This window comes from Ochlerotatus camptorhynchus, unplaced genomic scaffold (genome assembly GCF_037179485.1).
Source record: "Ochlerotatus camptorhynchus isolate MF236.1 unplaced genomic scaffold, CSIRO-AGI_Acam_v1.1 ptg000428l, whole genome shotgun sequence".
In the NCBI taxonomy this organism is placed as follows: domain Eukaryota; kingdom Metazoa; phylum Arthropoda; class Insecta; order Diptera; family Culicidae; genus Ochlerotatus; species Ochlerotatus camptorhynchus.
The window spans coordinates 248,435-320,523 of NW_027040914.1; the positions used below are offsets into that span (position 1 = coordinate 248,435).

General features: G+C 43.5%; 3 protein-coding genes across 3 annotated transcripts; 2 read left to right on the forward strand and 1 right to left on the reverse strand.

The window, feature by feature from the left end:
- Positions 1–18,661: 18,661 nt before the first annotated feature.
- On the reverse strand, positions 18,662–19,707 carry LOC135711231 (blastula protease 10-like). The gene is made up of 4 exons (XM_065234015.1): positions 19,581–19,707; positions 19,327–19,515; positions 18,816–19,267; positions 18,662–18,754 (listed from the first exon to the last, which is right to left on the reverse strand). Exons 1-4 carry the CDS (start codon positions 19,705–19,707, stop codon positions 18,662–18,664), a joined length of 861 nt encoding a protein of 286 aa, XP_065090087.1.
- Positions 19,708–26,486: 6,779 nt separating this feature from the next.
- On the forward strand, positions 26,487–27,459 carry LOC135711254 (trypsin alpha-3-like). Its single transcript, XM_065234047.1, has 4 exons — positions 26,487–26,538; positions 26,603–26,789; positions 26,849–27,095; positions 27,155–27,459. The coding sequence occupies exons 1-4, from the start codon at positions 26,487–26,489 to the stop codon at positions 27,446–27,448; spliced, it is 780 nt and encodes a 259-aa protein (XP_065090119.1). The 3' UTR covers positions 27,449–27,459.
- An 8,176-nt stretch (positions 27,460–35,635) lies between these two features.
- Positions 35,636–43,907, forward strand: LOC135711217 (seminal metalloprotease 1-like). The gene is made up of 3 exons (XM_065233998.1): positions 35,636–35,822; positions 43,106–43,740; positions 43,810–43,907. The coding sequence occupies exons 1-3, from the start codon at positions 35,720–35,722 to the stop codon at positions 43,903–43,905; spliced, it is 834 nt and encodes a 277-aa protein (XP_065090070.1). The 5' UTR covers positions 35,636–35,719; the 3' UTR covers positions 43,906–43,907.
- Positions 43,908–72,089: the final 28,182 nt, after the last annotated feature.

A 72,089-nucleotide genomic window follows, 5' to 3' on the forward strand; every position in this document is an offset into this window, starting at 1 on the left:
CAAAGAATCAGTAAAATGCGCGTACTGTGGCGAGAATCCTCACCCCTTGCAGGAGTGCCCGATGTACAAGCAGCACTCCGATAAAGTGCAGCGTTCAATCTCTGGACGCTCCAAGCAGACATATGCTCAAATGTTGAAGGCTGCATCAGCCGTCCAAGATGCAAACCAATTTTCGGTTTTGTCAGCTGAAGAATCGGACTCTGACTCATCCGATGAAGGTGATTCTACGGTGGTACACGCACCTTCAAAAATGGACGGATCCTCAAAAAGAAAATGCCCCTCCCCGAAAGTGCGCCGTAAGAAAACTAAAGTCACCTCCAGAAGATTGGCAAATTCCCAGGGTAATGGGGATGAAAAAACGAAACCGAAGGCTCCTGCTGAACCAATCCCTGGATGCAGCAGGAATTTTCCACCATTGCCCAAAAAAGATAAGAAAAATAATAAAGCTGCTCCTCAAACTTCTCAAAAGAAATCCAAGTCCGAACGAGGTTTGCTAGCTTTTTCGGACATTGTGGAATTCATATTAAACATGTTCAACATACAAGACCCTCTAAGAAGCTTAGTTTCTGCCTTGCTTCCAACGTAAGAATCATATCTTAAGCAATTGACTGTTTCATGGCCCCTCCTTGCATCAATCATATCTTTCGATGGATAATTCGTCGAACGAGGTTGAAGATATGATCACGGTGCTACAGTGGAACTGCCGTAGTCTAGTGCCTAAACTAAACTCGTTCAAATTTTTACTTCACAATTCTGATTGTGATATATTTGCTCTCTGTGAAACATGGCTTTCTTCCGATAAAGAACTCAACTTCCACGATTTTAACATTATACGCCTGGATAGAGACGATTCTTATGGAGGAGTACTTTTAGGGATCAAAAAGTGCTACCCTTTCTACAAAATTTCCCTTCCTGCTCTATCCGGCGTCGAAATCGTTGCTTGCCAAATAAATGTGAAGAACAAAGATCTTTGCATAGCTTCAGTATACGTTCCACCAAGAACCTCCATTAGCCGTAGTCAACTCTGGAATCTAGTTTCGATTCTTCCATCCCCAGTATTAATTCTGGGTGATATGAACTCCCATGGTACTGGGTGGGGCGATCTATACGACGACAATAGAGCGGCTATTTTTTACGATTTATGTGACGATTTCAATTTGACTATTTTGAACACTGGTGAAGCGACACGTATAGCAAAACCCCCGGCTCGAGAAAGCCGACTCGACCTATCTTTGTGTTCAAGATCGCTATCATTGGACTGTCAGTGGAAGGTTATCAATGATCCCCATGGTAGCGATCATTTGCCAATCATCATTTCAATAAAGTGTGGCCCTCACTCTGCAGAACCATCTCGGGTTCCGTTTGATTTTACAAGGAACATCGACTGGCAGAAATATGCAACGGCGGTGACAATCGGTGTCGAATCAATAGATGCGCTTCCACCATTGGAAGAATATCGATTCCTAGCCGATTTGATTTACAAAAGCTCACTGGAAGCACAAAAAAGAAAAGTTCCAAGTGCACCCTTTAAAAGGAGACCAGCCACACCTGGCTGGGACGAAGAATGCACAAAATTGTATGTAGAAAAATCTGATGCTTTCAAAGCTTTTCGTAGACACAAAACCTCCACTTACTTCGAGGAATATTCAAAGCTTGAGACAAAGCTGAAACAATTAATCAAAGCAAAAAAACGCGGTTATTGGCGCAATTTCGTCGAGGGACTCTCACGAGAAACCTCAATGAACACCTTGTGGAGGGTGGCTCGCAACATGCGTAACCGCTCATCTTTCAATGAGAGTGAAGAATACTCCAACCGATGGATATTCGATTTCGCTAAAAAGGTCTGTCCGGACTCAGTTCCAGCACAAAATATTCTTCGAGAAGCGTCTTCTAGCGGCGGCTCTCTGGATAGACCATTCTCAATGCTGGATTTCTCTATGGCTCTTCTTTCATCGAACAACTCCTCACCGGGAAGCGATATGATTAAATTCAATCTTCTGAAAAATCTCCCAGATATCGCTAAAAGACGCTTGCTAGATTTATTCAATTCCTTGCTAGAAAACAACATTGTACCGCCTGAATGGAGACAGGTCAAAGTAATAGCCATTAAAAAACCTGGCAAATCAGCGTCTGACCATAACTCATACCGTCCGATTGCTATGCTTTCGTGCATTAGGAAATTGTTGGAGAAAATGATCCTTCGGAGACTCGATCACTGGGTCGAATCAAATAACTTGCTATCAAATACACAGTTTGGGTTCCGCAAGAGCAAAGGAACAAACGATTGTCTAGCGCTGCTTTCCACAGATATTCAACTGGCCTTTGCGCACAATGAGCAATTGGCTTCAGTATTCTTTGAAATTAAGGGGGCTTTTGATTCAGTTTCCATTGAAATTCTGTCAGACAATCTGCACAGATGTGGACTTTCTGAAATTTTAAATAATTTCTTGTACAATTTGTTGTCAGAAACGTAAATTAACTTTTCTCTTGGACAACTGACAACTTCCAGAATTAGTTACATGGGCCTGCCCCAAGGCTCATGTCTCAGCCCTCTTCTTTATAACTTTTACGTCAAAGATATCGACAACTGTTTGGCAGAACAATGCACGCTAAGACAACTTGCAGATGACGGTGTGGTTTCCGTAAGAGGTCCACATGCCGTGGACTTGCAAGGACCATTGCAAAATTCCTTAGATAACTTGTCTTCTTGGGCTATGAATCTAGGGATCGAATTCTCGCCGCAGAAAACTGAACTGGTAGTGTTTACTCGAAAGCGGTACCCAGCCCAAATGCATCTTAATCTTTTGGGCAGAAACATTACCCAATCATTGTCTTTCAAGTTCCTTGGGGTCTGGTTTGATTCAAAGTGCACTTGGAATGCCCATATTACGTATTTGAAGCAAAAATGTCAGCAGAGGATCAACTTTCTCCGTTCAATTTGCGGCACATGGTGGGGTGCTCATCCGGGAGACCTCATAACGCTTTATAAAACAACTATTCTCTCTGTTCTAGAGTACGGCTCTTTCTGCTTTCTCTCGGCAAGAAAAAGTCACCTAATAAAATTGGAACGAATTCAATATCGTTGTCTGCGTATTGCTCTAGGCTGTATGCATTCAACGCATAACATGAGTCTCGAGGTTCTGGCAGGAGTAACACCCCTCCAGAACCGTTTCTGGGAGCTCTCTCTCAGAATACTAATCAAATGCGGAGTGACGAACACACTTATAATTGCTAATTTTGAAGAAATTCTTGGGCTGAACACACAATCTCGATTTATGAGAATCTACCACCACTACATATCATCAGATATGTGTCTTCCTTGTTATACTCCAGACCGTGTTCACTTCACCAATCGCAGTTCCTCAATTGAATATGATCTGACCATGAAACAAGCAACTCATGGGATTCCCGATCAACTTCGACCTATTATTATCCCACGTATTTTTACTGAAAAGTACCAACAAGTCAATTGCATGAAAAGATATTTTACAGACGGGTCCCGTCTCAATGGATCCACTGGCTTCGGTGTCTTCAATGAAAACTCTAGCGCCTTCCGCAAACTTCAGGAACCTTGTTCCGTTTTTGTTGCTGAGCTGGCAGCAATCAACTTCGCATTGGGGATGATTTCCAATATGCCCACAGACCATTACTTCATCTTCTCGGATAGTCTCAGTTCCATTGAGGCTATTCGGTCGATGAAACCAAGTAGGCACTCATCTTATTTCCTTTCAAAGGTAAGGGAGCAGATGTGTGTGCTGGTCGAAAGATCATATATGATTACCTTTGTATGGGTCCCCTCACATTGCTCAATCCCAGGCAATGAGAAGGCGGACTCTCTCGCAAAGGTGGGCGCGCAGGAAGGCGAATTTTATGACAGGCAAATTTCACACGATGAATTTTACCATTTAGTGCGTCAGAGTACCTTTTCGAGTTGGCAAACCGATTGGGACACTGGAAATCTTGGACGGTGGTTACATTCAATTATTCCTAATGTTTCTTCGAGAGCGTGGTTTAAAGGCTTGGGCTTAAGTCGTGACTTCATTCGCGTGATGAGTAGACTTATGTCCAACCACTACTCGCTAGATGCTCATCTCAATAGAATAAACCTCGTGGACAGCAACATCTGTCGGTGTGGAAACGGTTACGATGACATCGAACACGCAGTTTGGCAATGTACGGATAATGACGCCGCCAGAGAGCGACTTTTGAATACCCTCGAGGCCCAAGGAAGACAACCCTATGTTCCTATCAGAGACGTGTTGGCAACCCGTGATCTCTGCTATATGCAGTCCGTTTATGTTTTTCTTCAAATGTCTAGTATAAGAATTTAATTCCTTTTGTCTTTTGTCTCTCTTTATTAGTTTTTGTTTGTCTTGTCCCCCCGTCTCGATGAGTCTCATCGTCGCCCACTGGTCACCCACCATAGCCGGTCGAACTCCGGACGAAGCTAGAACAGCACTACCGTTCATACTGGCGACAACGCTCTGATGAGACAACGAAACCCTACCCCAAGCTCCTCCCCTGATCCTATCCTTCGAAAATGTACCCTTCTAACCTCGAGTAAGCCGCGAGTAATCGGCCCAACTCCTACTAGACATAGAATTAAGTGAATTTTGTTACACACAGTGAACAATGAATTATCGGCTCCGTAAAGCTAACGCGATTGAGCCTTCCAAATAAACGAACTAGATAAAAAAAACTTGTTTCCAACGACTCCAAACGCCAACCAACATAAACACCAGCGCATTATTCGCAACAACAGTTGGATCTCCCAAAGTTACGTGTCCCAGATCTGTTTTAGAGATTGGGTCAAAGCGAATTACATCCTCAATAGCCATTTCATCAATGACAATTCCACAATCACGCTCGTTTTTGTCAAAACTATGAACTTTATGCTGCAAAAGTTCAAAAATTTCAGGAGAAATGCCTATAAATTAAAAATTAAATTATATAGAATTAATTTGATTTTAGTTTCCTATAGAGAATTTTATTTTACCCGGAAGAAAGTGCAATGCCTCAAGTCGCTGGCGTAGGCCACGATTACCGCAAAGATTAGCACACCATATTTTGGGCGAGATTCTGCATATGAAAAAGTTATCCTGCCACTGGGTGCCGCGCAAGCTCACTGCTGACCAAAAACACGAACGCGAGAGCACTTCAAAAGAGTGTTTGGACTTGCTGATGCGGAATCGGGCGGACTTTTGGCGTCGATTGGTAACTTTTGATGAAACCTGGATCCACTATTACACTCCAGAGAACAGAATGAGTGCCCGGCAATGGACTGAAGTCGGCACGAGTGTTCCAAAGCGGCCGAGGGAGGCTCCATGGGTCGAAAGGTTATGGCGTCGGTTTTCTGGGAATTTCATGGCATACTCTTCGTGGACTACCTCGAAAAAGGAAACTTGCTGTGGCTAGTCGCTGACTAACGGGTAACCCATCTTACGTAGTTCTTCATACCCCTGTAGTTTAAGGCAGCGTCCAACGGTTATGTCGCTCCATCGTTTAGGTTTTACAACATTCCCGGAAAGCACAGGCTGTTGATCCTCCGTAAATATACGTTTTATGCCTCGGTTCCGATCTGATTCTTTTTGCAGGCGATGAATTTGAACGCATTTAGCTTGCAATTTAACTTGGGTGTTCTTCAACCGTGTGGCCATTTTAGTCAACTTCCTGAATAATCGATATGATAAAAACGCTACCACATATGACAAACATTATAGATTACCTCTGCTTTTGTTCCTCTCGCTGCCGTAGAAGACGTACTTGCTCTTCAAGTTCAAAAATTCGTTGTGCAGTGTCCATCTTATCTTCACACATTATTGGTTCATTTGATACTTCATTATTTTGCGTCAATGAACTAATTACAATGGAAAAGATAGGAAATGTATCATGCTCAAAAAAATAAGAAAGCATTTTGAACCTACTCGAACAAGCCGCTGTCTTCTTTAAAATCAGATGCAGCAGTTTCCCATTCGAAATTGTCGTCGTATGTGCGGATAGTTGGAATAGACCGAGGGGGGCGACACATCGAAAATGTCGTTTAGCTTCAACTCTATTTACATATGATTTTCTTGTTCAGTGTAGATTTGCAGGATTCCGTTTCCTACCATTTCCTACTGTTCGCTGGTAGGGTAAACGCTCCTATAGTTGCGGTACGTTAGAAGCGTTAGGTTCCTATAGTTGTGTATGGAGACTTCGTACACAACTATAGGAGCCTAACGCTACTAACGTACCGCAACTATAGGAGCGTTTCCCCTATCTACTTTTTCGATGCTGCTGTAGATACGGAATGATTTTTCATGAAAAGTAGGTGTGCGTGTCAATTCATTTGCTGCTAAGAAGACACGAGCCTACATATGCTTGAAATCAGTGAGCTTGCAGCTCTGAGGTGCCGTGGTCTAGAACAGTATGTTTCTCGGAAAGTGAGAGGATTATATATACTGTAATAAAATTGGCATATTTCATAACGAACCAATACTCGGAAATAATCAATTTTATGAGCAGCATACAAACTTCAGTATAGTAGGGGAAATGGATGTAATGTCGGCCTAAATGCCCCCAATTTGGGCCCATAAATAAATTCAGCAATCGTCTAAATTTTAAATAGCGACCAAAAATATCCATTTGTACAATGACGCGTTCATCTAGCTAAAATTGATAAATAGCAGATTTTTAGGGATGGAACCAATCTTAGAGCCATTTCCCCTATATGTTTAAAAAATGATGTACCATATAGAGATACAGGTGTTGTCAATCAGGCTGGTTGGTTTATATAACACATATGTTATCGATAGGAAACCTTCAAAAACTAGGAGGCTGGTGATCCAGTTAAGTAATAGACCTAAGCGGATGGGAAGAATTGTGGATGCGCTTTTCCATGAATAGAGCATTTTACGAGACATTTCTGGTTAAATTCATGAATTAACGTATAATACTCTTGTAAATATTTGAAGTAAACCTGCCGACCGAGAGTACGTGCCGCTACAGGAATAACCGAAGAAATTCATGTTACAGTAAACAAGCCCAGTCAAACCGTGAACGAGGTAGTTTTCACAATACCACAACCTACTAGTTTTGTCACTTGTGAAGTGAGAAAAATCACGTCGTGATGACGTGACTCTCTGTGCAAATCAAATGAAGAGTCACGTCACCACGACGTGACTTTTCTCACGTCATTAGTGACAATAGTCACTTGGACTCTCGGAATAACCCCCGCTGACTGACTTTGAATAGAAAGATGCCGGAGATTTACGACCATTGCGTTTCTCATTGTAGAACCCTAAACTGGCAGTGGTTTTCATTGGCTGGTACGGTAAGGATTCCCGTTTTGCTTCGCAGTGGGCACTAGCTTCCACAAAGCAATTTCGTAGCGCTGAAAAAGTATAGATTCTTAAAATCTGCAATACTAGAGCTTCCTAAATGACCATCATTTGGCGGCACCATCTCCATCTCCGAACGGACCGCTTAAAACTCACAAATCTATAATTCTGGTGTTACGACGTTGAACAATTATCACTTGACCACAGTCTCACCGAAATGTAAATAAACACCTCCGGCTTGCTGCTTCGTCTGCTATGGTTGTTTGTTCGGTGATAGCTCGATCACGAGAAGATTCGAGCATGCGCAAGTAGATGGTAGAAGATGCCACAGATGCATTAATTAATTAATTTAGCTTTATTTAGAAGGCTTTCAGCCTTAGGCTGGTTCGCCTCCAAAAACAGATGCAAACAGATGGTGTACGGTAAATAAATATATAAAAAATAGGACAGATACCTCTCTTTTTTAACTTGTTTGAACAAAAAATTAATTTATTTCTGTCAAAAATGACTTCTAAATTTATTCACCTTTCCATACGTACCGTTGGATTTGATAAAGAGTCACAAATTGATGAGATATTGTTCAAAATCTAATACTGCTTCTTGATTCTAAATTTGTCCTACGAGTTTCAATTCCGTCCTAACGCATTGAAACGCCATTAGATTTTCTTCGTCCTACGGATAAACGTAGAAAAAGGGGATTCGACAAAAGCGCTTCTTTTGTTTTGAGAACAAAGCGCGTAAATATTCATACAATGCGCTCTAATTGGATTTATTTTGTAGCTAATGAACTAACACATCGGAACAAACCTATTAGTGATTTGTAAGCGGTTAAATCATTGATATTATTGATCTTTTCTGCTCGATAGAACGGAAATGGGCTATTACGACGAAGTAGCGCTTTACTCTATCAAACTAACGAAAATTCAAAACAAAATTGCATGCCGTGTTGACATTTGAACACATTCTAAAAGAAAAATATGCAGACATGTATATGATAAGCCCATTTGATACTACAATTGCTTAAAAAACACTGACAGGAATTACCTTTCACCCTGTACAGGACGATATTTTATTTCCTAACTAACTAAACTAACAACGTAAAAAAAATCAAATAACATAACGCACAAAATTTACAAATTTAAATTATTCACAGGCATAGTGGTGAGCAGGGCGTCACAATATCAGCTTCAATCGACCAAATCGATGCGACGAAGAGACTGCTGGCTTTCTTTTTCTGTTAAAGTCGAACAGCTTCGCAGCATTCTAGAACCTCAGTCGGCGTGCACAAACAAATGTTCAATCGCTTGTCTCTCTTTCTCCCGTCGCTCCATTGGTCTTCCTTTCAAGCTTCGTCGAAATGGATGAACGAAAGAGCGCTCGACTTTGATAGTTTTCTCTTTCATGAAACACATCAACAGAGGTTTCATGACGTATATGACGGAAAATGAAATAACACATTTAAAGCATTTCTCACGTCAAAACACTTGAAGATTACACGTCATATTTCTAATTTATCTTCCATCCATATATTTATCTAAAAAAAATGATCGAAAACGGGACATAACGCATTTTAAACAAATTGAAAGAGCGGCGATAGAGTGTTCGTGAAAGGGGATTGAAAGCCATAATGAAGTTCGTTTAACTAGAAAATCGACGTTATTTACATTGAAAGCGATGAGCAAAGCAACGACGAGAAGTTCCACAGCCAGCCTTTCCTTCCAAGCGTCCTTCTTTTTTATTTTCGTTTCTTGCTGATAGTCTAGCTAGGCGTTATAGAAATGAAGCGTCGAACACGTATGTATGAGAGAAACAAAACACGAGTTCATTTTAGAGCTTCGAAATTGTAGAGCCCTGGTGGTGAGTATGTCGCCAGCCGTGGAATGACAACAAAAACAAAACATAACAAACACGACACACGCTCGTGTGATACACGACTAAATTACACTCGGCGGCAAAACTATACAAAACGGCATAAATTGTAACAGGCAGGGTACAGTACTTATCGTACCCATTCTCCTGTTTCACACTGAACTAAACTTGTTGGCTCATTAGCTATTCCAGCTGTTGGTAGTGTACTGTGGTATTGTATGGTGTACTAAAAATAGGGGTATATTTATAGCAATTATAATTTGAATTTAAACGGAGACATGCAAAATTCAATGAACTTACAACCAAGGGGTTGGTCACTCTACACAGTGTGCCAAAATCAAACTTGGGCACACCCGGGCGTCGTCATTGACGCTGTTTGGCACCCATGGTTACAATTTTTATGATCTTTAAAGCTACTGGCAACACTGAACTTTTTCTGCGCCTGCGCAGTTTGCATTGCCACAATATAATCAAATTATTTTCAAAACAACCGTGAATCTCCACCAGTCTCGCCATGGATTCTCAAAATCGTTACACCCGTGACGGCAGTCGCATCCACATTTCCTTCCAGACGAAGAACAGCTGACAGCGGTATCTTGACCTGACCGGTCATGGCTACTCGAACTAGCGATGCAGCTCCCACGGCTGCTTCCAATGCTGCTGCTGGTCCGTCTTTTTATGAATTTTAGAGGAGACGGGCCAGCAGAAGGAACAGCAGCAGCAACAAAAGCAGAAGCAGCCGCAGCCGTGGGAGCTGCATCGCTAATTCGTGTAGCCGTGGCCGACACTGGAAATCTCGGGCCGGTCACGACAAGCGGTGCTTGGGTTTTAATCGGAAAGCCAACAACCAAACAAAAACTATACCTGCTCGAATACATCCATGCCGGTGTCTACTACACCAACCGTTCCATCGTCCAACACATATAATGTTGGAGGACCGTCTTGGCAAAATCTCAAATAGTTCAACAAATTATTTGTACTATCCTGCCTTTTTGCACTTGCACAATAAGAAATTATAATTATGAATCATAACATTAACTACATAGAAAAAGGAAAATCCTTTATATTCTCAGAAAAAGAAAGCTAACGTGTTTTCGATGTTCTCGTTGCTCCACGCACCGGTCATCTTCTTGGAGGAGGAGAAGCACGCTGTGGTTGCACTTCATGATATTTGATCATTGAAGAAGTGGAGAATGCGATTTTTACTGGCCAGGGAAGTGATTGTTCTTGGAGGCGCTGTAGACCTTGAAGCTGATCGAATTGTTCGGCAGGGTGTACGTTCGACTGGTTAGACTGCGATGGCGTCTCCGATCTAGACCATGGCGGTATCCTCTTTGGTCTTCAGGAACAATATTCTGACAACATTACCATACAGGAAGAACAGATTGAACAGCTTATCGGTGTTAGCTGTGTTGCTATCGAGTCCGTAGACCATCATCACTGCGCCCTGTTGCTGTGCTGGTTGAATGAAGTTGACTGGTCCGTTTCGGGTCAGCGGTGCGTCTTTCATCAATCCGAGGTGTGTTCCGGCCGTTGTTGACGAAGAGAATTGATCAATGTTACTTAGGACCTAATGCAATGTTCAGCTTGTAATGATTTACGTTCGTTGTGCGGGGTCGGTCTTCCGCCGAAGATGGATGTTTTTGAAAACATTGAAAATCAAAACAAAAACAAGAGCTGTTAAAATACCGGGTTGCCAAACAAGGCATTATTCACAAGCAAACAAAAGTCAGTTCATTAACATCTTGGCAGTGAAAGACATTCATTGTCAGAGTGTACCTCGTGCGCGCTTACTCCGGCTATATTTTCGATTATTTTCCGCGTTCTTGTTCAGAATAAAATCCGAGTACGAGCCAACTAACTGCAGCTACGGTCCGTTTATCAAGCGAAACTAGATGATACTGAAATTTCGTGCTGGTTTTATCGTAAATGCGATCTGAATAATTGCAATTTGGTGTCCATCGTACAATTGTTAGACACAGAAGATAGTTGTAGTGCTCAGAAGTACATAGACAATAAACAGTATTGAAAACCTCTGGGATATCTGTGTGTCGATCCCCACAGTGGATTTGCAAGACTGTATGCGTTGTGTACCGCTGTGAATAAACTATATAGTGTATGAGCTAAACGAGGAGATAAAAACAAACACCCGAGAATAACAACAATCCTGTTTCATCATTGACGACCGCAGAGTTCAACTTCGCTTTCGATTGTAACAATCAGTCAACCTCCTAGCTGCTGCGAGCAGCAGGAGTCTCTGATCTGGATGGCTGATCCATCGATCACCAAACCACCGGACATCCCGGGAAACACACAAGGCAATCCCGGTCCTAGCCATGTAAACAAAGATAGACGTACCTTGCCTCTCTGGATCGATAGACATAACAAGCACGGCGATGCGGAGTATTTGTTGCTGCAGGGCATAAACAATGCTCCACTCCCAAGAAAACCTCTCATGATAGGGATATCTATTGAGCTCGCAGCTGGAGGACCTATTGCTTCAGCCATATCAGAATCTCGCGGGACGAAATACACCCTTCAAGTTCGTAACAGAAGCCAGGCCGAAAAGCTGCTCAACATGAATAAGTTAACTGATGATACACCAGTTCAGGTAACTTATCACCCTACGCGCAACATATGCCGATGCGTCGTTACTTGCTGGGATATGGTTGAGACTGACATCGAAGAGATTAAGGAATATCTTGAGAAACAGGGTGTTGTGGATGTACGGCGTATCTCTCGTCGAACTCAAGAAGGTCTAATCAACACTGGAACAATGATATTAACGTGCAAAGGAACGGTTCCACCAAAACACGTCAAGTTCGGTGCCTTGCGCGTTGCAACCCGTGTGCTACCCTTCACCCATGCTTTGTTTTAGATGTTACTCCTTCGGTCATACCAAAACTAAGTGCAAAGGTAATACCGTATGTCGAAATTGCTCCAATGTAGACGAATCAACCGAAATCTGCGACAAACCAGCTTACTGCAAAAACTGCAAACAGAACCATTCGCCCGCCGACCGTTCCTGTCCAGCTTATAAGACTGAGGTGGAAATAATAAAAATCAAAACCGACGAAGGCCTGACATACCCAGAAGCCAAAGAAGCGTACAAGAGTAGAGTGACAAAATCTAAGGGTACGTATGCAAATGCACTGCAACAAAGATTGACCGAAGCCCAAGCGAAAAATGACGAAATTATCGCACTGACCAATCTTGTCAAACAAAAGGATGAAGCTAATAAATTACTGCTAAATGAAAACCAGGAGCTACGAAAACAAGTTACAGAACTTCAACAAACATTGAACCAAGTGCTGGAAGGTCAAAAGAGGTTACAGGAACAATTCAGGCAGCATGTCCAACAAAGTCAGCAGCATAATCAAGAGAAAAATCTACGTGACCAATCACAGTCAAAGAAACAAATCCCGGAACAGCCGTCAGGAACAAACTCCACAGAGAACCATCGTATTTTGACTAGGTCACAAAAGCGAAGCGAACTGCAAAGTAACAATAAGGATGCCGAAAAAGATTCACAGAATGCACATAAGAAAAGAACCGTCCCCAAGCTTTCCGGAAAACCTCCAAAACTTCACAAAAGTGAAGAACTGAATTTATCATTCAGCAACGACGAAAGCGACACTACTCTACATACTAACGCAACTGACGATTTGTCTATGAGAAACTTTTCAGACGATGAAATGGCTGAGATAGACAGTTAGACAGCCTAAACCACGTGTGAACCAAGCTATACAAGACCCCTGGCAACACCAATGGAATGACCCTACCTATCACTACGTAACTATTTATGGATCTGACACAAAATCATCAAACAACAAATGAAGAAATCGATTTGGAATTTCGTAACAGTGCCACTCTTCCCGAAATGCATACCAACGATACGTTTCTTCAATTTGGAGGGGAAGAGATGAAAGTAGCCCCTCCACTGCCTGAACAGGCAGAGGTCGTACCGGGGATAGTAGACAAGGCCGTCAATAAACTAACGTCTCATCCCATCTCCGGTCTTCCTGTTGAAGCCATCGATAATACATCAGCTCAGAGGACTTTTGGAACGACTGCAGAACCACATCAACCACATCTACCAATAAACAGTATTGTGAGCCAACCAATAGGAAAGCAGCCGAACAACCTTCACACCACAAAAACAAACGAAGCAGCAGATTCGCCAAGCGCGAGGCCTTCCACGTCGACCCTGACCAGGGATGTTCCGGGCTTACCCGATGAGCCCCTGGCGGCAGTCGACGTGGATCGTACTACCCCCAAGGCAAGTACCATTTCAAATTCAATACCCCCCAGTCAACCCTTCACCACTACCGCGTCACCCTTTCCTGGTTTCAGCTATTCGAACAACCTCCACCTTAGAAGTGGTGCCTACGCTGCAAACTCGGGAAGAAACAATGAGGATAATCCCACAAAACGTTGCATCGCGGTACAATGGAATGTCAACGGCCTTAAGGAACGTTATGCAGAGTTGCAGCTAATTGTCGCTGAATACCTTCCTACTGTGATCGCCGTACAGGAGACACGACTCACCAAAGTACAGATTATGAACAAATTCCATCGTGCCGAGTATAAGTGGTCAATCCGACCAGGACCTTCTTCCAGCTCACAGAACGGAGTAGGACTCGCTGTCCATCACACAGTCCCGCATAAATTTCTTCGAGTGAACGCAGATTTACAAGCGGTAGCTGCCCAAGTGGATCACCCAATCAAAGCCACGTACGCATCAGTCTACATTCCATGCCACATGCCCCCTAAACAGTTGGAAATAGAACTGGAGCGTCTTGTGTCTGAACTACCACCACCCATTGTCCTTATGGGTGATTTCAATTCGCATAGCTCGCTTTGGGGCAGCTGTAAAAACGATGCAAAAGGAGCGATTGTTGAAAACATTACAGCTCAACACAACCTTACCATCCTCAATACCGGGGAACACACGCGACTAGACCCTAGAAATGGTGCTACCTCCGCAATCGATCTTACGATCGCATCACCAGAAATCGTTTCAAAACTACAGTGGCGGGTAGACGCAGATAACCGGACGAGTGACCATTTCCCTGTGATCGTCAGCTCATCAATTACAATGCCGAAAACGCGTTGTCGAAGGCGATGGATCTACGAACAAGCTGATTGGCCAGAATATGAGAATATTCTGCTAGAGCGTATCCACCGAAACCAAACCTACTCAGCTGAAGAACTAAGCGAGAATATCGTTTATGCAGCAGAACATTCAATACCTAGGACATCGGGAAGGATAGGCAACAGAGCAGTACCTTGGTGGAACAACGAAGTCAAAACAGCGGTAAAGACGAGGCGAAAAAAACTACGTGCACTTAAACGCATCAACGATGATGACCCCCGCAAACAACAAGCATTGAAGGAGTTCCAGATGGCGCGCAACGCATCGAGAAAAGTGGTCAAGGAAGCTAAGAAGACATCTTGGGATACATTCGTAGCTGGTTTCAATCCTCAAACACCCAGCAGTGAAATGTGGCGAAAGGTGAACGCTTTACGTGGTAGAAGAATCTTCATAAATCCAGTGCTAATCGTTAACGAAAATACAATCGATGATCCCGTTCAGATCTCAGAGCACCTGGCTAGTTTCTTTGAATCGGTATCTCAATTTCCAGAATCTGGTTCATCAGTCGATGGAATTGTGAATGAAGACCTCATCAATGACCAGAACGATCCATTCAACAAAGATTTCAGCGTAGAGGAATTCTTCTGGGCGCTAGACAAAGGAGGAAACACGTCAGTAGGACCGGACAATATTAGCTACCAAATGCTCCGTCACTTACCATTCCGTATCAAAATTCAAGTGTTAGAAGCGATCAATAGAATATGGTGTTCCGGTGCTATCCCAGAATCATGGAAAGAAGGGATAGTAGTTCCACTACCAAAACCGGGAAAGGATCCTAAAAAACTAGGCAATCAACGTCCAATCACGCTGTTGAGTTGCTTCAGCAAAACTATGGAGCGTATGATCAACCGACGGCTGGTGGAGTACATCGAGCAACACCGTCACTTTAATCAAAATCAATTTGCTTTTCGAAAAGGAAGAGGCGTGGATACCCATCTGGCTTCGCTAGAGAAAACTATCCGTCAACCTTTTGATGAAGGAAAGCACTGTGAGGTCTTGATGATAGACCTGCAAAAGGCATATGATAAAGCTAACAGAAATAAAATAACGACGACTTTGGTAAACTGGGGCATCAAAGGTCGAATGCTACAGTTCATTATGAATTTCCTAACCAACAGGTGCTTTCGGGTGGCTGTAGGTGATTGCTTGTCGTCACGAAAAACCCAGGCGACCGGAGTCCCACAGGGATCAATCCTTTCTGTTACATTGTTTCTTGTGCTGATGGAATCGGTTTTCGAGAAAATACCTAGAGGGCTACAAATTTTTGTGTACGCTGACGATGTTTTGATTTTGGCTATCGACGAGGATGCAAGGCAGGCTAGGCGGAAACTTCAAGAAGCTGCATCATCGCTTGGGATCTGGGCGGAACAAACACAAATGTCCATTTCGGCAGAAAAATCAAGCTTCATGCATTTGTGTAAGAAGCGTAAACACCCCGTATTACCCCCAGTCTTAATCAATAATACAGAGGTACCTGAAGTGCAGTATACCAGAATCCTCGGCGTTATCGTTGACAGAAGACTAAACTTCAAATGCCATGCAGCATCTACGCGACGATCCACGCAAAACATTTTGAATCTCCTAAAGGTTGTGGGCAACAGAAAGAATGGTGGTACGAGGAAAACTTTGCTACAGATTTCCAATGCGGTACTGCTACCGAAACTCCTTTTCGGGATGACATTTGTCAACGGCGGTAGTAGCACAAACATCCAAAATATGCAACCTCTCTATAACACGGCTATTCGAGAATCCTCTGGGGCTTTCCGAACTAGTCCAATAGACTCCATTATGGCTGAATCAGGACAACTTCCTTTTGAACACGTATTGGTCCTTAACGTTATCAGCAAAACCGTCCGCATGACAGAAAAAATCAGCAAGCTTTTTCCTCCATCATCCGTAAATGAAAACTCAACAGACAGCTGTTTTCCATCAATAAACAGAGCAACAGCGGCCTACACAAAACTCACTGGTAAACCGCTCCCGAAAATCGCCACACTTCACCGCATCGGAGATAGAGCGTGGAACGCCCTATGTCCCAACATCGATTGGTGTATAAAATCGCAATACAAAGTTGGTGACGCACCTGCCAAAGCACAACAGCTATTCCTAGCGACGTGCGCAACAAAGTACATGACATATCAACACATTTTTACTGATGGGTCAGTTACTCATGAACACGTTGGATTCGGGATCGCCTGTGATAATATAAATATTAGCAGAAACCTTCCAAAGGAATGTTCGATCTTTTCGGCAGAAGCCATGGCAATCCTGTATGCCGTCACAAACCTTTGTTCGGAAAACTCAGATGCTGTCATTTTCACGGACTCCGCCAGCGTTCTACAAGCACTACAAAATGGACAATCCCGTCATCCGTGCGTGCAGGCTATTGAGGAAGGTATAGCTAACAAATCAGTGACCTTTTGTTGGATACCAGGACACGTAGGAATAGCAGGAAATGAGAAAGCGGATGCACTAGCCAAAGCAGAAGACTCGGAGGAAGAAAATGGTGGTGGAACGATTAGTGAGGTGCCAAGTGAAGATGTTATTCGTAGCTGTAAAATCAAAATCCGCGAAGACTGGGACCACAAGTGGAGAAACAATAATACATCATTCCTAAGGTCCATAAAATCATCAACTTTGAAGTGGCCGGACAGACACGGGGCGACCGAAAGGAGAGCACTCAGTCGCCTTTGCATAGGTCATACGAAGCTAACACACCAACACTTGTTCAACCAAGAGAGTAATCGTTGTCAAGCATGCGGGGAAGCAGTAACTGTGCCACACATACTTCTAGATTGCAGAGCATACGAGGTTCAACGACAGGAGTGCGGCCTTCGATCAACAATTGGAGATATCCTGAGCCCCGATGAAAGAGAAGAGAAAAAGTTAGTCAAATTCTTAAGACACACTAATTTATTAAATTTGCTGTTACATAGCGATCTAAATTGAAATAAACACTACTTCTTCATGGGATGAATGACCGTAACAGCGGTTAAAGTCCCAAAAAAAAAAAAAAAAAAAAAAAAAATAACATCTTGGCACTACCGATACAGCTGCGGCACACTGAGGTACACTGAGAAAAATGTTGGCGTAAAATAAGTGTGTAGGCAACAACAGATGTTACAAACGGTAACAACACTTAAGGGGGTATTCCCGATCTTTTTTTTCAAAAAATCAAATTTTTTTTTTTCACGTTTTTTTGTACTTTAGACTATATACTTTCATCCCCCCAAGCCGTTTTCCGATCAGCGAATTCGGTGTCCAGGCATAGCTGACTAATGGTAAGAACCCCCAAATGGTTTTAACTAAAGCCAAAACTTTAAACGCGTTTTTCTCGAAACCACATTTTTTTTATCGGGCGAAGATTTTTCTCAGAAACTATAAGAGATATTGACTTGAATCTTTGCGCATTTTGTTCCTTATTAAATTCTTTGGAGCTTCTCCCACTTTCAGCCAAAAATATTAACATTTAACATTGTTTGAAGCACCTTAAAGCTGCAAAAAAGCGGGCTAAAAATCGCCTGTTTTTTCATCTGGCCGCCATTTTGTTAATTTGCAAGATTTTTTGCTGCCAACGGGAGAAGCTCCAGAGAATCTTATGCAGATTATTAATTTCATCACGAAATCTGTTTCAGAAGAAGCCGTTCCGAGAAAAGTCTTCGCCCGTCCAGGCGTTTGCGGCGAACAGGGGTCTGTTTGCCGCCATTTTGTGACGTCAATAATGTCTTTTTTTATGTCGAAAATTTTTTATTTGTAAACTTTAATGTTCAATAAACAAGAATCCCAAAGAGTTAGGCGCATTACTATTCATTTTCCTTGAAAAAAATTAATTGAAAAACAGGCCGAAAAAAGGCAAAAGATTGGGAATACCCCCTTAAATAACAGAAAAGTGCATTCAGATTTTGAGGTGGTTCGTCCAGCAGTAACTGACAACCGAAGCAGGCAATTGAAGCTCCGCTTGTCAAATAACCTATCGCAAGATGCTACATTTTCTCTGAGTTGGCAATCCGGGCCAGATTTGTGATTCATGGATTGAATAATTTTTAATCAAACGACGTTTGAACGGCCAATTCCGGCGGCCATTTGACCGAATTGATCGAAATATTTCAGTGAGTAGAAACGATAGTTTGATAATGTCAAACGCCTGTTGTAGAGAATTTCATAAAATCTATTTTAATCCAATTTGAGAAGAGACGATGAAAAGTAATCAGAAGGAAAGGAAATTAAACTTTGTCGTTCTTTTTAAAAGCTGTTAAGATTTTATTAGTAGGCATCCGACCAAACCTATTGAGTTGCAAATGTGAATAACGGCACGCGTTCAGTCCTTCTTCAAACACTGATACATAAGGTTGAGTTTGGAAATGTCCCGTTCGCTCATGCCTGCCCTCTGTCCAATAACTGCGTTTGGATCCTGCAAACATTAAGCAATAAGTCACATTGCAATTCTACGTATGTAGCAACCCATCACTCACCTTCGGTACAATCGTGGGCAACCCGTTTTTGCTGAACGATAACCCACTGTAGTGCATCACGCTGCCATAGTCGTAGCGCACGTTGAAACTCGTCACCGAACTCTCGTCGTATGCCGCAAAGTTGTTCTCTTTTCCATCCTGAATATTCTCGTACAAAATTTCCACGAAATCATCCCGATCGGTAGCACTTTGCATATGGTAAAAGCCAAGGGCGTGGATAAATTCATGAACAATCGTCCCAATTCGGAAGCAACCCGTATCCACCGCACTCGGATCCAGATGCAACTGCTGCTCACCGATGCCCAAGAAGCCAACATAGGACCAGCAGCCGGATTTTTCGTTTCCAATCACACGAATGTAGTCCCTCTCATCGGTTAGTGGCTTGAATGTCAGACAAGTTTGCGTTTCGATCAGCCGCAATCCCCGATGAATGTGGGCAACCTGTTCAGGAGCTGTTAAAGGTAGCTTAAAATCAGCTGCTCTTTTGGTTAATATTTTATCAAAGACTCACTGAAATGATCCTCAGTAATCACGAAGGGGATAACCTTGTTGGGCCACCGATAGGCCAGGTTAACCCGTCCATTTCGACTGAGCGAGAAGATGGCGTTCTCCTGTTCTTCGGTTAGCACGATGTCACCTTCGAACTGGCCACTGAACTCTTCCTTCAGATCATCCGGTTGCAGACTGCGAAGCCGTTTGACTAGTAAAGTTCGAATCAATAAATATCTACGATCAATTCAGAGTGACGAAATCGATTAAACTCACTATTTTCCGGAGTGTTTTGCCGAAGCCTTCTATTGACTGCCGCTGCTTGGGTGGAGCCTACCGCTACCAGGACGGAAACCAAAACTAAGGCCAATCTCGACATGGTCGATTCGCGTAATTCAGTCATTGCGAGACTAAGCCTTTTATAGATTTTCGGTAGCATTATCGACCACCATTGTCTTAGATAAGACAACGCTTAAGCGAGATTATACTTGGCAAAGCAGGTCGATTTAGCAAATTGATAGGTTTGTTTGAATTGATTGTCAAAGTTCAAGTACTTGCAAATAAGACGCCCGATTAGAAAGGAATTATCAGACACCTTTGACATTTTCGAGCTGGCAATTAAAGTGCCGAACTTCAAAGGTTGTCATGAGTACGTTTTTTTTTTTTTTACTTTGGTTTGTTTTTTCCGTCGATCTTGTTTTCCGTGCTGAGCACCAATGCTACCGACGTGCCAGGAAGGCAGCTCCCACACCTGGACCCTACCTATCGAACCATCAACTCATGAACCGGGGACCAACGGCTTTACTTCCCATCCGAAGGAAGGCGTGATCAGAGATGTTATGCCTCAGAACATCCCGGCGGCGCCGACTGGGATTGAACCCAGGCCTGCTGGGGTGAGAGGTAATCACGCTTACCACTACATCACCGGCACCGTTTATCATGAGTATGTGTTGAGAGTTTTTCAGCGATACATGGAATAAAATCAAACACTACCTCCTGGAATGGTAGTTTGGGGGGCGACACTGCCAAAATTTGAAGTCATTTGGTTCACGGGAACCCCTCGCTCAAATGGCTTGATGTTTGTATGGGGAATATCAACAAAATGTATGGGGGAATGAACCACTTCACATTCGTGGCTCTAGGAGGCGCTGTAGTTGGTCGATTTTCTTCGTGTGCAAAATGTAGAACCTTTGGAGTATTGGGAGCATCTTTGCTCAAGATCGGATGTAAATCCGAGTTAACCCCGAAAAGTTATTACCGTTTGAAATGAACACCACCTGTCTTACTTTCGGGAAGGGCCTAACGCGCGTTGTGCGGTTTTTATTTTTATGAACAGGCAAGGGAACAGGCGTGCAGCAATAAATAGCAATGTTTGCATGGGAATAACTTTTCTGTTTCACCATGAAATTGTCTGAAATTTTCACAGTAAGTATTTTTTTTTTTTTTTAATTGTGGTCTTCTAAATGTAGGAACATATTGGCCAAGTAGTTTCGGATTTATTCCGGATTTCCGAGAGGCCATCGAGAGGAGAAAAGGTAAGTCGTCTAGAACAAGGTGATGCTGAAAATCCACAGCAATAGGCATCTATGGGTAGTGCTGATTTATATTTAACAAAACCAACCCACAACCTGGTTCTAAATACTGAGTGTCCACCGGAAGGCCATCCGGTGACCCGGATCAACCCTAATCTTGATTATTATGTATTGTTGATCAAAGTAGGCTTTGATTATTCATTGCAACTATATTTTTTTTTGTTTATTAATTTATTTGATAAGGCTCAACTGAATTAACTTTACAGAGCCGAGGATTCTTGGTCACTATACAATACATCTTAAAACTATAGTCAAAAGGTACAACACAATAAACACTTTATCTTCCGCTATCCAAAAAGCCTCCTCCATCAGAACTGGAGCCGCTTCCAGTGGTTTCATTGTATGGCAAATTGTTGAACGCCAACGAGGGTCGGAGCGCGTCCATTGTAGCAATGGACGCAAAACGTGGTCAGCACTCACACACTCATCACGAAACGGTTGCTTTCCAAAGTCGACGACGCATCGACCAAACGAACTGCTGATGAAGAACAATGAGGAGGACCACACAATAATGGTTGCTGCCGAGAAAACAGACGATCGCGTAGCACACATCGAGAGTGGCCTGCTTTTGTCGACAGCCGAGTGAACGTATTGCAACTATATGAAATGAAGTAAAATTGTGTTTTTTATATATTAGCAGGTCATTGACTCCGAGTGGTCATAAGATGACCCGCCGAAAGATTCGGAACATGCGTTTTTACAATGCTACGTAAATTTGATCAAAGTAGGCCTTGATTTGTATGGTATGATTTGTATACTATGTGGAATGTAGTAAGATATTAGTGGCCTCCCGGAAGATCTGGAAATCCGTAACATTTTTTGCTTCGAAAATGTTATCAAAGTAGGCCTTGGTAATTCTCTGAATTTATATGCGATGCGGGAAAATTGTTTTTTTGTGATATATTAGCTGGTCATTAGATCCGCGTGGTCACCAGGTCCACCGGAAGATCCCGAACATCCGTAAAATTGATTGTTGTGTAAATTTGATCAAAGTACGCCTTGGTTTGTTCTGATACTTTATGGAATGTAGTAAATTGGTGATTTTTATCATAATTTGCAGCAATGTCAGAAATGCTCACGAACCCCCAGAAAACTTACAACTAACTCAAGGTATCTTCCAAATAAGATTCAAAGTTGTATTTTTTTATCGTGTTGAATCAAGGGGTAAAACCAAGGGGTAAGTCACTCAGCACAGTGTGCCGAAAATAGGTTCGGCACAATTTGGGCACATCCATCGGCACACCTTCGGTACAATCTCGTAGGCATTGGTTGTTCATTACTTAAATTGGAACACTGCCGGACAGCTGTCATTGTAGTTGGTCACATACGTGCTGTTTGACTGTGTTTTTCAGATACATACTCTAATTGAATATACTAGAGGATATCAGACCACACCGTTTGAAAAATTCATGTAAATGTCAGCGAGATATAGCGCCCACCCAAGTAACCAAAAGTTCTGATAAAAGGCTATTTATGGCTTAAGAAGCTTGGTTGGAGGTGGTCTATAGAATTCTAAGCAGCCTAATTTTTAAATCGTTATAAGAACTTGAAAGTTCCGATACCATAATTGAAGAGCATTCTAAGCAGCATCTGGCGGAACTTGGACGGAACTTTTGGAAAATAAATTAAAAAAGGTTTTTGACCTGTACACCAATTCTATATTTAGTTCGCACTTTTATGAAAGTTATTTCTAAAGGCAGGTATTAATGTGTATTGATTTATCAGCATTAGTAGTAGAATTGTAGCTGTTTGAAGAATTAAAGCCAGTCCTTCTGCGCGAGAGCCCCAGCACGAACCGCTGCGTCATCTGAGATATAATAAAGTCCGCTGTTGTCCCGCCTACTGTTGGAGTTTTCAGTGCCAGCTGACTGACTTGAATACGAAACACAACACCTTGATGAATTTTAAATTGGTGTTTTCCCTCATGGTATGCCATCACACTTATGTGCAGAGGTTAGCAATCGTAGATCGCATGTCGAATACACGGGTTCGAATCCAGGAAATTACTTTTTAATTTTTTTATGTTGCATAAATATAAGAATTATGATTTATTCGGGTCACTGATCATTTCATATTTACGTACATTAAATTTTGTTACTAATAAAGACTTGTGCGGATGGCTTCATGTGGCTTGAAAGTTCTGTCGGAACTTTAATTGAACTTTATGGAACTTGAAAGTTATGTCAGAACTTTATTCGAACTTTAAGGAACTTGAAAGTTCTGTCGGAACTTTATTAGAACTTTATGGAACTTGAAAGTTCTGTCGGAACTTTATTTGAACTTTATGGAACTTGAAAGTTCTGCCAGAATTTTATTCGAACTTTATGGAACTTGGAAGTTCTGTCGGAACTTTATTAGAACATGAAAGTTCTGTCGGAACTTTATTAGAACTTTATGGAACTTGAAGGTTCGGTCGGAACTTTATTTGAACTTTATGGAACTTGGAAGTGGTTTTAATCGTTGAATGCGGAACTTTTGGTTACTTGGGCATAAAATTAACGCTAGATTTGACGTAAATTTACACGCTATTTCGTGTAAATTTAAGCGCAATATCGCTTAAATTAGTAATATTGTATGCAACCTTGCAAACGATTTCGTTGTTTATGCCAGCTGTGTGTGTGTGTGTGTATTCCCTCTAACCCCCACTGGCCGGCAGTGTTATTATGGAAGAACTCTCTCTACAATGTCGCATGTATGGTCATTGTATACAGCTTTAGTCCGGGAGTTAGACGGTGATAGCTCTATTGCAGATCCAGCAACCCATTTCAGAATGTCTGGAGAGTCACGCCCATTCCGAGGTTACTTTCACTTACAATAAGCCCCGCATGTAAGTATTACCTCTACCAATTGGATATTAGTATTACACACACACTTCCAGCTTCAAAATGTTCTTTTGAATCCTGGCACGTCTTTAATTTATGTTTTTTTATTGTAAAAAGTATTTGGACTGGTCTCACCATGTTAATTTGATCCCCCAATTCATGGGTTACGTAGTTCCGAACACAAATTTTCTTGCACTGCCATGCCTGGGAAGATGTTCGCGTCTAGTGCTTTTCCTAGGAACCGTTCGCGGCCATCAGTTATACCCCGTCAATTCTTGAGCGAGGCATTTTTCAGATTAGTCGCAATCTCCGACACCGTCAAGAGACCAGCAGCCGAACACTTTTGCAGACGGCAACGTCTGCCATCGAATCACCATCAAAACTCGCGACGGACACATTATCAGCACTTGCCCAGGCTAATTCACCAATCGGACCGGATTAAAACTCGTCCGCGGTGACGAATCTCTCAATAGAACTACGCGCCGAATGTGTGGCATCCGAGCTCGGAGAACCGGGCTTACGGAAGGCAATCAAACCGACACAAAACAATGGAACTGAAGCTGCGACGTAGATTTTGGAGGTTAAATTAAAGGTCAACCGAATCACTCAAGGCGGACCTTTTTTCTTGCTTCTTTCTTTTGTCACTGCATGTTTATATTTTTCACTTGCTATATTCTTCTCTTTTTTAATCTAATTTGGCTTCAAAACTGGACACCTCAGCACAGGAAAAAAAAAACACGATGTATCACTAAATGATAACTTTATGAACACTTTAAACTAAATTTCAGCACACAAATTAACAAATTCAAGTCAAACAAAGTTTAATTCGTTGACGAAAAATACGCAGCAAATGAAAAACACGTCAGCTTTCAAGCGCGACCTACTGCGATCTCCTTCGTTGTTTATGCCAGCTGTAGCTCAAAATTAAACGAGGGGAGATTTTACACGATAGTTAACATTAAATTGTCCAACACATGTCCAACTAGTTGGTATCCACACCGGAGACGTACCTTTTGTCCTTCAGAACCTGCTCGACACCCTCCGACAGTTTGGCATGTTTTACTTTCTTATCATCATCGATAATCTCCATGATGTGATCCTTGAGGTTCTTGTTGAATACGTCTATCGCCACCGATGCCTTCTTGATGGTGATAACCTCGGAGTCCTCGTTGGAGCACATGATGTACCCGATTGGGACGCTGATCTCCACCGTCTTGAAGCTCTTATCCTTGACGAAGGCACGATTCACATAATTCACCCGGGAAGTTGTTCTTGGAGAAGACTCCCAACGTTTTGCCATCCTCGGATTCCTTAATCGCCTCCAGCAGCTTTTCAAAATTGGCCTTGTCTTTGTCGTTCTTATCCCGAACCAACAGCTTCACCGACGGAATGGCCTCCTCACTGTCCTTCTCGACCTGCTTCAAGAAGTCGATCTTCTTGCTGGTTAGGAAAAAGATGGGCTTTTCGCACTGCACCGTAATTGTATCGGTCAGCTCGTATCCCAGCAGCCAGGTCTGCAGCGAGGTGGATTTGCTGTAGATGGTTTCCTCGTCTACGTCGACCACCGTCAGAATGCAATCCACCTTCTGCAGCGAATCATCATGGGAAAACTCTGGTTCCTTCCAGTTGGCGTAGAGACGTTTTATTCGTCGGTAGAAGGAATCCTTATCGAGCACGATATTCGACATTTTTGGGGCAGTTGCGATTGTAAACCAAAACATTCAAACTGTCAAAAATAGCGGGTTGTTTGTAAAATATACTAATACTCGTATTTTACAAAAGATCGCAGCTTGCTCTATGACCGGCACTGTCGGCATAATCGGCACACCTGCGGCACACTGAGAAAAATGTTGACCCAGAATTGGTGTGCGGAGCGACCTACCTCTTGGCCAAAACACTACTTGGGCACACTCATTGGCACTGTTTGGCACCCATGGTTTGAAATATGCATGACTTTTAAAGTTACTGGCAACACTGTGTTATGTCCATTTGATTTAGAGTCTCATTTGGTCTAATAAAAAAACTTCAGCATTTAAAATCATTTAAATTTTCCCTAAAGTTATTAAAAAAAAAAACAGGTTTAACTCTTGGGACCCATCTTAATGAGGACCACCCATGATTCACGGGAACTAATCCGTATATTGATTTTACTTTGTAGCGCAGCGCAAATGTATGTATTTTATTTGATTTTTAATCTGATAAGGTTAATTGTACAACTGCGATGCAGGTGGATTTATCCGAACAAACATGAATTTAAACTTCAACGGTACCTACTTATCTGTTTGCAGAAACCATCATCGTCGGATGCGCCCAGACCGTCAGTCTACTGATTGGGAAAACCCCACCATGAAAATAAACAAATCTCTTAACAGGTACACAATTCAACACAAAGGCATTCCAGACATTCCTTTTTTCTATCAATGCAGAAGATGCTCCAATCTGACAGCATTGCTACGTCCATCGTTATCATCCAGATAGACACATGGCTGCTCGGAAATCAGATGCTCGGTCTCACTTATCGTCCATTACATCCCCTTCAAGTCTTGTTTTCAAACTAGGTCAATGTTAAATCTTAGATAATAATTAAAGTGTACGAATTTCGTGCAGTTTGCTGAAGTCATAAACTATGCTCACCTTCCTGATATGAACGGATATCCACTATCCGGTGATGCAGGAATTTCGTATAAATACCGGAAGAAGATTCAGTACTAAGACATTGTATTTCCGAAAACGTTCCGCTGTTCCGTAGTTCGCTTTAGGTGAAAATCATGAATCCAGTTGTAGTGTTGACAGCCATCATTAGCCTTGCACTCGCAGAAGGTATCGTCAATCTAAAACGACTCTATTACACTAGTACCATAACTGACTGCTAAAACTATTGCAGGTTTCAAGCTTGGATTCAATCTCGACGAGGATCGCCTCAAAATCGTCGGTGGACATCCGATTGGCATCGAACAGGTCCCATACCAGGTTTCGGTGCAGATCAAAACTAGATCATCCCAGAGGCACATTTGCGGAGGAGCAATTATAAGCGCCGACAAAGTGCTCACCGCAGCCCACTGCATTTCGGAGTGAGAGTTTCCAATCGGTTCCAATCGTTTGTCTCTTTCAACGCATTTTTTTCTTTCAGTAAGGGTAAATACGCTGTCCGAGCTGGCTCCTCAAACCATAATGATGGAGGTCAATTGGTTAACGTGGCTGACTATCACATCCATCCCGAGTTCAGTAATTACCACCTGACGAACGATATCGGGATGCTGCGACTCGAGATAAGTCTGTACTTCAGCCGGACGGTTTCGTTGATCAGCCTAGCATATTCTGAACAGTTTTACTCGCCCCAGTATGAAGCATTCATTTCCGGTTGGGGATCGATTTTGGTGAACAAAAGCAATTTTCTTTTGAAGCGCTAGAAGTCAATGCATATTTCCCTTTACAGTACGAATCATCGCTTTCCGATCGGTTGCAGGGAGTCTCCGTACCGCTGGTGAGTCACGAGTTGTGCTCGGAGCTGTATACTGACTTCAACAACATAACGGAAACGATGTTCTGCGCCGGGTTGGTAAAGAAGGGAGGCAAGGACTCATGCCAGGGCGATTCCGGAGGACCAGTCGCGCTGAACGGTTATCTGATTGGGATTGTTTCCTGGGGATACGGTTGTGCCGCGCCAAAGTATCCCGGGGTGTACTCGAATGTGTTTGCCTTCCGGAATTGGATCTATCCGCTGTTGTGAAAAGTTGATAACCATTCAAAAAGCTCTTTAATCAATAAACCAAGCTGAAATGCGACCGACTAGGGTGCTTCATTTTGAAAAAAAAAGAATTCGCATTCTGATCCCTCCAGTTTGATTCATAACCCGAACATATTGAGTCTGTGAAAAAATTGTAAAGATTGATGAAGACGCAAATGATTTGAAGTTTGTAATTAGCATTAGCATTAAGCAAGTTGCACAAATTCGTGGGTGGTACAAGTCCTAAACCATTTTATGTAAGTATTGCCACCTCCGCCCGTTACCGTATTGACCGAGATATGGTATTGATCTCGGCCTCTTAGATGAAAGTAGCAGTATCTCCAATAATCGAGAACAATAAAATAGTGTCTTGTGTTAGAATGGCAACCCTGGCAACCCTACTGTGAGGTGGTAACCTTTCTTTTTGGACTCTACTGTGACCGCCATTTTTCTTGCTATACTGTTTTTCATTCCTCATGTTATTATCAAAACAATCGGTCGAGAATTAAAACTTTTTTTTTTATTTAACACTCCGAATACGGTGGGTAAAAAACTTTACGCCGACTACGATGCCTCCGAAAAACGTGTAACGGCAAGTTTGCAATGGCACAACTTAGCCATTTCTTAATGAATTTCAAAAATTGTGGTACCTTTAGAATTCCTAGGGTTTCTAGATGATTGTGATTGCAAGAAACTTGAAAATAGAGTCGTCTACTTTTTTAAAAAGCGAAAAGAGTTGTTACACGTTTTTTTGAAAGGTGTGTTTGTAGGGTTTTGCAAGTGGCGCAAGATCTGTAATTTAGATTAATGGGCACAAATGTTCACAACTAGCCAGAATACAGTCATGGTTCCTATATATGGATCCTGGAGACAACGGAACGGTCCTCGAAATATCCGGAACATCCGTAAAAATGGTTAATCCATGATCCTGATCCTAGAGCTCTGCGGTTTTTTTGAAAACATTAGGAACTGTGATATAAACAAATATTTGGGATCGTGACATAAAATGTACCTGGATGGCCATGGGACCGTCCTCCGGAAGATCCGGAACATCCGTAAAAGTGGACAATCCATGAAACTGATCCTAGAGCTCCGTTTTTTTAACATTAGGATCTGTGATATAAGAATGAATTTGGGCCATGGGTCCAGATGGCCATGGGACCGTCCTCCGGAAGATCCGGAACATCCGTAAAAGTAGTAAATCCACGATCATGATCCTAGAGCTCCGCGTTTTTCTTATAAACATTAGGAACTGTGATGATAGAAAAAATTTGGGCTTGTGACATAAACATGAACCTGGATGTCCATAGGACCGTCCTCCGGAAGATCCGGAACATCCGTAAAAGTGATCAATCTATGAAACTGATCCTAGAGCTACGCGTTTTTTTAACATTAGGATCTGTGATATAAGAATGAATTTGGGCCATGGACCCAGATGGCCATGGGACCGTCCTCCGGAAGATCCGGAACATCCGTGATAGTGGTAAATCCACGATCCTGATCCTAGAGCTCCGTTGTTTTCTTGGATGCAAATCCCTCATCATTTCCCGAATCCACGACTCTCAGCTGGAGTTTGTGCAGGGAAAGCGCACACCGAAGGAGATCTGGACTGCACTGAGCAGAGTTTTCGAGCGACGCAGTATCGCCAGCCGCATGCATCTTAAGCGCAGGATGTTGGCATTGCGGTATAAGGGCGGTACCTTGCAGGAACACTTTCTGTGCTTCGATCAGCTAGTGCGTGAGTACCGTGGAACGGGAGCAGAGATGGAAGAACTAGATGTGATTTGCCATCTCTTGCTCACATTGGGTCCATCGTTCGACACTGTGGTTACTGCCTTGGAAACAATGCCAAAGGCAAATCTGAACATGGAGTTCGTTAAGTGTCGCCTCTTGGATGAGGAAACGAAGCGAAAAGGGATGCATAGGGAGCAAACGGTGAAGAACGACGCAGCTGTTTTTGTGGGCACCAAGCAGCCGAAGAATAAGAAGAAGTTTAAGTGCTTTGGGTGCAAGCAAGAGGGGCATAAATTGTCTGATTGCCCCACGAAAAAGGGACAGAAAAGTGGTGAGAAATCTCGCGAAAAATATACGCCGAAGGCGCATGCAGCGGAATCTGGACCGAGCGGTGTTTGTTTTGCTGCTGCGGGCGGTGATATTGAAGTGAAGAAGTTTGCTGAATAATTTCGTGTGCAGTGGTTTATCGATTCAGGATGTTCGGACCACATTGTCAACGACATAACGCTGTTTGAAAGCCTGAAGCCGTTGACGTGTCCGGTCGAGATCGCCGTCGCGAAACACGGTGAATCGATAGTAGCCAAACATTCCGGTACGATTAAAGTGGTGTCCAACGTCAACGGGACGGAAGTGGAATGCACTGTGAAGAACGTTTTGTTCGTGCCCGAATCCCGATGTAATCTTTTCTCGGTGATGAGGGTGGACGATGCGGGAATGCGAGTGACGTACGAAAACGGACGAGTAGTGATATATCGCGGAGCGGAGGCCGTCGCGATGGGTTCTCGTTGTGGAAAGTTGTATCGTCTCGATCTCTTCACGAAAAAGCGTAGCGTGAGTGATTCCATGTTGACGTGTGGGCGGATTCCGAAGAATCTTGAAGTGTGGCATCGTCGGTTCGGCCATTTAAATGCGCGAAGTCTCGAAAAACTGATCGCTGGAAATATGGTCACGGGAAGTGCAAAGACAGACAAGAGTGTTGTTATGTGCGAGTCGTGTGTCGTGGGCAAACAGACCCGGAAGCCGTTTCCAGAGCGTAGTGAGAAACGGTCGTCGCGAGTGCTGGAACTGATCCATTCAGACGTGTGTGGACCGGTTTCACCTGATGGTGTTGGAGGTGTACACTATTTTGTGACATTCATCGATGATTGGAGTCATTTTACGATGACGTTCCTGATGGAGCGCAAAAGTCAGGTGTTCGACTTGTTCCAACAGTATGAGGCGTTGGTTACCGCAAAGTTCGGTGTAAAAATAAGCCGATTGCGGTGAGTACCGTAGCAAGATGTTTGATGATTTTTGTAAGCGTAAGGGAATCCAAGTTGAATGGACGGTCCCATATACTGTTACCGGTCAATCACCGCCAACAATGGCTTTGAAGTCGATTGGCGATGTACAGTTTTTGCGAATATGATGTTTAACTGTAGGTAGCTAGTTTAGTTATAAATTCAAAACTTTAAGGTAGGCTCATCGGTTAGTTAAGTTTCTGTGTTTAGTATTATATTCCTTTTGCCAGTTTATCTTGTTTTTGTTTGTTAATTTATGTTTAACATAAATATTTAAACCCAGTTAATTAGTTGACCAGCAAATGTATATAATTATTTGTAAGACTTTGCATGTAGTCATAAGCATTAAGTACAAAAATAAAGCCATTGGACAAGCATAAACCGCGCTTGCGTCATTTGTCCTTTGTGCTCCCTGTAAATAAAAACAAAAGACGGCAAAGTCCGCACTAAATTTTAAACCAAAAAAAACACTACTAATCAACCCACCGTGCGCAAACGCAAAGCACAGTTGACATCTCCAACGGGCGAAATCGGAACGTTTGTCGATTTCCGCCTGTCAACGAGAAAGTGAGAGAGAAAGAGGGAGAGAGTGAAACGAGAGAAATAAGGGGATATGGCCTAGGAAAAGCAGAGGTCGGCAGAAAGTACGGGACGACAAAACGAACGAGACGCTTTTTGGACAAGTTTGTTCAGTGGAAAAATAGAAACCGAAAAGAAAAAAAAACCCAAACGTTCGGGTGGTGTGCGGAGTCGATTGAGGTGGAAGTGTCCGGAAAAAAGGCCAACGGGTCGTGACGGCTGAGCCAAGTTCGTGGAGCCGGAAGAGTAGTGCCAAGCCCAGATTGGGCTGAAGTTTCGCCACGCGGGAAGTGCCAGTGTAGCCCTCTGTCGGCCGAAGCAACCTGTGGGAGGAGCCAGTGAAGCCCGGAACTGTGCCTGGCCGAAAAGACCACGTGGGACTATCTGGACCGTGGCGGAACCGTATCTACCAGACGGAAAGCATATCGACCGGAGAAGTCGAGATCAACGTTCCCCTTGGTCGGACCGTTGACGTTCCATTGAGTGGACCACGTGGGAACTCCAACCTCGAAGAACCTCACCATCGACGGACGGGCTACAGGACCCTGGGTTAAGGTCAAGCAAGCCTTCTTTTCCTGGAATAGATCCGTTCTGGCATCCGTTCGGATTCAACCCCAGGTGCAGGTAGTCAGCCGAGTCCCCTTCGCCATTTCGGTGACTACACACGGTCGTGGAGCGGAGGAACGGACGCCAAGGAGGTTACCAGCCTGGTGAGGACCGGCGGGTTCCCCCCCCCCCTTTCGTGAGCACCCCTCCAACAAGCAAGCCGGATCAGGTATGTCAGCAGAAACACACTCTCTCTCGCACTTCAAGCATGTGAAGGGCCCCACCAGCAGCTGAACGGCCGCACCGATACCCTCTCCCTAAAATTCCTTCCTTCCCTCACCTCTCATATGTCCTAAATAAAATGTTAAAATAAATTTGTGACGTTTATTCTTTAATACTAGAGCCTTAGGTTTGCATGCGAGTCCTCTTCTAGTCGTGATTGGTTTGGTTGGTTGTCCGCTTTGTTCCCCAAGAGTCTGCCTGAAGTACGTGGGAAGCCGACCCAGAATTAAGAGTAACCCTGAGCTAGCCGTTACTTACAATACGCCCGAGCAGAATGGCGTCAGCGAGCGGATGAACCGCACACTCGTGGAGCGAACGCGGTCTATGCTGGAGGATTCAGGAGTAGACAAGCGGGTCTGGGAACCTGCCATCCAGACAGCGACGTACTTGGTCAACAGAAGCCCGTCAAATGCGATTGGTGCTGGTATGACTCCGTACGAGTTGTGGGAGGGACGAAAGCCGAATGTCTCAAAGTTACGAGCATTCGGATGTGCAGTCTTTGTTCACGTGCCGAAGGAGTTACGCAAGAAGTTGGATCCGAAGGCTTGGAAAGGTGTTTTCATCGGATACGCACATAACGGTTACCGGATTTGGAACCCGAAGGCGAAGCGAATCATTCATGCGCGGGATGTGGATTTCGTTGAAGCAGAGGGTGGTCAAACAGACGTTGAGAAGAAGCAATCACCTGGTGGATTCGCGTTACCTCCAGTAGGTGATGAAGAGTCGGACGAAGGCGATCGGGAAAGTGTTCAGGAAAGCGAATCGGAGGATTCTGACAATGAAGCAAGCGGAGGTTCCACCGAAGCCGTTTCAGAAGCGTCTGATGATGAATTCGGAAGTTTTCGTGACGAGGACGGATCGGAGAAGAATGCTGGCCCGGCGCCGGATATCAAAGTGGAATCTGGGAGACCACAACGGGAAAAGCGCCCTCCTTCCTGGCATCAGGACTACGATGTAGATTACGCGGCATATGCTTTGAGCGCCGTAGAACAGACGATTGGTGCAGATGGAAACAGGCTGTCGATGAAGATATGAATTCCTTGCTGAAGAATGGAACCTGGAAACTGACGCAGCTACCAGCAAACCGAACGCCGATAACGAGCAAGTGGATTTTCAAAATAAAGCGTGGCTCGAATGGAGAACCCGACCGGTTTAAGGCTCGGTTGGTGGCCAGAGGTTTCAGCCAGAGATACGGTTTCGATTACTGCGAAACGTATTCTCCGGTGGCTAAATTTGACACCCTGAGAACAGTGTTAGCTCTGGCAAACAAGGAGAAGATGACGATCCACCAGATGGACGTTAAGACGGCGTTCCTCAACGGCCAGCTCAAGGATGAAATATTTATGGTGCAACCTGAAGGCTTCGAGAACGGCAAAGATCAAGTCTGTCGCTTGCAGAAATAAATCTACGGATTGAAGCAGGCCTCGAAATCGTGAAATGATCGTTTCCATGGGTTCGTAGAGGGTCGCATGGGTTTCAACAGGAATTCAAACGACCAGTACATTAGAATGATCGGGAGCGAGAAGGTGATTACCGTACTGTACGTGGATGATGTCATTGTTGCTGGAACATCGCTGAAGGCGGTAGAAGTAGTGAAGCGTTGCCTTGCCTCTGAATTCGAGATGACCGATGCGGGCGAGATCAAGAGTTTCTTAGGGATGCGAATCGATCGTGATATGGAAGCAGGAGTGTTGCACATCAGTCAGCGGTAATACTTGGAGGATCTACTGCATCGTTTCGGTATGGAGGAGTGCAAACCGGCATCTACGCCCATGGAGTGCCGCTTGAAATTACCGAAGGGTGAGGAGGATAAACGTACGTCAAAGCCGTATCGAGAATTTGTGGGTTGCGTAACTTATGCTTCGCTCACAACAAGACCGGATCTGTCGGCGGCAGTGAATTTTTTCAGTCAATTCCAGAGCTGCCCCACGGATGAACATTGGACGTACTTAAAGCGTATCTTGCGATACATAAAAGGGACTCTGGATGTCGGATTGATGTATCGTGCTGATTTGAAGGCTCCGATGGTCGAGATTTTCTCCGATGCGGACTGGGCCAATGATCCAGTGGACCGACGTTCCGTCAGTGGTTGTGTATTCAAAGTTGCTGGATGCACTACCGGTTGGATGACGCGTAAGCAGCAAGTGGTCTCACTATCCTCTACGGAAGCTGAGCTGAGCTGCTTGTTACGAAATTTGGCTGCTTCGTCTGCTTCGTGATTTGGGAACGGTAGCTGAACTTCCGGTGAGTTTCGTCCACAATAAGGATTGCGGAGGACTGCAAGAACCACGGACGGCTGAAGCACGTGGATGTCAAATTTCATTTTCTTCGTGATTTGGTGAAGAATGGACGGATTTGTATTCGGTACATTTCGTCCATGGAACAACCGGCGGACATGATGACCAAGAGTCTTCCAGCGTCTGCCCTTCATCGTCACCGGGCTAATGTCGGTTTGGTGAGTTGCTGCGGTTGACGGAGGCTGTTAGAATGGCAACCATGGCAACCCTGGCAACCCTACTGTGAGGTGGTAACCTTTCTTTTTGGACTCTACTGCGACCGCCATTTTTCTTGCTATACTGTTTTTCATTCCTCATGTTATTATCAAAACAATCGGTCGAGAATTAAAACGTTTTTTTTATTAAAGAGTGTTTTTGTGTTTCTCTTCACTTTTGCCCTTCCGAAATCATTTTATCTTGTATGCCTCTGCCATGGCAGGACGGCGAAGCAATCGCTGCGTTTTACTTCTATCCGTCTCCGTAATTATCACAACAATCAACACCTTGGGGGGATCCGACATTTTCAGCGTTTTGTTATGGTCGAGGATATGGTTGCCAGTAAGCAGATTTTTTTTTGATGAAGTACAAGGTAGCAGTGTGGATAACCCCATGCAGTATGTCCTAGTTTTTTGCATTTTGCACAAGGTACATACAAACGAACAGGTATTCAGATCTCCCCAATCGCGACGTAAATAGGAAATACTGAACTGGCGAAGGTCACACGAAACGAGTCCGATACCGTGTATGCCTTCTTCGTTCCAACGAGAGACAGTGAATGCATTTGAATGCAGTCTAGTATTGCATTTTAGGGGAGTTTAGGGTTCTTGAAGACACCACCCCCGCCTTTCAGGAAATCATCGCGAGTCATACTCTCATCGGAAGACAACTCCCTCGATTTCAACATCGCTACTGGGAATGTACACTCGATACTAAATCCAAAAAAAGCTCAAAGGCAACAATCTTGTTTATCTGCAGTTTGTTTGGCCTTACCTTCATAATCTCAGTAACGATTTGATTGCGCTGGATGAACTTGGTCTTAAGAATTGTCTTGCCAAATTTTCCGGTACCAATTTTCCGGAAATCTATGGTATTGATGAATGTTGCATTCTTGCCTCTGTCTTGTTGACGGTAAATCGACAGAACAGAAGTCGGAATTTCCAACCGATTAGGAACCTCTGTGACGATTATCATTTAAGTTCACCAATCGGCGTAGTCTAGCCACTGGACGTGACGTGAACCGATCAGTTCCAAGTAAAAACAAATCGTTTTTTTACCCCAAATCATCGGAATAATGTACCTGTGCCGGGTGATATCTCGTCAACAGTAGTGTATGCCTGCAAAATCGAACGGATAATGACGACTTACTTAGCGAGGGCGCTTATCTTGCGTTGAACCCGCTATCAGGCAACAGTCGTCAATGAAGGCATGTCAAATCTGATGTGATCTGATCACCAACTGGAAGAGTAATTGGCACGCTATAAAACCATCGCCACCAATCGGTTGTCCAATAATAATCCAAACAGCAGGCAGAACGCAACAGCTACCGAACCGGTCAGGGTTGTGAATTTAGGAGAAAGATGAGTTGTTCTCGAATTTTAACGGCGGCAGTATTTATTCTACTAGGAACGTGTTGCAATGGAGCGCCACGGTTGCGAATCTTCGAGAATACACCGGAAAATAGTGAGTGTTGTGATATACATTGGATGTGCGAAATGTGTGAAAAAATAAAGTGTTGAGGTCAAGATTCAGTGACCATTTCGATAGTTTTTTCCAAAGCCTCCATAGTTGGTTATCATAGGAAATGCTCTGCAACACCGATAGCTTCTTTTGGGCAAACGCAAATAGTTCTTTCCGATCGACCTTCTCACACAGTTAACCGATCAAAGCGATTAGGTGTTCATGCTTGTGAATGCCACAATCCAGAGCTTGGTTAATGATGGCAACTGTGATCTCGAATTGCCCCATTTGAACACGGTTTCCGAGTCAGGTAACGGCCACGTGGTCTTCGATCTACACATACAGTTCAATAGCTAGCCTCACTATATCGATGGTTAAATTTCTACGTCTTTGCATGAAAAAATGGTTTTTGTAATACTAAAACGTCGAAATGCTTATTAAGCCTTAAAATCATGCTCTTTTACTGCGAAGCTACTCACATTTACTGTCCTGAGGTAAGTCCAAGTCCTGGGGCGAGGTCCAGCGAAGGTGTTTGTGAATTTGTCCACACGATCCGTCCACATTGAGCTCGTGAGCGAAGGGGGACATATAACGCAACGACCTTCAAATGAGCTTCACACACCTTGCATTGAGTGTACCAAATGCTTAAGCAGGAGGTCTCTGGGAGGTTGCGGTGAAGTCCGCGAAGATCCATCAAGGAAATTGGCAATACCAGTCTTGCCTACGAGGACAAGCTCACTAGACTGATGCAAAATTTGTAATTTTTGCTCCACAGTGCTCAAACGGTTCCAAATTTGGTGCTGATTAGCCTCCCAAAATTTGAACTCATTTAGTGAGAAACTGACTTGGCACAAACCATTTGAAGTTTATATGGGAATTACTACGAAGAAACCATAATTTTGGTTCATATCTATCTCAAAATTCACTAGTTCACTCAGCTACAACTTTGTTAAACACCACTTTTCGATCAAATGTAAGGAACAAAAAATATGAATGATTCAAGTAACTGATGTCTTATGATTATGCTCAATCAACTGTTCAGCAGGCAACATTGGTGTTTATGGCGCTTAGAATAGAGGACAAAAATCATGGCTACTATGCCACACTGAAGAATACAGTGTTGCCCACAATACAGCTGCTTAATCTTGCCTTAAGATTATCAATCTCTGAAACAATTAATAACTATTTAATTTGACGTTTGGCTGAAAAACGATTTTCTGCAAAGTTGTAGCTGATAAAAATGCCCATAAGAATAGTAAAAGAATGTGTTAACAGTACAATATGTAAAAAGGCTAGAAGACAATGAACAAAAAGTTTTGTTTTCCCATAGTAATTTCCATATAAACTTCAAATGGTTTGTGCCAAGTAAGTTTCTTATCAAATGAGTTTAAACTTTCAGAGGCTAATCAGGACCCGATTTGAAACCGTTTGAACACTGTGGAGCGAAAATTTCAAATTTTGCATCAGTCTAATGCTCACCTTACTAGCCCAGGTTGAGATGTGTCTCAATTTGTGACCATTAACACCACTGTAATCGGAACCATCGAATCTGGAAGCCCTAACACCCGGTCACATCCTGGTAGGTTCAAACCTCCAATCCATGCCCGAAGCAACATTGGTCAACATTCCCGAAAACCTGCTCAACCATTGGGAACCAACTCAGTGCCACCTTCAACGAATCTGTGCACGTTGGTACCCGGAATACCTCCAGCAGCTGCAATCCAGGGCTGTTCAAGGCTGAAAATCGTCCAGGAAAATCGAGATCTTACGGCTTGCCGTGATCAAGACGATTGCTCAATGGCCCCTCGGCAAAAATTGGTCCATAACGAAGTGGGTTTTCGGATGACCACACGAGGAGAAACCAACGAGACCGACGGAACTAACAAGTTCAAAGAAAACGTGTTTATTCAAGAAGAGAGTAACATGGAATGAAATACATCTCTTCTAACTTTTGGCGGAATATTTTACCAACTGCCCTAGGCAGTTTGTTCCGGTTTCTCCAGGTTTTTTTTTCGATTCACACTGCATCAACTTCTCCCGGATGATTTTTCCAACTTCCCCTGGAAGATTCTTCCGACCTCCACAGAAAGTTTCTTCTGACTTCGATCGGATGGCTCTTCTCACTTCCATCTGGCTTCCACTGAAAGAGTCTTCCATCTTCCTCGGATTTTTTTTCCGACTGCCCCGGAAGTTTTTTTTTGTGATTTCCCACCTGCTGACTCTTGCGAACTTCACCCATGAAGTCATTTTAATTTCTTCGTGAGTCTTTTATCTAACTCCACAGGATCATTGTTCTGACTTCACCCTGAAGATTCATCCAACTACCTCCTGAAATCCCTCTGGCAGGCCGTATATATATATTTTTTTTTTCGACTTACCACGTTACTTCCTGCCAGTTTCCTTCGGAAATATTCTCCAAATTCCCCTAGAAGTATCCCCTAGCTTTTTCCAGAAGATTTATGAGACCACAGCACTGATCAGACCCTCGTCTTCAAGCCTCAGTCTCCTATCACTTCCTTCCCACTTAACGGACGGTCTTTTTTTTTATACACGGGGAAATCTGCTAACAGACACCTGAGAATGAACTCAGGGTGTGGGGATGGGAGAATTGCACTCCCGACCCACTAAGCCTTACCCTGTGCGCTTGACCCTTGACCTCCCCGGAACCGCCCGAAGGCATTACTTCGTGGGAGGGGGCGCTATAGCGCTATGGCGCTTCTCTAGCAACACTCTATCGATCTAGTCGAGCAGTAGGCAACTGCTGCTCGGCACGCCACTGTCGTTGTAGTTCCGAAACTATGTGGGTGACCGCAGTCACCACCGCGCTCCAGTTCTCGGTGGTACCACACATCCTAGGGATGATGTTATCCGGACTGGTATCCGCTCCGCATATCGCTAGCATAGCGCTCGATACTGGCTCGAAGCGTGGACAGGCGAACACAACGTGTTCGACCGTCTCTTCGACGCCAGCACACGCAGGGCAGGTGTCCGAACCTATGCAAGTAACTCCTAAAGCAGCCATGGCCTGACAGAAACTGTGTCAGGTGGAAGTTTACTTCCCCGTGGCGCCTGTTGACCCACCTTGATACGGAAGGTATCAAGCGGTAGGTCCACCTCCCCTTTGTGGAGTTTTTCCACTCCGACTGCCATCTCGCAATCGACACCGCTCGCGCGTTGTTGCGCACCCCTCGAACGGTCCTCGCGTTATAGCACACCACATCCTCCTTAATGATGAGGCCGATTGGCATCATCCCTGCTATGACACAGACGGCCTCCCTCGAGATGGTGCGGTATGCACTGGCCACCCTCAAGCACATTAGCCTGTGTGTACTCTCTAATTTCCGCCTGTGACAGTCAATATCCAGTACCGCAGCCCACGCAGGGCCGCCGTATCTGAGGATAGATACTACGACCCCAGCGAGGAGCCTGCGCTTACTGGCATTCACTGCCGAGCTGTTTGACATCATGCGGGATAATGCCCCCACAGCCGTCGACGCGCTCTTGCAGGCGTACTCGACGTGGCAGCCGAAGCTGAGCTTATCATCGAGCATAACCCCCAAGAGTTTCAGAGGGCGCACATACCTAATTGTGCTTCCGCCGACTGTCAACGTCGCATGCTGTACCGACATGCGATTGTTGACTACGACCACTTCCGTCTTGTGATGGGCAAGCTCCAGTTTCCTGGATCTCATCCATTCCTCCACAAGCTTGACGCAGTGAGCCGCTGTCAGCTCTACCTCCTCGAGGGATTCCCCGTAGACTACCAGCGTGACATCGTCTGCAAAACCTATAATTTTCACGCCTACCGGGAATTTCATCCTCAACAGTCCATCGTACATGACGTTCCATAACACCGGGCCCAGTATGGAGAAAATCAGAATGTTGCACAGCCCTCCGGAAATTTGGAGCTGGTGTAGCGAGCGGGCTATCGCCCCCCAGCACGCGCTGTTGAACGCGTTCTTCACATCTAAGGCTACCACCGCGCAGTAACGAATGCCCCTTCGTTTCCGGTGGACCACCTCTGCCGTCTGCATGACGTCGTGAATGGCTTCCACCGTGGATCTACCCTTACGGAACCCGTACTGGCTGCTTGACAGGTCGTCTACACCTTCAGTGTAAGCCGACAACCTGTTGAGGATGACCCTCTCAAGCAGTTTACCAGCTGTGTCCAGCAAACAAATGGACTTGTATGCTGACGGGTCCCCAGGGGATTTTCCTGGCTTCGGGAGCAGCACCTGCCTCTGCCGCTTCCACGCATCTGGGAAGATGCCTTCATCCAGACAGGTCTGAAAAACAGAACGGAACATGTCTGGATTTTCCGCAACGGCCGCCCTCAGAGCCACAACCGGGATCCCATCTTGGCCAGGGGCCTTGCTCACCACCAGCGACTTGGCAATATCGCTAAGTTCTCTTTTTGTCACTCTAGACACTTCTCCCTGACCCGCGACTGGGATCCGCGGCCAGGAGTCTACGTCCCTACGTGGAAACAAGAACCCAACGATCGACGCCAGCATCGCCGGCGATCTCTCCAGGGGTGCCACCACGCCACGGGTCTTGGCCATGACCACTTTGTAGGCATCCCCCCATTGGTTCGTGTTGGCGCTTTGGCATAAGCTGTCAAAGCACGCACGCTTGCGTCTGGCGATCTCTTTATTGAGGGCCGCCTTAGCCGCTCGAAGAGCTACACGGCGTTCCTCCCGAGATTCAGTCGTACGAGCTCGTTGCATCCTCCTTCTCGCCTGGAGGCAAGACGCCCTGAGGATAGCAATCGACTCGCTCCACCAGCACACCGGTCTATGGCCATACCTGGGATAGGCTCTCCTAGGCATGATTGTATCGCACGCCCTTGTCAGCGATGCTACCAGTTCTTCCCCCGTCAGATCCGGGGTTATTCGCTCCCGCCTCAGTGCTTCGTCGAAGACCTCTTCATCGAAGAACGACGTCCGCCAGCCTCGAGCGCAGGAAGGATTTCCTCCTGCCACTCACCTCTCACCTGGCCCCACACTGTAGCGGATCGCCTGATGGTCACGATGGGTGTAACCCTCATCGACCCTCCAGTGTAGGTTGCCCTTCAAACACGGGCTGCAGTACGTCACATCAATGACGGATTCTGCACCATTCCTTCTGTAGGTATTGACCGAGCTGGTGTTGGTTAGTACAACATCCAGTTTGGCCATGGCCTCCAGTAGGATGCATCCTCTCTGGTTGGTGTGGTGGCTGCCCTACTCCACCGCCTATGCGTTAAAGTCGTCCGCAATGACCACCGGTCATAACGGACGGTCTTTTTTTTTTTTTTTTTTTTTTTTATACAGGGGGGAATCTGCTCAGACACCTGAGAAGGAACTCAGGGTGTGGGGATGGGAGAATTTCACTCCCGACCCACTAAACCTTACCCTGTGCGCTTGGCCCTTGGCCTCCCCGGAACCGCCCGAAGGCATTACTTCGTGGGAGGGGCCGCTGTAGCGCTATGGCGCCTCTCTAGCAATACTCTAACGATCTGGTCGGGCAGTAGGTAACTGCTGCTCGGCTCGCCACTGTCGTTGTAATACCGAAACTATGTGGGTGACCGCAGTCACCACCGCGCTCCAGTTCTCGGTGGTACCACACATCCTATGAACGATGTTGTCCGGACTGGTATCCGCTCCGCATATCGCTAGCATAGCGCTCGATACTGGCTCGAAACGTGGACAGGCAAACACGACGTGTTCGGCGGTCTCCTCGACGCCAGCACATGTGGGGCAGGTGGGAGTACCTGCATGTCCGAACCTATGCAGGTAGCTCCTAAAGCAGCCATGGCCTGACAGGAACTGTGTCAGGTGGAAGTTTACTTCCCCATGGCGCCTGTTGACCCAGCTTGATACGGAAGGTATCAAGCGGTAAGTCCACCTCCCCTTTGTGGAGTTTTCCCACTCCAATTGCCATCTCGCGGTCGACACAACTCGCGCGTTGTTGCGCACCCCTCGAACGGTCCTCGCGTCATAACACGCCACATCCTCCTTAATGATAAGGCTGATTGGCATCATCCCTGCTATGACACAGACGGCCTCTCTCGAGATAGTGCGGTATGCACTGGCCACCCTTAAGCACATTAGCCTGTGTGTACTCTCTAATTTCTGCCTGTGGCAGTCAATATCCAGTACCGCAGCCCACGCAGGGCCGCCGTATCTGAGGATAGATACTACGACCCCAGCGAGGAGCCTGCGCTTACTGGCATTCACTGCCGAGCTGTTTGACATCATACGGGATAATGCCCCCACAGCCATAGACGCTCTCTTGCAGGCGTACTCGACGTGGCAGCTAGACGGACGGTCTAGAACCTTGCGCTAGTACCATAGAGGTAACTCTAAGACCAGAAGGTCCCGAAGAAACGTGCTCAACTTTTTAGCTCAGCTCTGTTGCTCTCCTCGGTCCCAAGCTAATCGATGCACCCCTCGAAACATAGGAAAATCCACGAGCCCCTCATTTTATCTGTCAAACTTTCATAGCGAATCAAAACAAACATAGTGTATTTCGTCCAGGATAATGTTACCCTACGTTGTCTTTTAATTTGGTCTTCTTTCGGCTCAGGTTGACACACCGGTTACTATGCCCCGAGAGGCAATTTGCCTGCTCGGGGACTCAAAACGAACTATGTATTTCACAATATTCTTTGGTTTAAATATACAAACATCACAATAAGGTATTTCATCACATCCAATTACAATCAAAACAATAACAACAAAAAATGACCAAAACAAAAACATCCACGTCTATAGTGTGAAAAGTGATGGCTGCACCATACTGCAATTCGCACTGAACAGACCGTTACCATGGCACGGGGGGGCTGTTATTATTTTCTCATTCTAAATTTAAATATAGTAGAGCCCGGTGCCGATGGTACGATCGAACACTAGCATTTCGACTAGAATGGGATACGTTAATCGATTTGCTTGAGACCAATAGGCTAGTCAAGTAGTGAGACAATTTAAAAAAAAATCTGGGGAAATTTGGAAGAGGCTTCCAGGAAAAGTTTAAAGGAATTTCTAAGATTCATAAAACACAAGCAAAGGCAGTCACATAGAAATCTGGGGAAACCGAAAGATACTACTACAAAAATTCCGAAGATTCATCCGTGGGAGGTCAGTAGAAACTTCCGTCGTGGAAGTTTCTGTTTCCCCAGGAAGATTCTACCAGCTTACACAAGATGATTATTCTGGCTTCGCCAGAAAGCATTTGTGCCTTCCTCCGAAGTTTCTTCTCGCTTCCAGCGTCTTGCTAACCAGATCACTCTTCCTTTCCACCCACAGTCGCTCGCTTGAAGAACCTGAAACCCAACGAACTTGCCGAAGAGCTAAGCGGTCAATTCGAAGGTGACATGATTCTCACGGAGGAACAGTACTCGGAAATGTTCCGCAAAAACGGAATGGTCGACGAGCGGTATCGATGGCCGTCGAATATTGTGTTCTACGAAATCGAAGAACAATGGTTCAACGAAGATCAAATCCAGTACATTCTGAAGGGCATGCGGTTGATTGAGACGGTGTCCTGTGTGCGGTTCCAGCCACGTGATCCAGACAATTCCGATTACATCCGGATCCACGGAGATGGATCGGGCTGCTCGGCCACGGTGGGACACATTGGTGGCAGCCAGAACATCAAATTGCAGCCATATCCGCTGGATAGCGGATGCTTCCGGTTGGGTAGTATCGTTCACGAAATGATTCATGGGCTGGGCTTCCGGCATATGCAGAGTACGTACAACCGAGACGATTACGTGCAGATTGTGTGGGACAACATTGAACCCGGAAAGGAGAACAACTTTCTGCTGTACGATGCGGATAAGGTAAGCAACTTTGGAACGGAGTACGACTTCGGAAGTGTGATGCACTACAGCTCGACGGCGTTCAGCATCAACGGACAGAAGACGATCGTGGCATTGAAGGTAAATTTTCTTATTTATAAATGAGCATACAGTGCCTTAAATTTATACTTGTTTCAACCTTTTTTGCAGGCCACCGAGGACCGAATGGGCCAACGGGATGGAATGAGTGAGAAAGACATTTTCAAAATCAATCGAATGTACGGATGCTTCCCAAAAAAGAAATGAAACATGACAACTTAGTTACGTATTGCTACTTCATCCGAAAGCCCCATTGAACCAGTAGTCAAGCAACGAACTGAAGTTTAACTGTGTATTTTGTTTACAAATCTACAAATTACGTTTACTGCACAGCTTGCATGCCTAATTTAGGGCTGGGCTTCTTTAATTACTTACACTGTAGTCTGAAAGTGTCGTACCAAATAATTTATTAACTGATTTGTTACTTTGTGTTAAGTTAGGGTAGATGATTCAAGTTCAGATTCCAATATTTGTCAATCATTTGAACGGCAGTTTAAATAAGAATTAAGCAAAGAACGACCCCATTAGAAAATCAAAACTTCCTGTTGCAGTCATTTATAAAGCAGGATAGGTTGCTGTTGCCCGTAATCCTCGATCTTGTTAGCCGTGAAAGTATATCAGTTTTAGCTAAGAATTATGGTAAGCTACTAATTCTACTTATCCTAATCCAATCATCGAAAATGATAGGATTAAACAACTTTCAGATCAAAGCAGTAATTTATGGTTTATTAACTTTCTGCCTCTGTCAAACGTACGGATTACCCGATTACGAGCTCAGCGGTAATTTCGAAGGCGACATGATACTTTCCCCACAACAGGAATTGGCTATATACGGTATAGCCCGGAACGGACTAATTTCCCAGGATTATCGATGGCCAGACAATACCGTTCCGTACCGCATCGAAGCTGATGACTTTAGTAAGAACTCCATCGACATCCCTCGGACAACGCTCTCATGCGGACTATCTTCCATCTCTTTTACAGCCGACGAGCAGGTCGACTACATCCGCCAAGCCATGGACGAAATTGAAAGCGTGTCGTGTGTCAAGTTCGCTGTAGCCGATGACGATGCAACGGAATACGTTCAAATTATAGGTACCAAACCGGGGTGTATTTCTTCGGTCGGTAATCGTGGAAAGAAGCAGTACATCAACTATCAACCGAACGAGCTAGAAGAAGGATGCTTCCGTTTGGTAGCACTCATGCACGAGTTGCTGCACACGCTTGGGTTCTTCCATATGCAGAGTGCTCCCGACCGGGATGATTATCTGGTAATCGTGTGGGAGAACATCAAAACGGGCCAAAAGCACAACTTCAAAAAGTTCAATTCCAGTGCGGTGACTGGTTTTAACGTCGAGTACGACTATGACAGTATAATGCACTACCCGGGGATTGCATTCAGTAAAAATGGGGAACCAACGATGATACCGATTGATGAAAGTATAGAACTCGGAAGGCACGATCGCTTAAGCACAGGAGATATCACGAAGATCAATCGTATGTATAGTTGTCATGAGGACTAGTAAATGTTCGAGGGTTGATGAACGACAGAGTTAATTTATATGTTGTCTAATAAATGTATAATTGTTCATATCGACAATAGAGTGTGTCAACTTAACAACCACCTGATTCCCACTGCTCTTTCGATCTGTATTGAGGTCCCCAAAAACTGTGCTAGATTTGATCGCAGATGGCTACGATCTGTCTCGCCATAATTTCTCCTAGGGGTGATTCATCTTTGACATAAGACGCTTACCATTTTTTATGGCACAGTTGTAGAAGGCTATGATTTATTGAATTATTTTCAAAAGTGACTGGAACATTTTCTCTCCGGACAGACAAAGGAAGAAGTCCCGCAGGATAAGAACCAGCCCAAGCAGAGCCAGGAATATCAGAACTACCAAATTTGCATGTTTGTCTACATATTGTTCTATGTTTGGGTGCATAACAGTTTTAGGTAATTAATCATTTTGTCAAGCTTCTGCATTCATGTTCCATCAGATGTCACTGCTGTTGTATGCGGTGACATCTATGGAAAACTACTCATAATCGGTTTACAGAGGACAGTGCAGTGCAGTGCGATTTAAATGATCTTTATTTCTTGTGTTTGTGTGGTTTACACAGGGGGAACGACACTCATTCTGATGCATTTTATTTTACCATGCTTGCCTGTAAACATAATGTAATTGAAGAGAGTTTTTTGAGTTTGTCGTCTTGACGAAGTAAAAGTAAGGATTAAAAAAAAATATGGGATTCCTAATGGGATTGCATTGGATGCGAGGGTGCTTTAAATTGTCATGGGGATGCGTGCAACTGAAATGAAACAGTACGAAAGAAAAACATCGAAGTAGCCATTTTAGTCAATGCTCAGTGAAAAAATAATCTCGTTTGTTTCTTACCGGATCCAAATCCATGAATGTTGTTAGTGTAAATTGTTAATTCTCAAGCGAAAATGGTAAGTAAAAAGTTAAATTAGAATCTAATTGTGCGGTAAAGAGCTCGGAAAAAAATCGTTCCCATATTCGTGAACGGCAGCCGTGCACCATCGATTAACGACCACGCGTAGAAATAAATGTACATAGTGAACTAGTTCACGGCTCTCGTTCACGAATATGGAAACGGATTTTTTTGCGGGAAGGAGATCAAAAACCCAAAATGGCTCCCATGCGCTATCAAGACGACCTCAGAGTAATTTATTACAATGACGAATAAGAGAATCATATTTTTGATCGGTCGAAATAGCTTGGAGAAGGTTAAGTAATTGATACACATATACAATTTAATTAATCCTTATAAGGATGAATTCTGGGCAGCGTTGAGCAAAGATACTGGAACGGTACCTGAAGGTGTAAGAACGGTTCTCGAGTATACGGAATACGTGAATGCAGCACTGGGAGAGTTAAGAGTAAATGAAATCGCTGAAATTGAATCAGACATACGCCGGGTTTCATTCTCAACCGCTCCGCCGAATCTTCAAAAATGCTTTACAAAGTTTGGAAACGACCCTGCTGAGTTTCGATTTTTGGCTGGAGAGCGAGCTATCCTAAAACTGATAGCAGCTGCAGTTAAGCGTCGAGGATTTAACCATTATTTTAAACGAACTAAAACCCGTGGGTACGAGACAGAACACTGTCGAAAATGTCTCTGGATCCAACGTAGATAAAGAGGACCTGTACAACAAAATAACAGGATATTATCAGAAGAGCTTTGTAGCATATTATTACAGAACAGAATAGAATACTATGATACAGAATGAAAAAATGTCTTTCAGATTTGATGGATCTTCGGAACCAAGCTTGCAATTGCTCATTACAGCTAAAATGCTATTTTTCGTTATAATCAAACAATGAGATACTATAATGATAATTTTTATTTGTAAGATGCAAGAAGAGGTGGTAAAGATTGTTTGTGACACATAAAATTTGTCAATTTTGCTTTCAGAAGGTCACAACTAGCGATCTTATGATCGCCGATTGCTCGCTCATCGCGTTGCTCATCGTTACAGCTAATCACTAGTTGTGACCTTCTAAAAGCAAAATTGACAAATTTTATACGTCATATACAATCTTTACCACCTCTTCTTGCATCTTACAAATAAAAATTCTCATTATAGTATCCCATTGTTTCATAAAAACGAAAAATAGCATTTTAGCTGTAATGAGCAATTGCAAGCCTGTTCAGAACAAGCTGTGCTGCTTGAAGCTATAAGCAAACTCCGCGTTACAGTGTGTAACGAAGATGGCATCCGGATTGCGAAAATTCAATGTTTTTTCTGCATGCCAAAACAAAATTGTATTAAGTGCTACCAGGAAAGATTAGGACACTGAAAAATGTACACAATTGCAATTTCAACTCAAAGTCAAAAGCGCCCGATTGGAATGATATTGGAAAGAACACCAACGAACCTAAACACAAACAGCATGGGTGACGTAAGTTACAAACATGACGGATCAGTATCAAAATTAGATGTATTTGCTGACTCAAACGCTAATATCCCAAAACGCGGCTGTTTCGACACTGAACTCGACCCTACATTAGAGTTAGCAACGAACGAATCGAATTTGAGCGAAGAAGTTCTTGAAGAATATGAGACTGTACTGTTTGAGCAGTTCGAAGATGCTTCTATGCAGAAATTGGTATGATCTGATTAAGTCACCTCCTCCTCTTGAATGTATTCTCTTCTCGATTACTATTTTAAAAACTTGTTTTTAACTTTTAGCTTCTGAATGGATCATTCGGCGATCAACAGCTTGAAGATGAAAATTTCAAACAATATATGGTAAGATCTCTGTGATTCATCATTATTTTATAAATTGAATTTATAGCTTTAGCACGAGCAACCAATGACACACTCGACCGAGATCGAAAATAATCACCAGTCGCAACTCTATAACCAGGAAGATACTGACCCACTATATCACCAACAGCAACAGGAACAGCAGTCATACAACGAAGCAGACCAAGCTGAGCAAATGGTTGGCAACTTCAACGAAGATGACATTATTGAGGAAGAGTTAAACATCTAGGCCAACGATGAGGCCAACCATAGCACCACAAATGAATCTACGGCCGAGATCGTAACTAACTCTCTAAAGATAATGTCGAATGTATCAAACCGTTTCACTGGAGCCAACGCTCATGGTATGAGGTATAAGTCTCTGGAAAAAGAATTCTTCGCCTACAGGTTATTTAAATTTGATTGGGGGCGACCCCGGCGTAGTGGTTAGCATCCATACCTCTCACGCCACGAGTTCAAATCTCACCCCCGGACAAGTCACGAATGACTCAAGAGCGTTAAAATGACTAGAATAAAAAAAAAAGATTTATCTAATTACTTTTACTAATGGTTGTGCATTTGTTATAGATTTTTTCAAGGAGGTAAAGAGCTCTACGAATTTGACCGAGTGAATTCCCCTTCGCCGCACGTTCGGACTATCCAACGCTATATAAAAAACAAGCAGAGAATTTTCAAGAAGGTTGATGGTAGCTGAACTAAAAAAATATTTAGTCACTAACGGTTACCCATCAGTCGTTTGCTGGAGCGAAGACGCTACACGGATCACTGGTGGCGTTGAATACAATGTTTCTTCAGACCAGTTGACAGGACTAGTAGCACCACTGGATGCAACGACCGGAATGTCCATGACATCAGTTTTTGATTGCTCTTCACCGCGACAAGTATTAAACCACATGAACAAATGTCCGGTCGGTCGCAACGTTCAGTTGACTATGATACAACCATTGTTGGCTGGAGCATCACCGTTTTGTGTCAATTATTATTGCACAGATAATCATTTTAACACCGAGGACGTTACAAAAAATGGAATTATGCCCATGCAATTTTCCAAGAAGAAGGAATTCAAATTGTCTGTATGGCAACTGATGGCGATTACCCGTCAACGCGAATAGCGCGAATTCTCGCGTCACCTTTCAAATAGACCAATCTACATTCATCGATTCTCTTCATCGACTCTCTCTTTCGTTAATAACACAACTCCAAAAACATGATTGTGTGATATATGGTGGGTAAAATGATTATTTTACCCACCATATATCCCACAAGCAGCGGCACGACAATGATCAGCTGTTCTTATCATCCAATACGCTTAATAATACTTTCTTTTAACAGACTATGTAGAAAAATTAGCCCGAATAACAGCCTAAATATTGTGACGAAAATCAAAATTAGTGTCCTTCATTTATTTCAGGTACTCACTATTTTTCATACGAGCGTGGCGCAATTGGTGCATGGTTAAATTCAAAAATATTCAACATTGTGTCACCACTAACACGTATTGGGGTTTAGAAATCAACGCTCATGCACTTATCAACTACGTCGTCTATTTCCGGGAAGCAAAACATCAATTTACTCCAACTCTCCTTCACAGTCAGGCATGTGAAGCTATCTTCAGAGATGCACGCTCATTCACTTCAACGAACTCAACAGTAGTCAACTTCACCATGCAAGCATTTGAATCAAGACTAAATAAAATCCAGGCAAAGAGAGATATCATGCATCGGAACCAAAACTCCTTGGTATTCCCAAGATTAAAAGATCTATCTTCGGCCGATATGTCATGCTTACCCAGCTTACCCTGGGTCTAGAAGAGACTGAAATATCATTCCAGCAAAGTATAATTTTAAAGTATCCGGAACCAAAAGCTGGCGAAATGCTGAATAGTTTCGAATTTGTATCAGTCCCAGAAGAGTTAGTTTCTGACGAATTCATGGAAGACGAAGTAGGGGTGTATAATTCAACAGAATTGTTTAATAATGTCGGAGTAGAACTTCAATTGCGTAATTCAACAAATTATGCGAACGTTTTTAAAATAAGGAGCAAAAATAACAAAATAATCAACGTTAAGAAAAGCGCCTTTGTTTGGATGGTGACAGCTGGATTACAAAAGCCCTCTACTGATAGAATGTATCGATTCCACGACGAAACTGCAAAAACCTTTAATTCTAAACACGCAAACGAAATTTGTGAAAGCATTACTATTGGTGAATATGTATTAATGAGCATTGATAACCCGCATAATTAAAAACTATTTGCACTATAATAGTAATTTTACTGACGACATATGCAGTAGCGTTATTATTGGGACAGTCCTCATTTTATACAAATAATATAAAACTCCACCAAAAGCGTACGACAAATAATTGTACAAGGATGATGTATCATGTGATGATTATACAGCATACTGTTGCATAATATTCGTTTATAATCCGTGTATGGCAATTCTGAGTCCATGAACGTTAAAAACTTGAATTGAACGATCAGACAAGTAATAATGATCTAGTGTATACTTCACCCATTTTTTGTAAGTTTTCTAGGAAATATTTAAATAAAACAATATATCTATAATTAAGCTTTCCACAAAAAATCCCTGGGCTTTGGCAAAACCTTGAGGTAGTTTAATTAGGCTACCAGGTCCCAGGGCTGATCTGGATCTTTACCACATTGGAAAGATGCACACTAGTGTTGCCAGATCAGTGTTGATGCTTACCAAAAGTGCATTTGAACCCGCTTATAAAAGTATATTAACAGATTAATCATCACCGTACATTGTTTATTGCTCTGTACTAATAATAAATGATTAAGCACAGCATTTGATGTTTTAGTAGGAATGCTGGATTTAGTCGCAGTGGAAATCAATCCTTTATTGAATTGGATTTATTTCTATGGATATGCACGTTTGGAAAGTATCATCACAAAGATTCTGCACTCGGTCTTCAGCTTGTGGGCGGGAAGCGTTGTGTTTGTTTTTGTTTTTTTTTTTTTATCTATTTATAGAGTCAATTCTTAGATACACGAAGCGAATGACAAATCAAGCATTAAGCACAAGACCTTCAAGAAAACTAACAACACGAAGTCTGGAAATGGCAATGTTTTATTCAAAATGTCAAGCATTTCAAGAATATCGGGTGAGACCAATCGCACCGGGCGCTCTTTCGGTAATCTGGAAGGGTTTTGCACGAGGAGCGATTTTAATACCCCCCCCCCCCAGTTTTGAAGACATTCCGGAGCGAGGATCCATTATCTTATTTCAGAGGGATGATGGAAGTGGCATATCCAAAAACACAATACAACAAGAGAAGGAAGTAGGATTGAAGGTAAACAAGGAGTTCATGGGAACGTTGAAACTGTAAGTATACTCCGATCTATTCTAGTACTCTTGTATATTGTAAACCTATTGTAAACCGGCTAGATTGTAAGCGTCGTCACCGGGACGCATAGTCATGTGAAGATTGCCGGATCCGTGACCACTCATGATAAAGCACACAAGGCTCGCAACATTAAATACATTGCACGGGTTGGGTCGCACAGAGGGTTGATAAGATGTACATTTCTTTGAAACACCCGCATGAACGATAACCATAAGGAGTGCCTAACAACCTATTCCAGTTATCATCCCAACAATATGTGGTATGGTGGCACGATTTGTGGTATCGTTCATGTATGGTGTTCCCCCCACTTTTTATTAGGGTCGCTGACGCTCATTGCACGCTCTTCCCAACAAACATTGCAAGCAGAATAAGAGCTTATTCAGGCAATAATATGCTTCTTCAGCTAAAAAATTGCTTAATCTGCCTTTAATCAGCACAAACTGTTTGTTGGGTTTCGTTCTCCGGCTGATTGAAAGGATGACGGAGTTTGACGTCACACTCCTTCAGACGTTTAGGCGGCCGGCGGGAGGACGAGAGAGATGGCTGTTCAGTACAGGGAGATAATTTTACAAATGTATCTCTAATAGGTAACAGTTTAAAACTCACTAATAATCTCTTTCGATCTCTTTTAATTTCTTTTTCATTGACGGTGTGATGTAATCGAGGTCATTTTTCAACGATACGATAATAACTTATTCGCTTTTCATACAAAACCTACCCAACCCTTTCCTTTCTACAATCCCTGAGCAGCTGGTTTACCATAAGTATACCTCGCAGAACTTTTTTAACCCCCATGGGTAAAGATGCTGTGTTGCTCACTCCTCTCCCCTTCCCTGGTGTATTATGGATGGTGTGAATATTCACATCGGTGACATGGCCCCTGACCCCCTTGTACATCATAAAATGAAAAATGAAAATGAAATTAAGCTTTCCACAAAAAATCTTTCAGATGCTTGATCAGAAGGTTTAGACTACCAGGGGACAACAAGCCCTGGCATACACTAATAAAATAGTCTTCCGCTGTCAAAGCACAGCCAAATTTTACCTCATCCCCGTTGGTGCACTGATCTTAAATAGTAGACCGGACAACCTTACCCAAAACAATAACCACACTCCCAGATCAGCGAAACGATGACGATCCTCCAAGTTCTTTTTCGAACACTCCCGAACACCACCAACGAAGGACAGCCAGTCCAGCGGAGCAAAACCGGACCATAATTCCGAGGAACGAAACGCAAACAGGAAACGATTCACATCTGAACCGTGACAACGACTCCGGACGAATCCGTAAAGAAATTGGATCATGGAGCTCAGCAAGCACATCGCAGTACGAAAGGAATCAAATTCACACCCTTCTTGTTGCGCCCAGAAAGTATTTATAGGTATAGTATACACCGTGAATGTGATTCATAGAAAAATGATCATTTGCAAGCAGCGCGTTTTATGACCGTTTAATTCTAGTGTCGTTTATAACATCTCAATTCAGCCCGGAACTGTATCCAGTTGCTGGTTTGAAAATGTATGCCCAATAAATACAACGCTAGTTTGATTTCTCCCAAGCTGCAATATTTTCTATGACTCTCGGATCCAATTTTCACGTGTATTCGTCCGGAATCACAACCCAAATTCATTCCGGAATCACATCCAGTCTTCGGTATCGGAACAGTGACGTAAACAAAAAAAAAATATCTACGGTCAAGAAATAAAATCGACACGGTTTTCTTAGCCAGCCTCACCAGCCATCCTTTTTCAACGGTGGTGCGCGTAGTCTCAAACATCATTCCGGACCGGATGACCAATACCTCTTCACTGCCCTGAGAGGCTACGGATTAATGAACACAAAATGGAGCCGGATCTAATAAATCCAAAATGAAAATCAAAAGTAAGTAGAAATCAACAGTTCAGTGAATAAAAATACATTGAAATTAAATTTTTTAATGGCTTTTAACTTACTTGAAAGTAAAGTAGATCAATTTATAATATTATGATTGAGCAATGATAGATACACAATACGACGGTCAATTTTATTCTTATCATCCAATTGTTCGCAAATGACAAGGCATGCCTTTTTCCTTAGGTTTAAAGGATGAAAATGTAACCATTCCCCTTGCTATTTTGCCAAAAACTTGTTGCCGAAAATCGTCGTTTTCGTATAGTAACTATACTTAACCGCCCTTTCCCCATATGGTACATTTGCCAGTTACTATATAAAGGGTGATACGGTCAAAATTTGGTCAATATCAACTTGACGTATTTCTTTCAATTTTGCATTTAAAAAACCTGAACACCCCTCATTTTGAAGGTGTGTGTGTGTAGAATGTTGCTCCTATTTTGATTTTGGAATTCACTCTTCAGTTGTCAAAATGCCGCCCAAGCAAGAAGAGCAGCGTATCAAAATTTTGCTCGCGCATCGCGAAAATCCGAGCTACTCGCACGCAAAGTTGGCAAAATCGCTAAAAGTTGCCAAATCAACCGTTACAAATATAATTAAAGTGTTTGGGGAACGTTTGTCGACAGCCAGGAAATCTGGATCGGGGGGGAATCGAAAACCGGAAGCCGCTGAGACGACAAAGAGAGTTGCCGGTAGTTTCAAGCGAAACCCTAACCTCTCTCTCCGAGATGCCGCAAATAAGCTGGGTGTATCGTCTACAACCGTGCATCGAGCCAAAAAACGAGCCGGGCTATCGACTTACAAGAAGGTAGTGACTCCAAATCGCGATGATAAACAAAATACGACGGCCAAAGCGCGATCCCGGAGGCTGTACACGACGATGCTGACGAAGTTTGACTGCGTGGTAATGGACGACGAAACCTACGTCAAAGCCGACTACAAGCAGCTTCCGGGACAGGAGTTTTATACGGCAAAAGGAAGGGGAAAGGTAGCAGATGTTTTCAAGCACATGAAACTGTCAAAGTTCGCAAAGAAATATCTGGTTTGGCAAGCCATCTGTACCTGTGGCTTGAAAAGCAGCATTTTCATAGCTTCCGGGACTGTCAACCAAGAAATTTACGTGAAAGAGTGTTTGAATAAACGTCTGCTGCCTTTCCTGAAGAAACACGGTTGTTCCGTACTGTTTTGGCCGGATTTGGCATCTTGCCATTACGGTAAAAAAGGCCATGGAGTGGTACGCCGCCAACAACGTGCAGGTGGTTCCCAAGGACAAGAACCCTCCCAACACGCCAGAGCTCCGCCCAATTGAGAAATACTGGGCTATTGTCAAGCGGAACCTAAAGAAGACCAAAAAAACTGCTAAGGGCGAGCAGCAGTTCAAGGCAAACTGGCTTTCTGCGGCGAAGAAGGTGGACAAGGTGATTGTACAAAATCTGATGGCAGGGGCCAAGCGTAAGGCCCGGCAATTCGGATTTGGAAAAGCGGAAGCCTAACTGAATATTTTTCCTGAATTTTATACTAATTGAACTTGAAAAAGAAATTTAATTTGATTTTTTAAATAAACGATTTCACCGATTTGCACGCGTTTTCCCTTGACCAAATTTTGACCGTATCACCCTTTACTGAATCATGAAAACTATCTATGGCATGAGACGTTTATCGTTTTTCGGATGATTCTGGTTGACGTAGTGTAATCATAGTAAATCGTTTAAAACGGCAATGCATATCCTTCTATTATGGTTTGTGTTTATGCGGGAACTGCTTATATGTATGTAAAGTTTTTGCCTTCAAGTTCTTGAAAAGTAAAAATACTACATGTGCACTGGTATCTGTGCCTGTAGTACCTCCAAAAGATGTACAACCCAAAGGTATCGGAATCAACTACATCTTAGAGTGGCAAACTAATAGTCAGATAATAGATATTGAATACTACGTATCACATTTGAAAATTCCTTCGGTCAAGTTGGCGTTATTCTACTACATCGATGAAACCGAATATTGGTTGCGAACGTTTTGTAGCAGCTGTGGGTTCTGTGACAAGCGTTTAGCCAAACTCTTCATCCGGCGTGCTGCTATCGGATAACTGTCCGGAAATGATGGATCGTCTTCCTTCCACAGCAGTCCAGTTACGAACCTGTCCCCAACTCGCTGCGTTGTACTTTCTAGAATCTCGCGGGCCCGTCGATCTTCAGCTGACTCAGGCAAAACTTCCACTGACACTCCCGCCTCTTCGAGTACATATTGCGACCTCAGCAGATCGTGCAACTCCTGATTGGACACCCCAACGCATGAATGATGACCAATGTATGCAGTTCGTAGACTACCTCCTTGAAAAGTTGTTCCTCTATCTGTTAGTATTAGCCACTTGGCTTTCGGTATGATAAAATCAACTCAACTGCTCGCCTCCGTGTCAGAACTAAGAATCATTTTATTACTTCTCTCTTATGCTAACTTAACCTACCTAGCGGTGGCGGACGTGACCCTTTCTGCTGGATCAGCACAAACTGCGTTCGCTGCCCGAGTGGCGTGATCGCGTTTATGCTGACCTTTTTGTTTACATACATTTTATCGTCCGTCTGCGCATTGCTTGCGCAGGGCCGTATCCACCACACGCCCTATCCGAATGAAATTTAAAAATTTATTCAACAGAATAAGTTTTTAAATTGTTTTTGAATTATTTATGTTGAGTTTTTTTTTGTATCAAGATTGTATAATATAATTGTTTTACTATATAAATGTGTGTAACATAATTGTATATAATTGTAATATAGATGTATTAGTTATGAAAATGTGTTTGTAATATGTTTTTGAATTATTTATGATGTGTTTTGGTACCAAACTTGTATAATATAACTGTGTCTACTATATAAATGTGTGTAAAATAATTGTATATAATTGTAATATAGATGTATTAGTTATAAAAATGTGTTTGCAATATCTCTCTCTCTTTTTTTTTTTTTTTTTTTTTTTTTTTTTTTTTTTTTTTTTTTTGGTATTGTTGTTTCCACATTAAGAAACTATTTCGAGTTAAAAAAAATTTTAATCCTATCCTTATGAATGATATCCGTGTTATTCCCTATTTGGATCTTTATATTGGAACCTAACTCCTCAAGGACCTGATATGGCCCTTCATATTTAGGCTCCAATTTAGACCCCACTTCTCTCTTTACCAGGACCTGTTGTCCCTTTGCGAAAATTTTGTCTCTACATCCTTGCTTGTTCTTTTCTACCCTAGTTGCTTTCCCTTTCAGAAGACTTTTTCTAGCTTCTATTTGGGACTTTTGCAACTGGAATTTCAAAATACTAGCATAATCGTCTACATTGTAGACAGGGTCGGTCTCATTTTGTTCTGTTAGGTTTGATGGAAGTGTGCAAAACTTCCCAAATACTAGTTCATATGGAGTCTTGCCCGTTGCACTATGTACCGTTGTATTATAAGCGAACTTATAATACGGTACCCAGGCAGACCAATTTCCGTATGAGTTTCCCGTTTGGATACGAAGAAAATTTCCCAAGACTTTGTGGGAATTTTCCAACGATCCGATTGTTTGGTGATGATAGGCGGTAGAGTTCAACTTCTCTACCTTTAGTTGATTACATATTTTAACAAATAGAGCAGACATAAATTCTGTCCCTCTATCTGTTAAGATTTGCGTTGGAACACCGTAATTTAAAATGACATTATCGACGAATGCTTTGGCCACAGCATCTGCCGATTTGTCCAAAATTGGTGTTGCCGTAATGTATTTGGTTAAATCGCATTGGGTTGTCAAAATATATTGATTCCCTTGCGCGTCTGGTAGAAGAGGACCTACAAGGTCCAAGAAAATTTTCTCGAACGCCGAACTGGCCGTACTAGTCAACTGCATTGGTTGTCTAGTATTTTGGCTTTTGTTCTTTTGGCATTGAGGACAATTTTTGATAAAGGATGCGATATCACTATCCATGGACTTCCAGTGATATCGCTGTTTGATGGTGTTGGTTGTTCTCTTGATTCCCGCATGCCCTGCAGTTGGCAATACGTGGAAATCGTTTATTACAACCTGTTGGTCTTTTTTGTTCGTAATTTCCGTGATTTTCTTTCCTATTATAAAAATAGGTGGCATGCCACTAACTTGGAGGGCTTCAATCTTTTCCCTCAACGATTTTGCTTCGTTCGAACATTTCAGTGTAAGGCCTATAATTTTAGTTGCTCTCGCGAAGTCCACTAATCGTTTCATCACTCCCCGTAGGTGAGTTAATGACGTATTAGGCTCGATAGAGAGAACTCCTTTCTTCAGTTGCTCATCAATTGTTGTTTCTGTAGCTTGGCTATTTTTGTCGCTGTTTTTGGGCCCAATTTGTATTTCTATGTAGTTAAGTTTTTCTTTCTCATCTCCTGCCTTTAGTTCATCTGACGCCTGCTGTTTCTTGGCTTGAGCTCTTGTACACACCAAACCAGTTTGCGGTGTGAGAGCTTTCAAATCTTCTACGGAAATTCGTGATAACGCGTCCGCTACCACATTTTCCGTGCCCTTTTTGTACATTACGTCAAACTTATACTCCTCCAGAGCGAGACGAAACTTGGTCAGTCTGCTCGAAGGGTCAGTTAATGTAAATAAATATACTAGCGGTCTGTGGTCTGTATACAATTCGAATTTTCTACCATACAGATATGGTCGAAAATGTCGAATCGCCCAGACTAGACCCAAAAGTTCTTTTTCAATGGTGCTGTAATTCTTTTCAGGCACAGGCTTTGCTTGCAAATGCAACTGGCCTAGCATTTTGGTTGCTTAGGACTGCACCCAATGCCTTACCTGATGCATCTGTATGCAAAGTAAAAATGTTTGACGGGGAAAAATCAGGGTAGTCAAGGACAGGCGGGTTCATGAAGCATTCCTTCAGAAACTGGAAGGAGTGTTCACACTCGTCTGTCCAGACGAACTCCACATTTTTCCGCGTTAGTTTATTCAAAGGACTGCATAATTTGGCAAAATCCTTTATGTGTTTGCGGTAGTAGTTCGCAAACGCTACGAAGCGCTTTACTTCGTCGGCTGTTTGAGGACTACTCCACCTTTTTATGATTTCGATCTTCGAAGGATCTGGCTTAATTCCTTCGACAGATACTAGATGACCCAAATATAATAACTCGGTCTTTAAAAAATTACACTTTTGCGGATTTAGTTTTAGGTTGGTATGTCTTAACCTTTCAAAAACTTCCGCGAGGTTTTTATTGTGTTCCTCTAAAGTTTTTCCAAAGATGATTATGTCATCCAGATATACAAGGCACTTTTCCATGTTGAGACCTGACATTGCTACGGTCATTAGTCTGGAAAATGTTGAAGGGCTTACTTTTAGTCCCATAGGGAGACGAGTCATTTGGTACTGACCCCTATTAGTACTAAAAGCTGTCACCGATCTATCTTCAGGTCTTAACTCACACTGGTAGTAACCCTGAGATAGATCCAGATGCGAAAAATATTTCGCTCCGGCTAACGACTCAATTACCTCTTCTATGTTAGGAAGTGGAAATTTGTCGTCTTGCAGTGCGTTGTTGAGCTTGCGATAGTCAATAACTAATCGCCATTTTCTTTTATCATCGGTCGATTTCTTTGGAACTAGCAACAACGGGCTGTTCCATTCTGAAACGGCGTCTTCAATGATTCCTTCATCGATCATTTTATCCACTTGCCTTTGGACTTCCTCCTTTTGGGCTTGTGGTAATTTGTAAGGCCTGGTGTACACTGGGTGTACATCTGGCTTTACCGTGAGTGATGGCTGGTAAATTCTTGTCACCGATAATTTGTCATTCTTCAGACAAAAAATATCGTTATATTTCATGCACAGCTTTTGAATAACTGGCTGGTCTTTCGGGTTGATCCCATCAAGGTTCAACTCCGATAAAAGCTCGCCCACTCTCGCATCATTATGCTTGGAAGCGCTTTCGATTTCTATGACATCATAGTTTTCGAAAGGCTTTGTTGAAATGGTTAAATTCTCAATTTTTACAGGCTTATTTTTAACGTTCATCATACGGACAGGGATCTTTCCCTGCACCGGTTGCACAATTGCACCCGCAATAAAAACATGAGGCTTTATTTCCTCATTCAAAATCACCAACGGTTTGGAATACCGGGTGTCTATGAAGGTAACGACTTCTGTTCTGGGAGGTACTATGAAGTTTTCCTCATATCGAGGCGCTCTTAGCGATAGCGTAGAATGTTCAAAATCGATTTTCGCACCAAATTTTTTCAAAAAATTTGTGCCGATTAGACCAATTACACTGGTTGGTAAATGATCTACCACGTGAAAAGTTATAGGATATACTAACTGTTTATATTCCAAATAAGTATCAACCGCTCCCAAGGTGTTGGTAATTCCATTTATACCATACACCTCTATGGTACGGGATGGATCAATGCATCTGTTCAAATTTTTTGTTAAATAACGTTGATCTATGAGACAGCATGATGCACCACTGTCCACTATCAACTTAAAATTTTTGGCATCGATTAGAAAATCTAACCGTAATGCTCTATTAGTATTGATCGAATTAGCGAAAAAACTCCCCTACGTTTGCTTCTTCTCGGGGTTGTTGCTGTTGCGACGGCTGTGGTTCTTCAGCCACGTTCGCATTTCTTCTGCGGTTACTGTTGTTGTTGCTGTTGTTGTTACTGCTATTATTGTTGTTATTTCCGTGATATCCACCACGGTTGTGATTCTGATTTCGATTGTTTCCATGGTCGTCACGGTAACCTTGATTATTTTGGTTACCCCGATAACCATTGTTGTTTTGATGCGGTCGATTGTTGCGACCATTCCCGTCGTAGTTTCGGTTACCGCCACGATTACCATGGTAATTGTTACCACGGCCTCCGCGGTGGTTACCTCTACGGTTTCCCCTGTTGAAAAATGGAGGTTGATAACCCCCCTGAGCCCACATTGCGGACTCAGCGGATGCATGAGGTTGCACCTCCAATGCATCCGAAATAGCAGCAGTCAACGTCTTTGGATTCCTAGATTTCACTAGGTAAGCTGCTGATTGATCCTTAAGACCGTTTATGAAGGTTTGCACTGCTATGGGTTCCACTACTGGCTTCGCTGAGGCCTCAGTGGTGAAGGGCACACCCTTCGAAACCCATGCGGACGCTAATTTGGTAGCGAGCTTTTCTACCTCGCTGCCAAAATCCGTCACTGTTTTGTTCTTTTGCTTCAAAGCTCGTAATTCAGCCTCCACCGCAATAGGTGTAAGTTGAATTGCGAACTTTGTTTTCAAGGCAGTTGTCGCATCTGCCAGTGTTTGGGTTCCATCAATGGATCCCCTCGCGGCACCAATTAACCGCGATTTCAAAAAATTAATAAAATTGGCCTCCGGGACGGTAGGATCGTCCTCCCGAAGAACCTGCACGCTATCCAACCAGGATTGTAGCGTGGCTGCATCCCCGTCGTATTTATCCACGACGCGGATTGCCAAGCTAAGATCCAGTTTGGGCGGCATTATGGGCTTAGTTTTTTCTTCGTCAGATTCGCTTCCGGATTCTTCTTCCTGTTCACCTTCTGCTTCTTGTTCTTCTTCTCCTTCTTCTCCGTCTTCCTCCTCTTTTCTTATGAAAAATTGGTTAACTTGCAGCCTAAATGCTGCGAACGCGTTGTCAATCTTCTTGTTTGCTAATGACAGTACAAACTTTTGCAGTGAAGTTACGTGTCTGAGCACCGTATCCTTCTTTTTGGAATATTGGGGGCTCGTTGCGTTAACTGTGGCAACAGCCTTTAATAAATTTTTCACTACTGTCTCTTTTTCTACATATTGGTCCATGTATGCCTACAATGTGACCTAACATAGACAATTCAGAGGATTTGACTCAAGAAGTTAGAAGGTTTTCAGAAAATATCTTAAAATAGCTTCATAGTGTGAAATAATGGCTTCGGTTCGTCTTGCTTTGCTAATCTTCCACAATGGAGAACTTTAATACCAATTAGGGAACACAGTGACGACCTGATTTCTCGAAATAATTTCTTATGTGATATCAATGTATGTTTCGGAAAAATTTCCAACTTTAAATGCAAATTTACGCTCTTTTAGTCATGTACTCAATTCATTAGCAAGAAAATCGACAAATGAGTAAAGCAATAGAGAATCATGTAGATCGATATAATCGTAAATAAGTAATTATAATGCACAAAACAAAAATTTCCACTGCCTATATAAATATTGGGAGTCCTATTAGTAGAACTCTATTAGATTTACACTTGAATGCATTGAGATTATTTTTTTTTTTTTCTCTTCTTGTAAACATTGAATATTGGAAAAGGTTCTAGAACACACCTTACTTGTTACTAGTGTTATGCAACTTGATTATATGATTATGTTTTCCGATATCAGTTCATTATATCAGGCACTTACTATCGCTTCCCTTTTTGTTCTGCAAACCGGCAACGACGACGATGACGACTACGTTCTCGTCGTTACAGCACGGCGACTCACTTAGGGCTTCACAGCATCTACGGTCATCTTGAGGCCGTTGTAGGCCCAGTTTAAGTCCTCGATGAGGCCTGCCGACCTTATCCTCAGGGCAGCTCCTGCTGCCAGGTTGTATACCGCTTCAAAGATTGCACGCTTCGCGGCCATCACTTCCACAGATAGTTTTTTTGTCTCTACGGGAAATTCGTTCCCAAAACTTTTTTTTTTTCGCGTTCAAATTGCTCTATCGCTTGAGCAACTATAAAGAAATCGATACTGTCCACATGTTCAATGTTTTTTTTTTTTTTTTATTTTTGTTCACTTTGTCTTTTACGGTTCGCCTTTTTTTTTTTTCCATGCGCACTCGTGGGGTGGTGGTTTATTGTAAATTTCAGCTTCCACTGGACTTTAGCCGCACTTCCAATAGCACTTCGTAAGATTTCCCAGCAGTGGCTTCAAATATTTTTCCTTGCACTTGAATATCGGTCAAAGTTTTGTCAATTTACTTATTGAGAGGAGTCCATCTTCAAACCTTAAACTTGCGCATTCACACGGCGTGCCGCCCTCTCGGCAACGCGCTCAGTGTTGTGGCGGTTGATCTTCGCTACTCCTTTGAAAATCAAATAGCCAGCGGCAAAGACCGCCATGGCACACAGAGCCACTGTTTGGGTTGTATGATGTCCACACTGGGGCTGTGGCTGTCCCCCACTCGCGGCGGCTGGTGCGGCGACGATTTCGTCCGCACTGAACCAACCCATATTGTCACTCGCGGTTTCGTTTGATTACTAAATTTTTTCCACTGTTTTCACTAATTTAACGACCATCTATCAGGCTTGGCTGTTGTAATTGTAGTTTATTGGCCTGTTAATCACAGAAACTTTCTTTTCGCGACCGGTTGGTTTTCTGCCGCATCGCATCGCAGTGCACTCGCTGTTCGAACTCGATCAAACACACTTTGTGTTCGTCATTAATTATCACTTTTCGTCGCGGCGGCGGTAGCGTTCAATTAACGGCACACAATTTGCAGCACTCATCTACTGTTCCTTAGAGCTCCTGGCAGGATTGCCATGAAAAGTTGTTCCTCTATCTGTTAGTATTAGCCACTTGGCTTTCGGTATGATAAAATCAACTCAACTGCTCGCCTCCGTGTCAGAACTAAGAATCATTTTATTACTTCTCTCTTATGCTAACTTAACCTACCTAGCGGTGGCGGACGTGACCCTTTCTGCTGGATCAGCACAAACTGCGTTCGCTGCCCGAGTGGCGTGATCGCGTTTATGCTGACCTTTTTGTTTACATACATTTTATCGTCCGTCTGCGCATTGCTTGCGCAGGGCCGTATCCACCACATCCTTCTTGAGGACCATAAACTGTCCAGCCAAGCCTGGATTTGATAGCTATCGGCTCTCCTGGTTGACCGATTCGGGATTCGATGGGTGCGAACAAGTGTAGATGTTTCAAACCTATCAATATTTTCGGTGAGTCGTTCGTGTATTCAGCCAACGGAAGGTTTCGAAGATGGCTGTACCGCTCCACCAATTCCCGGTAGTTCAACGACTGTACAGGCAACTTGAGCTCCTCCACTGTGTGGACCTTTTCCATCGAAAACAGTTCCTTCGATCCGACGGCAGAAATTGTCAGATTCAGCACCATTGACTCCCGTTCTAACTTCGTCATTCCAGCTGTCCACGTTACACGTAGTGGCTGTGGTTTCCCAGTCGCCTTCAACTGGTTCGTGATGGAGCTTTCCACCAACGAGAAAGAACTACCCTCGTCGAGAAAGGCCATTGTGTTAATTGATTTCCCTCCGAAGGTCAACGTCACTGGAATCATCCGGAAAATTATCGGTAGCTGCTGATTCGCACTGTGAGCATTGCAGTCCGATCGCATTTCAGCTAGCTGCTGATGAAGCATAGTATTGTGTTGCCCTTGACACCTCTCAACCTTACACCGAATGTTCGCTTTGCACCTACTCTTCCCATAGGCATTTAGGCATGATCGACATAGATCGAACCGATCAACAACCTCCAGGCGTTGTTGAACTCCCATCTTTCGAAATTCGTCGCAGTTTCTCAGCCGATGATCAGTACGCCCACACGTTGGACACGGCGTTCTTGAATACTCCGGTTTTTTCGGTGATTCTTCGCTGTGTGAGTTGATGTGGCTCTCGTACTCTTTCGATCTTCCTCCTTTGGCTTTAGCGGAACGATTACCGGTTGGATTCAATGGTGCTTCAACGATTCCAGTCACTTCACTGGCAGTAGATACCAGTTCAGACAAGAAGTCAGCTAATGTCCGAAGCGTAACTCTCTCGTGTTGTCTCTTAAACCGAACCCAGTCCATTTTTGTCCCAGGTGGTAGTTTATCGACCAGCTCCTGCACGGAGATGAAAAACAACCCAAAATTAAGTACTTTTCCCTCAATTCCGGGGTTCAGCCCAATAACCCAAATTTGAGTAAATCGCATATAGTAGTTTCCATTTAACACCAGCAAAAAAAATTACCTACTCTTAAGTATATTCTACCCAAAATTAAGTTTAATTCACGCAAATTTGAGAATATGCAATTTACTCAAAAGTAGCTTATTGGGCTGAAATATATCGTTGGGTCGAATCTCTCGTTCCTTTTTTGACAACAATAACGAGTGCAAGTGAGAGGCTGAAGTCAATATTAAGTAAAAAGAACTCAAATTTTGGGTAGTATTTTTTCTCCGTGATGGATGAGCAGAGGATTCACCAGGTGGTCGTTAAGCTGTGTTGCTTCGAGATGGTCATATAATTGCTGGACCACCATCCCAAAGCTGATGAACGTACCCAGTCGGTCCGCTTTCGGTGGATCTGCTTTTCTCACCTTCACCAGCAACGTGCTCAGCAGCTGTTCCGGCCTCCCGTACAACATCCGCAACGTTTCGACGATTTGCGGAACTGCTTCTGGCAATAACATCCGACTGCAAACTGCCTCCCGTGCAGGCCCTCTCAAACTCTCCTGCAAACGAGCAAGGTTCTCCAAATCTGAAAACCCGCAAGCCTTCGTCGTGGTGTTGAAACTGCTGATGAAAATTGGCCACTCGTCCGGCCGACCGGTAAATGTTGGCAGCTTTCGTGAAAAGAAAGGTTTTCTTCATCCGTTTTATTCTTACGCTTACTTTTCTTCTGATCCTTGTCTTCATCCTCTTCTTCTGAACCCGTACTGCTACTGTCCTCGTTGGAATCGCTTGATTGTCCATCGTTCGAACTAGCGTCGCCACTATCGCTTTCCTCCTCTTCTTTCTTCGCAGCCTGCTTCGCAACGGGTACCATCTTGACCTTCATTTTCTTCTTCTTCATCTCATCCTTGGACGTAGATGGCTTTGGATCTATTATTGGAGTGGAACTTGCTGGTACTTTTCCTTCTACTTCCTTTATTCCTTTGGGAGTTTCACGCTTCTTCTTCTTTTTCTCCAGTTTCTCCACTTCAATTTCCCTCCGCTTTCTGCCTTCGCTAAGTTCGTCGAGTTCCTTCTGCAGCTGTTTTTTCTCCATTTCTTTCTTCTTTTGAAACTTCCTCTCCGAAGCAATCTTCATTTGCATGATTTGCTTCTCCAAAGTCCACTGCATTTCCATCTCCTCGTTTACCAGCTCCATCTTCGCTTTAGCCAATGCCAGCTTCTGCTCCATTTTCCTCTTCAGACACTCTTTCTCCTTCTTCACTGCTTCCATTGCTTTCGCAATCTCTTTCTCGTCATCCGGGGTAGATTTCGCACTGGCCTTCGCTTCTTTCGGTTTGTGTTGGTCATCAACACTATCGTCAACGGGAATAGCGTCATCGTCATCTTCCGATTCACTATCATCCGTCTCTTCACCCTGGCACGTAGAACATCTCCATTTCTCATCGTATTCAACGGCCGTTCCAACTCCGGCACAACTGAAGTGGAACCATTTCTTGCAGCTTTCACAAAACACCATCTGATCCTCGTCATGGTCCGGACGGGTACAAATCGCGCAGTTGTATGCCGTCTCGTCCGGGTTGAGGTTAGATTCGTCCCCTTTATTAATACTCATTTTTGAGGATGTTCGGATCAGTTAAAAACTAAATTTTTGCAGCAGTGTTGTTTTCACACAGCTCAAAAATGAGTAGTTTTTCCTGAACAAATCAGTCCTCTATATGCTGTCTCTTCTTAGCAGCTATACTGCCTTTATTGCTCCGTTATAAGGTATTTCCCACTATATTTTCCTTATTTCAACAATATATTTTCACTTGTAAAAGCCACTAATTATATTATAAGATTTACTTCCCAACAAACAATTTTAGCTGCAGATTAGCTTATACAGACAAAATTTGCCTTATTTATGCAGCTAATTTTTGCCAATATAAGCTAAGCTGCAGCTAAAATTGTTTGTTGGGTTATTACCTCTTTGGGTCTATATAATTTTCCACGTTTGTTTTGATTCCCGAACATTATGATAATCCTTTTAGGTCGGCTACTTGCAGTTAGGTACCATAGAGGTAACTCTAAGACTAGAAGGTCCCGAAATAACATGCTCAACTTTTTGGCTCAGCTCTGGTACTCTCTTCGGTCCCAAGCTAATCGATTCACCCCTCGAAACATAGGAAAAACCAATAACCCCTCATTTTATCTGTCAAACTTTCATAGCGATTCAAAACAAACATTGCGTAGTACTAGAATTTCGACTAGAATGGGGTACATTAATCGATTTGCTTGGAACCAATAGGCTAGTCAAGTAGTGAGCCAATTTAAAATCGTTAGTTTCATATTGATTGTTGTAGGTACGCTCCAACGGTTGTGCGTGTATTTGTAGCTGCGCGTTCGGTGGTGACGTCACCGGTGCCTCAACATACTATATACAAATTGCTTATCAAAGCATGTTCTGATAAATTACATTTTTGTGCAAATTTAGTTTTAATTTCGTTAATTCTGGAATCTATTTTGGCAATGCCTGCCTCTTCGTGTAAATTTGTTATTCTAGTGTCGAAAGGACGATCAAGTACCATCCTCAGCACTCTATTCTGAGCGACCTGAATTTTGTTCCTGTGAGTTTGTGCACATGATTCCCACACAGGAACTGTGTAGAGGATCGCAGGTGCTATTATTTGTTTGTAGACAGCCAGTTTGTTCACCCTTGAGGCATTGATTTTGATTTTCCACGTGGTGGCATAATCAGCAAAGGCGTTAAGGCATCGTTGAAGTTTGTTCGTTATTTCGCGAGGCATCCTTCCTTTGACGGCTATTGCGGTATCATCTGCGAACAGGAAAAACACGCAACCGTCATCGAGGGGAGGAATGTCGGAAGTATAAATGCTGTAAAGCAAGGGGCCCAGCAGACTGCCTTGCGGGACTCCTGCTGGGATGGAAAACGTGTCTGAGAGACAACCATTCAACAATACATTAAACGACCTTTGCTGGAGGTAGTTACGGGTGATTTTAACCAGATGTAATGGGAAGTTGAAGTTACAAAGCTTGTACACAAGTCCGTCATGCCAAACATTGTCAAACGCCTTTTCAACGTCTAACAATGCCATGACTGTGGACTTGGATACAGCCTTGTTACTTCGGATGTTAGTCATCACCCGTACTAGCTGATGAGTGCCCCTTCCTGAACCCGAACTGTTCCGGTAGGAGAATGTTTTGCTCCACGACAAACTTGAGCAAACGATTGAGAATGAGTTTCTCGAACAATTTGCTCAGCGCTGAAAGGAGGCTGATTGGTCTGTAGCTTGAAGCTATGGTGTATACCACCCTCAAAACGATTAGCTAACGATTCTGTGTAGCACTCGAAGAATGAATGTTTGTATGAGTATAATTGAAATGAACGCAATGATTGTAAACAATAAATAAACACAGCGAGCTGGCACTCGAGAGAAGTTTTCTGTAGACTGCAGAACGAACAACACTTGTTTTTTATTCCTCCGACTCATCTTGTAGAATTCCTTTAAATTATAGTTAAAAGTATTAGTAGAAACTAATGGATATAAAAGTGGCGACGAGGATGGGATTTGGATTGCGTGTAAAAAGATTATATACTATGTGCATTAGTGCTGAAGAAGCTTTACTTTGCCTCTATCGTCTACCGACCGGCTTAAATCTACGGTATGGCTGCGGAGCTGCATCGGTGGCTTAACCGTCCGTTTGAAGCCAACTGGCTGCTAAATGAAAACGAGTAGGGGAATTACCAGATTGCAACATTGTACGGAAGATTGAGATGGAATTTCATCAGCCCTGGCTTGCAGTAAGGCATAAAGTTATCATTTGTTTGTTGTTTTGGTAAGACCAAGGGTAAGATATCATCATGGTGGGTGAGTAAGAAGACTATTTGCGAGAAAATTAATGTCTTATAAAAAAGTGACGACCGCAATGACTGCAGCATAAATGTGTTTAAAGCACCATTTTCTTTTTGGTAGTGATGTATTATGGACGATGAGAGATAAAGACTGAAAAGAGGAATTGTTAATACAAAAATGGACAAACGACAGTATTCTATATGGACAAAGTTTGAAGAAGTTCAAGACAATAATAATAGAGTGGGTTGCTTTTGTTTCTTTTGTTTAGGTTTGCATGTGTGGAATTCCACAACGGCCAACTGGCTGATTGTTGTGATCCAGCTGGATATACATGTGTGATGCAATGGTGGATTGTGGCTAAGGTGAATCGTTTTCCCGCTTGATGAATATGTTTTTTTTTTTTTCTTCTTTATTATAGAGATTTTTAGCCTGAGGCTAGTTCATCTCTTACTTGATGAATATGGAGGATGCTCGAAGCGGTGCTGGACGGAAACATCCGTATATGGACACCAAGCAGTTCGTTTTTTTTTATATAGGTCAATTGTGCCAACGGGGGTGCCCTTTTAGACGATAATAATGTCCATGAAAGTGTTTTTTGTGAACGCCAATGGGCGGACTAGAACCGTAAATTTACTTACCGCGCATGAGAAATAATCAAGTTGCCTTTGATTTTGAAGATCTCCTTATTGAGCTGATTGATTAAAAACGAATATTAAAATACGTAGTCTACGTTCGAATATTATAATTTTTGAAGTAATAGATAATCTTAAGGGAGAAGAACTATGGTGTATACCACCCTCAAAACGATAAGCTAACGATTCTGTGTAGCACTCGAAGAATGAATGTTTGTATGAGTATCATTGAAATGAACGCAATGATTGTAAACAATAAATAAACACAGCGAGCTGGCACTCGAGAGAAGTTTTCTGTAGACTGCAGAACGAACAACACTTGTTTTTTATTCCTCCGACTCATCTTGTAGAATTCCTTTAAATTATAGTTAAAAGTATTAGTAGAAACTAATGGATATAAAAGAAGCTAGCGTTGGGTCCTTCCCGGGTTTGCGGATAGGTATGATTTTCGCTGTCTTCCAGATACTTGCGAAGTAGTGCAGTTCCAAGCATCTGTTGAAGACAGCAGCCAGCAGAGAGTGAACCTTCATGTTGAGATTTTTCAACACTAGGTTGAATATTCCGTCAAACCCGGGGGCCTTCATGTTTTTGGTGCATTTCAGCGCTGAGCAAATCTGTTCCACTGTGATTCTATCCTCCGGAGGGATGGCACAAGGGGAGGAATCAAGATTGAGTACGCATTGCTCAACCTAAACTTCGAGCGGACTTTGGATGTTGGAGCCAAGCAAGTGCGATTTGGCAATATGCTCACCCGCATTTGCTTTCTCCTGAGGGGTGATTTTGAGCCGATCGTCATCATTTTCATCTTTGAGTGGTGGAATGGGTTTAGGGTGCGTCTTTAAGACCTTGGAAACTTTCCAGAATGGTCTGGAGCGGTCGGACAAGCCGCCCGAAACTTTCATTCCGGAGTGAGACCATTCTGGAAGCAATCTCCTTGTTCAGATCGGCCATTTCACTTTTTCTCGCTAGATCTCCAGTCCTCTGAAACTGGCGTCTACGAACATTTCTCAGGCGAATTAAGAGTTGGGTGTGGGAATCAATGGCAATAAACTTACCCCTCACAGGAACTCGTCGGACGCACGCCTCGTCAGCCACGGTTATGGCTTGGTGGAGTCCCTCCAACGCTCGGTCGATGTCCTCCACGGTGTCAAGCGGCGGGTTGTCGATGATGTGGCTGTCTACCACGCGTCCAAACTGAGCCCAGTTTACGCGATGATAGTCCTTGCGCAGGCTTGAAGCAGGAGCCACGTTGCAGCACAGTTCAGCCACCACCGGTTGGTGGTCGGAGCTGAGTTCGTTCAAGGCTACCGGCTTGGACAAGCCGATATTTGTCAGGAACAGGTCTAGCGTCGATGGGTTGCCCGCCGGTGAGATAAATGTTGGCTCATCCGAAAACCAAACAGAGTACAGCCCATGCTGTGAGTGGTCGAACAGCAGACGACCGTTCTGGTTCTGCTGGTAGTTCCGCCAGGCCTCATGGCGAGCATTTAGATCTCCTCCAACTACGAAGCGGGAACCGGTACGGGTGATGGTGGACAGGTCCTTCTTGAATTTAGCCGCTAGTCCACTGCTAGCGACACACTGTCGAGGGCAGTTGACGGCGATGAACTGGACGTATCCAGTCGACGACTCAACCTTCACACCAAGAGCCTCGATGATAGAGGTGCGGATATGGGACAGAGTGTGGTATTTTATTCCTTTCTTGACGACGACCGCAACCTGTTGTGGTCAGGCAACCAGAAGCTGTCGCCTGACTTCAGATGGGTCTCGGTTAAAAGGCCCACGTTGATGCTGTGCTTGCGGAGGAAGTCGGCAAGCTCAATCTTTTTTGCTCTTACAGAGCAAGCATTCCAGGTGACGATAGTTAGCGGTTTAGACGCCATACTGGATGATGAACTTACCGAGCACTTGAATCTGTTCGGGCTTATTGCGGCACTTACGAAGAGCACCGGAAATGTTGACGAAAATTTCCATCAGTTCATCCGCTGAGAACATATCGGGGTTGTTGTTTTGCGCTGTTGGTTGTATCCAGAATCCAGGAGGGGATGGAGAGCTTTGGCCAGCAGAATCACCGGAAGCTACTTGAGGGGAGGGCGGGTTGCACCCGCGAATTCGCTTGTCTTTGCTGGGGAGCACGAAGAGGCAGAAAATCCTCCGTCCTGAATGCTGGGGTTTTGTCCTTCTTGCGTACTGGTTGATTGTTGCTTGACACCTGGTTTCGGATGCGTTTGAAGCCCTCGCGTTTGGAGCACTGTCTGTCGGAACCTTGATGTGCACCACCACAGTTAGCGCATTTTATCGCCACTGCTCCATCCGCAGGGCAGTTGGAAGTGACGTGTTCTTGAGCGCAGTTGCTGCAGCGTGGCTTGATGTTGCAGTTGCGGGTACCGTGTCCAAAATTGAGGCACCGCTGACACTGCGTTACGTCACGATGGCCGCCACGGTATGGCTCCCACCGTACGATGATGGAGTAGATCTATCGGATGACTTGCAGCTGTTGCTGCTAGGGTGGGGTATCTAGGGGGCTACCAGGACAAACACCTAGGCGGGTGGCTAATACAACAACCTCTTTTAATGGCTAGCAGAGCTGGAGAACTATTTCTGAGTCTCAAGGTCGGATAAGGTGTAGTAGAAAGAAGCTGGTGAAATACAATTTTACCATTTATTTCCGTAATTTAACATGGTGTGTGTGTGGGGGGGGGGGGGATTTCAAGGGTGTGTGGAGACCTGCTAGGTACCATTTGGGGTGGAACTCAAATCCTAATCTTCCCGAGTCCAACCTCGGTATCGTCGAGAGGCCAGTTCTCCACCAAAAGTTACCCTCACAACTAACGGGTCCTGACTCTCTCTCTCTCTCTATCCACTCCTACTACCACGACACTCTTACTCTTCTTCAATAAACTTTTAACGGGTTTTAGCTTATGTAACTGCTCTTGTTTGAGTTTACTTGGCAAGTGGTGGAAGAAGTTTTTGTACTACTCGCCGTTCCCTTTCTCAGTACTCTTATCTTCCACTGAACTCCAATTGTTGGCTCATCACCTATCCCAGCAGTTGGTAGTAAACTGTGGTACTGTATAATGTACTAAAACTAGGTTGTCAAACTGGCAATTATTATTTAAATTCAAATGGACATGCAGAATACGATAAACATACAGAAATACATCAAAAAATGTTACAAACGGTAACACAGCGCATTGAGCGTCACTGTCCCTTTCTGGAAGTGCACCAGGAAGAGACAATCCGGGTAAGTCTTCACGTCATCACTTCATTCGGGCACGTCATTCGGAAGACAGCGATTGGGGCTAGCTTGTACCGGTTGATTTCAGCTTCGACCATCTTGGGGTCGAAGTTTGGTAGACCCCTGATGACTACCTTGAAGGGCTTCTCACCGGGTATGTCGTGCGTGAAGAATTCCGCCTTGGTATCCTTCAGGTATTTCACGGCCACTTCGTACTCCGCTTTCGTTCGGAGCATAACCTTGG

Excerpts from the sequence above, each read along its gene's own strand:
- LOC135711254 (XM_065234047.1), top strand. The coding sequence starts at position 26,487 with ATGAATCCAGTTGTAGTGTTGACAGCCATCATTAGCCTTGCACTCGCA. Across the intron at positions 26,539-26,602 it reads TAGCCTTGCACTCGCAGAAG|GTTTCAAGCTTGGATTCAAT; the intron begins GTATCGTCAATC and ends AAACTATTGCAG. Across the intron at positions 27,096-27,154 it reads CCGGTTGGGGATCGATTTTG|TACGAATCATCGCTTTCCGA; the intron begins GTGAACAAAAGC and ends TTCCCTTTACAG.
- LOC135711217 (XM_065233998.1), top strand. The coding sequence starts at position 35,720 with ATGAGTTGTTCTCGAATTTTAACGGCGGCAGTATTTATTCTACTAGGA. Across the intron at positions 35,823-43,105 it reads CGAGAATACACCGGAAAATA|TCGCTCGCTTGAAGAACCTG; the intron begins GTGAGTGTTGTG and ends TTCCACCCACAG. Across the intron at positions 43,741-43,809 it reads AGACGATCGTGGCATTGAAG|GCCACCGAGGACCGAATGGG; the intron begins GTAAATTTTCTT and ends CCTTTTTTGCAG.
- LOC135711231 (XM_065234015.1), bottom strand. The coding sequence starts at position 19,707 with ATGACTGAATTACGCGAATCGACCATGTCGAGATTGGCCTTAGTTTTG. Across the intron at positions 19,268-19,326 it reads GATTACTGAGGATCATTTCA|CTCCTGAACAGGTTGCCCAC; the intron begins GTGAGTCTTTGA and ends TACCTTTAACAG. Across the intron at positions 18,755-18,815 it reads TGCCCACGATTGTACCGAAG|GATCCAAACGCAGTTATTGG; the intron begins GTGAGTGATGGG and ends TAATGTTTGCAG.